Source organism: Melospiza georgiana, chromosome 15 (assembly GCF_028018845.1).
Source record: "Melospiza georgiana isolate bMelGeo1 chromosome 15, bMelGeo1.pri, whole genome shotgun sequence".
Lineage (NCBI taxonomy): Eukaryota > Metazoa > Chordata > Aves > Passeriformes > Passerellidae > Melospiza > Melospiza georgiana.
The window spans coordinates 7480803-7551580 of NC_080444.1; the positions used below are offsets into that span (position 1 = coordinate 7480803).

Here is a 70778-nt window from a genome sequence, read left to right on the forward strand (position 1 = left end):
GCTCAGATCCATTAAAAGATGGACTGTGCCAGCCATTACTGAAACCTCCTCTAAGCTGCCAGTAAAAGCTGTTTGAGAGGTGGTCCTTTAATAAAAAGGGAACAAGAACTGGATGTAGCTTACCAGGGGATACTTCTTAGTTCTTCCTGTTGCCAAGAGGCCAAAGCTTTTACTGCATTTTGGCTCTGTTTCAGCAGCAATGCACATTACAGCTCAGCAGAAACAGGTAAAGAAGAAATGAGTACTGGAATTGCTCCTTTACTTTTGTTGGCTGCAAAAAAAGCATTCAGCCTCCTCTTGGAAGTGTTTTCTCAAGTGTAGAATAACACACCAGCAAGAACTGCAAGGTAAGAAGAGTCTTCAAAAGCAAAATTTGTAAAGGGCAAGTCCTACCTGACTAGATGATCTGACAGAATTCTTGTATGGAAAAATGAAATATTTCACTACCTTTGGTTTCAAATGTGGTCTGTGAGGTGAGAGAAGGACTCTGGTGACTGGGACAGAGACATTACAGATGCTCCATCCTCAGCACCACACACTGGCTTTCTTTGGGACCTTGGATGAGTGCTTTATCCCACAAGAAGGAATAAGAATATCTATTTATCTCCTCAGAATATGTTTTGCCCCTTTAAAACCAAATGCAAACGTTGACTTGTAGGTGCTGTGAATAATCTGTTTTACATGCAGCTCTGCTCATTAAAAGCCACAGGCACAGATCTGAGATTGCAGCTGTAAGAGACAGCCCTTGCCCCAACCCCAAAGTGCATTCACTGCCCCCAACATTATCCCTTCTTGGGAACTTATAGCAATACAGACTTGTTTTCTTAGGAATTCTCCGAGCAGCTGGTTGCTTATCTGAGGAAAAGTGACAGATATGAGCATAAGCAGACACACAGGTACTGGATGCAAATTATCAGGGGGAAAAGATTCCCTGAGGCCAACAGTCAGGCTTGGCTTTGGCCTGGCCCAGAGCTGATAAGGAGCAGTTAAACCCAAGAATGCACCAGTCTGAATAAGAAAGGAAGAAATAGGTTTCATCTATTTATCCTCGCTTATTTTAACTGGAGGGATGATCCAGAGGGTACCCCTGTGGCCAGACCCAGGCACAGCAGGCATAACCCCTGTGCAATGAGAGCTGCTCCTTTCTGAGCCCGCTTGCAGAAAGACCTGATGGGTGCAACACTCACAAATGCACTTCATGCTCCCAAAAGCTCAGAACCCATCCTAACTCCTCGAACCATCTCTGTGGAAAACAGAACAAAGGTTCCCAAAGCAGCTGTGCATTTGGGACCTCTCAGTGAAAGGCTGGCAGCCTCCACCTGTGAATTAACTCAGCTGCTGTAGATCAGGTCAATCACTGTTGTGTGGCTGAACTCTTACTTAGCTATCTTTTATTTATTTATGCAGTCATCACCAATTCTACCTGACTAATTATGCCTGTGAAGGACGAATATTTCTTTTGTTGCTTGGTTTTGTGTTTTTTGTTGTTGTTTTTTTTTTTTTTTTTTTTTTTTTGTATATTTAAAATCCATCCACTTAAAGGATAAGAAAGAAGCTTAAGTTGGTTAAGTATTAGCAGACACCACATTCAGGGCAGTGAATAAGCTGTGGCCTACACCATTAACAGTAGATTTAGTATTTAGTATCTAGTCAGAAAAATAACCAAAATAATATTTATTTCTGTTCTTGGAAATGCATAGGAGCTGTGTCTCTAAGAGGAAAGACGTGCTTTCAGAGTTGTGCTTTTTCCCAGCCTATCTGGAAAAAATATCTTCATGTAGGCTGCGACAATTGAAGCACAAGCTATTTATGCATTGATGGGTATTTCTGACTTGAAATATTTGACAGGCTCTATGTTAAATATCTGGTTTCAGTTTCTAAATGTCTATCTCAAAGGTTCTCTTTCCCCTGTGCCTTATTAAAAAAACTCTGTAAGAAAGGAAGTGAGGAAACTTCAAAGTTAAAAACATTCCAGCAGCATGTAGGAAGCCTTCCAGTGTATTGATCCTCCCTGACCTCTAATTAATGTATTGATTTTGCTGTATTAATTCTATTGATTAATTAGTTTGTGTTTCTTTTAAAATGATTCATGCTTCTAGGACGTTTTAAGGAAGAAGTTGGCATTAAGACTGGAGCTCTCAAAGATATCAGAATCAGACTTGGCTAAAACTTTATTTACTTCACAATATTTGCCTCTGCAGCTGATGAGGATGTGCTTAATGGGCTGTTTAATGTGTTTAAACTAACAAGCAGTTGCTTTAACTGTGTCTGTCTGGAGACAATTTTGCTAGAGAGCATTTCCCAAAGGCAAAAAACAAACCCCTGGCTTATCAGGAGGAGCAGCAGTGCCTGCTGTGGTTTGTGGTGGGAAGTTCTCCTGCGGGAAGGGGCCGGCTCAGGTTGGTGCCTTTGCTGTCAGTGCCAGTGATGATGCCCAGTGTGTGAGCAGGAACCCTGTGCTCCTGGAGCTTCTGGTGTCTGCTGGAGGGCTCAGAAGGTGGGACTGAAGCTCTCAGAGTCTCTGAAGGTCCCACAGTGACTCTCAGAAGGTGGGACTGAAGCTCTCAGAGTCTCTGAAGGTCCCACAGAGACTCTCAGAAGATGGGACTGCAGCTCTCAGAGTCTCTGAAGGTCCCACAGAGACTCTCAGAAGGTGGGACTGAAGCTCTCAGAGTCTCTGAAGGTCCCGCAGTGCCTTCCCAAAGAGGACAGGGCTTGGTGCTAAAGCTGAATCAGGTTCTTCCCACCAAATGCCATGATGGATCTGAGGCTGAGGGCTGCTTTTGCAGGGATGCTCCAGGTGCCAGCAGCACCTTCAGGGAGCTCTCCCAGCTGTTGTCCTTACTCTGCACACAGCCATGAGCAGGCTTGGGTGTCCCTGATGGCACCAGGGACAAAACAATTAGCCTTGTTTGCAGTGTTTAATGCAATTATTTGGTTTGAGAGACACCATCAGCTCAATGGACCTTCCAGCTCACACAGTTTCTGTCTCCTTGGAGCTGCTGGGCTGCCTGGACAGCAGCAGAAACTGAGCTATTGAACACCAGCAATGTGCAGCATCCCAACTCCTGCCTCCAGGCTGGGGGGTGAAAGCCCTGGTTGTGTGCTTTGCTCTTCACTGGCTCTTTACTGTAAGAATTTTCTAAAACAATGAAAATGGTTCACCCATGTAACCTGTCTGTTTAATGTGATCAGGGCAATGCTGCTGATTTTGCAAAGTTAAGGGTAAAGCCTTGCATTGGACCTGGTGGGTTTCTCTGCTGTTCTTCCATAACCCTGCAAATGTGGGGGTGTAGAAACACAAGTAACTGCAATATTTTCTTACCCTTCATACAGCTGTGCTTAGTTGTTGACAACACGACTTGGGAGAAAGCAGATGGTTTTGCAGTCCAGAAGTCTGGAATTCATTAGTGGAAGTTTTCAGACGTGGGTTATTTTTCTGGGTTTTTTTAAAATTATTTTTTGGCTGAGCTACAAGAAGTCAAAACAAACAGAGCTGAAAATTCATCATGAGGGGTGCTAAAGAGTTTCTTTGCTCTCTTTCACCAAAGAAGTGACTGGACAGGAAAATCACTTGAAAATTACTTTTTCCTGGTTTGCTTTAGTTGTGACAGCAAACCCTTTCCTGAGAAGAGGAAGCTCCTCTTCCAGTCCCAGTGCAGAGGAGCTGCTCTGGAATTCAGGTTTATTTGTAGAACACCAACTAATGCCTGCATTTTGTACTAACCTCAGAAAGGAAAAGGGGAGGAGACAGAGAAGTGATGTTAATTTATTCACTGAAGAACTCAAACTGGGCAATTTTTCTCCTCCAAGGAGCTTTTTCTCCTGCTCAGGAGCAGAAACTGCACAGCAAATATTAACCTGTGACATCCTGACTCGAGTCAGGAGGGGATTGGTTTGAGTTTGTTTTCCAGGCACTCAGTGAGAGCAGACTGCAGCATTTCAATGCTGCAACTGCCTGGAAGAAGATGGAGGTGGAATTTGTTTGGCAGGAGTGAGAAATTCTTTGCCTGAGCAAAAGCACAGGAGCGCTGAGCCCTCCCGAGGCAGCACCAGCCTGGCTGCTGCTCTGGCACTGCTCTTGGCCAGGTTCTGCCTTGAGCTCTCCCTTCTCAGTCTCAAACCTGTTTCTTCCCCTTTGTAGGTTTTTCCTCCATTCCCACCATGTAAGTTTGTTGCTCTGGACTCCCCCTCTTCAGGGGGACTATGGCATTGACTCAGCTCCTGGCAGCTTCTTTCTGGAGTGTTTTCCAAGAGATCCTGTGCTCCAAGGCTGCTCCAGCATCCACCCTTCCCTGCTATTCTACTTCCCATTATCCTTCAGACAGCAAATATTTCCTATCTTGTTACACTCCTCTGATGCTGAGCCCTGGGAGAGCCTGGGCTCCGGTCCAGGGCCAGCAGCTTTCTGACAAGCACAAGCAACAGGGTAACAAATAATGGGGCTTTGGAGAGCCTTTCCATAAGGAAAGGGGGGTGGAGAGAGCAAACAGGCAGGGGAACCTCTCCTGCTCCAATCTTTCAGCACACTCTGGGGATCTGCTGCAAAGGATGTTTCAACAGCAGCTTCTGGAAGCTGTGCTGCTGGTGAATCATGAGGTGGTTTGCACACACCTTGGTCTGGGAAAGCCTTTAAGCCTTAGGTAAACACAAGTTAACAAAAGTGCGTTGCCTGGGACTTCAGAAGTGTTAGGTAAATTTCTCTGGATCTGGGGGAATTGCTTGTTCAAAAAAAAAAAAAATTAAAAATCCTGTTTCTGCTTCTCATTTTTGAGCCTCTTGGATTTCCAAGCTGGTTTAGGTGTTACCCTCCCATGCAGACAGGGAAGCAGATTTGGTGTGACACAGCAGCCTCGAAGCACAAGTGATGTCACAAGAAAGTTTTGCCCCAGCCCAGACAGGATGATGACTCTCTCTGGTTGGACTAAGGACCAGCTAAGCCCCTGGCAGCCCTCCTGTCACATCTAATCATAGAGAAGGTGCTGCAGCTGGTTATTGAACATCTGGGCTCCTCGCACTCAGCCAGTAAACAATGTGACTAAGACACAACGAAATTGAAATTTTTTTTCTGTAAACTGTAATGTGTAACTAGACAGATGATAATCTCCCATTTCTTGGAAAAGGAAAAGGTTCCCATTTGGGATTTTCCTAGCATGACACAGTTCAGGAAGCAAACGACCTTCCACAGAATTCCCTGCAAACCTAAAGTGGCAAATTTCCGGTCCTTGGTGCCAAGGATGCTGGTTCTTGTGAAGTGACATGCTTCCTGCTGCTTTCCAACTTGGAAAATCTTCTTGTAACTCCAGTGGCAGATGCAGGACAGACTGTGAAGCTGTTTCTTCTGCCTTTTTTTATTGCTGCTTTTGGTAAATGAACTCAGAAGATATGTGGTATAAAACAAAATATTTCCTTATTTGAAATTTTTTCATGAACTTATTTTTAGCACATCCAAGTTAAAACTGCCTTCATTTAAGTTGCTTAGAAGTAATTTCAATTTTTCATGATAGGTGGATTCATAAATGTGCAGGCTAATGTTAAATGTTGGCCATTTCATTCAACACCTATCTGTGTTTGAGTTAATTTAAAATATAACCAAGCTGTATTGTAACAACACACCCAAGCTTTGAGCCAGAACTGACTGGACTGCATTCAGATCTCCCTTGGGCTGCAGCAAGGCTGTGCCTGTAGCTGTACCAGCACCAGTCTAAACATTGCTATGGTTAGAAAACTTTATCAATACTTCCCTCCAAAAAGGGACAGAACTGCTGTGGGCTGTGAGGACAGAGGGGGTCTGTGACCATTCCAGGTCCTGCTGCAGGACCCCGAGGCTGCAGAGTTGATGTCCTGCAACTCGATCATCTGAGGGGGGTGGAGGAGAGCCCAGGGCCTGCAGCTGTACAAATAAGGGATTTAGCTGCTTGGGTTTCAAATTTGCCAGCCAGTTTTGGTCAACTGAGTTGAAAACTGACTGTCTCTGCTGTCAAAATGTACAGCACAAAAAATGTTTCAGACTTGAATTGAAATGAGACATTTTGACGAAGGCAGAATATTTTTTAAGAGTAAAAATCCCTCCATTTTAAGATGTAACTCAAATACAGAAAACAGAAACATCTATTCCTCTTTGTTTATCCAGAAATTTTCTCTTACTTATTCCTCTAGCTCAAGTTACCATAAGTTAGTATTTTTTCTCTTTAAATTGCAGAAACAATAGGAAACATTTAAGAAGTACAGGCTCAGTTTCAGCACACAACTCACAGCAGCACAGTTAAAAGTGGAGAATCAAAACCATCATCTTGTCTCCCACTTGCCCAGATAAAATGGTGAGCAAACTGTAGGTTTACTAAAAGCAGAAAACTCAGTTTTGAAGCAAAACATCGTCCTCAACTTACCCCATCTGGTATGTTCAGACCAAAGTAGCCAGAGCCCAATGACAATACCACAGGAACTTCATTTGCCAAAGGCAACTTTGCAGTGCAAGAGCATAAACAGCCCCACAGGGATGCCATCCTTTCATGTATCTCATGGGATACTCTAAACACAAAGTTCTAAATCCATTTAGTAACTGGAGCTGTTAGGACTAGATAGAGTGCATCTGAGGAAGAGAAACCCAAAGAGGATTTCTAATTTTACTGTAACACAAAAATCCTGTGCTTAATAGAAGAAAACTATATTTAAAACCTAAAAGGAAGAAAAAAAAAAGCTAAAAAAGGAGAAAATACATGGAATTTTTACTGGCAGTAAACCAGTGCAGTTCATAGCTTGGTTATGAGAGCTGTTTCATGGTGTGGCTGGCAGAAGCTGCCAGGGACAGATTTGCTCTGCAGCCCGAGGGGCAGTGGCAGCAGAGGAGGTGCTGTGGGATGAGCACTCGAGGTGACACCGTGGGGCAGCGGCCATTTCACTGCACAGCTTCTCCTCCATTCCAGGCTCACTTAAGGATAACGTGCTGCCCACTTTCACAGGTTGTAGAGCACTGTTTCTGTTAATTACCAACCTCTACTCAGTGGTCTCTGTCACCCTGTTCTGCAGCAATGCTGTGTGTGTAGTAAACAAACAGATGCTCTACAGTTTTTTTAGGTGCTTCCTAAGCTCTAGTACAGAGGAACTGCACAAAAACTGAACTGGTTTTGCATGTGGTTGGGGATAGGAAAGTTATCTTGGAATCCCCTGTGTGCAATATCTATATTTCTACCAATGTTGATGTGTCCAAAGCTGATTTTGACAACAGGTAGATTATGGCAGATCTAATAACCCCAAACCCCTGGAAACCGAGATGTAGATGAGTCACTAATTGTCAGTGGAAGAAAATGACTGCTTCTATTTAAGCAGAGTTAATGCCATTTTTCTTTGAATAAGCTGCCAAAAGAACAAGATCACAAGCTGTTAGAAAAACAACTTGAAGAAGCTGTAGCTGTGATTTGTGTCAAGCTCAGAAGGAGAAATATAGAATCTGTAGGCAAGAGCAGACATCATCAGAATAGCTGTGACTCTGGGACAGAAAATAACCCACCTGTGAGAAGAGTTGTGTTCAATATTGTACCAGTTGCTAAACAACAGCATCACATATCTATCATAATTGGTTTTTATTTATTAAAGCTGGGGAATGTCTGGTTACCTGTGTTTGGACTTAAGGTACTTTACTTTCATCCTCCTCTAAAATAAATAGTAGCACTAAAGCTGCATTGTTAATACACCAGTCCTAAAAAATATTACTGTTGTAGCTTAATCTGGCTCCCCTCATTTATTCATTTTAATCACAAACGAGAGAAAAGGGAGAAGAGGTGGTGTTTTAATTCCCAGTGTGTAGTCCTTTGATGCCTATCTCAACTAGAAGGAAGTGATAGGGACAGATTATGGTTTGGGGATAGGGACAGATTAGGATTTGGGGATAGCGATAGATAAAACAAATAGATTTGAATGTGTGAGGTAAAGCCAGATGCATCTTGTTTTATGGGCTGCTTTTAGAAACTTGGATTTGTTTTCTCTCAGCCTGGAGCTGCTGATAACTGGAGCTGTTTGGAGGTGCCTCCCATTGCCAGCACCTCGCCTCCCTCCAGCTCGTTCCAGCTGCTGCTGCTGCAGCTTTTGCTGGCCACTGGTGACAGAAACAATGTTAGGGGTGAGACAGGGGAGAAAATTGGGCTGTTACTCAGCTTGGCTTGGGGGAGAGTGTAGGTATGTGTGCTGCAAAACAACTGGGTTTTGTTCACAAAATCAGAAGCTTCTTGCCAGAGAACTCTTCAAAGGGCAACCCAGAAGGCAGCCAGCAGCAAAACCATTTTCTAGCTTCAGAGGTGTTGTTCTCAAGGGCCAGCATAAATCCTTGAAGCATTAAAGCTGTGAAAACAAATTGAGAGAAGAATGGAACGAAATTATTCTTACCAAAATAGCAAGCCAGGTTCATATGCTTAGAAATAAAATTCCCCAGAGCAATGCAGGAGTTGCACCTCACCCTGCTCTGCTCCCTGGTGCTGGGTGAGCCAGAGCAGCTGGGGGAGAGCAGAGTTATTGCACACAGGGGTGGCTGCTGCCAGGGGGGATCTGCAGGAACTGGGGAAGGAGAGTGAGGCAGTGGAGGACAAAGAGGTGACGCTGTGGCCTGTGTAGGGTATGATGGAGGAGCTGCATCAGCTTTTTGTTTCTCTGACCAGTTCCTTGCTCAAACACTTTCAGCCAAGCCATGTTTTGGGGGCATCACTGGAGAGAATTCTCTTCTTGCAATGCTTTTTTCCTCTTTGGATTTTGAGCTTCCTGACTTCTCACATGGGCATGCTTTCTGCAACTATTGTAAGCAGCTGGCTTTGCTCCCTCCACCCCCATGTAAGCTGAGAGAATCCCAAATTTATGAAAAATAATGAGTAGATGGACCTGGTCCCCACAAATGGGACAGGGGAGGGCAGGTATGCAGATATCTGTTTTAGTCTGTCAGCATTTCTCACTTTTGACCTGAAGGACCACACAATATGCTGAGAAAACGAATCCAGCCCTGAAAGCTGGCTTGCTTGAAAAATCTACAGACTTTTCCAAGAATTTATTTTTCTCTCTGACACCATTGATTTATTTGCAGCTCTTGTTACGAGGAATTGACATCAAAACCTCAGGAAACCAATTTTGCTTTTTAAAACACAATGCTTTAGATGAATTATTACTAAATGTGCCTTCATGTTTTTTAAAGTGTTTAAGATCCAGTTAGCTGGGTTGGTTTTACATTACACATGCTCCTCATGACATTCAGCTGAAAAGCCACCACAGAATTAAAACATGGTTACTTAATCCTCAGTCATAGGTAGGATGTTGATTCACATTTATCAATGTGAATCACTGATTGTGTATCTCCTCCTACCACACATTATTTTTATAATTTCAAAGTCAACTGTTTCACAGTGACAAATGACAATTAACTCTCCCCATTCTCAAATGAAAAGATGTTAATTACTATTTCATACTTTTAAGCTGAAAGTACCAATGCCTTCGCCCTACACAGATCCTAGGTGAGCAGCCAGCTGACACCTCCACTGAGAGAACCATCAAAATTACAAACATTTTTTTCTTCTCTTTTGAACCTCTCAGCACAAGAAAGGTGTTGCTGTTTTCACTTCATTGCTGATTGCTTTCCAAACTCACTGTGGAGCTGAGATGGATGCAGAAAGTGTCCTGAAGCTCAGCCTGACCTTCTTCATATGCCAGCAAGGTCAGCACTTCCTTTTTATATTTTCTGTGGGTGAAATTCAGCTCCACTGGAGTGAGTCCTGGTTAACAGCAGTCATTGTTATCAGACTGGGAAGAAATCAGAGAGATCCAGACCAAGCTGTCAGCCCAAATATTCTTGAGAGCCTTGGTAGGGAATAACACTGTCCCACTTTGTTAAAATGAAAGTGATGGTGATGAGAATGTTCAGAATTTGTCCATGTTTTAAATATTTTTTATTTGGAGTAATACATAAAAATGGCAGAACTGCAGAAGCCTAGCTGTGGGGGATGATGATTTGTAATGTACAATTGCTGCATTTAGGCTCTCAAATTCCACATTTTGAAGCAAGAAATCTCTAAATAAATAATAGATAATTATATGTAATATATAAATACATAAGAGTAATAAAAATATATATGTAATATATATTATATTCAAAAGAAATGTTAAATATATGTATGTTAAATATATAATATATAAACATACAATATAAACAAAAATAATATATAATATAAATTAAAATAATGGATTTCATTGTTAATATAAGAACTTGTGCTGTGCATTCTAGTATGAATCTAGAGACAGGCTACTAGTTCTCAGAAAATGTTGTAGCCACTCAAACAGCGGTTCAAAAAGGCAATTTAAAAGGAGTTTTATAACCCAGTCATAATCATGGAAGTGCTGCAGTTGGAAGGGACTGCCATTTGGTCACCCCTTGTCCTTCACACCACACACAGGTCACTCAGTGGTGACCCACAGGACAGGATCTCTGTTCCAGTGGTGTCACCAGGGAAAGGGCCATAAGCGACCCTCTGGGGGCTGTTCCATTGCATAACTGCTTCTCCTAATTTTTTCTTGATTTTTATCATAGTTCTTCCCTTTTGCACTTCACATCCATTACTTTTTTCCTGCCCCTGCTTACTAATTAGAGGGACTTGGTTCCTTCACTCTCTGGGACAAGGGAACCTACTGGAACTCCTCACTAGGAAATTTGGTCCCCATGGGTGTCAAGGACCAGAACAAGGTATTCAGAGATGTATCTGGGCCTCTTGAGTATGGAAATGCAGTTTGAAATAGCTGTCCCTTAAATGCTGATGGCTGCTTTTCAGGGCAGATCATAAATGCTGTGAGAACTAGTACCTGCATTAGGCTCAGAGGGAGCCTAAACATAAATCCCTTCTCTTTCCAGCCACGTGATTTTCATTGCCCCTTGCCTTTGCCTATTGGTGCCCCAGGCAAATTCCTCATTACCTGACCCTAAAACAGTGATACAGTGATCTCCATCCTGTACCCCACTGTTTCCTACTTCCATTTTTGATCACTAGTGTAAAGACAGAAAAAAAAAAAAAAGAGAAAGATGTAGCTGGGCAAAGATTCCTGATCCTTTGGGTGCCCATTCAGGTTTGTCTTCAGACTTTAGTGGGAAGTTGCACCCCTTGACCTCCTTATTGCTCATCAGTTGCCTGTGTCTTGTGACAGGAAAATTGCAACCTTCAATTTGCAAACTCTCTGTCAAAACTGCTCCCTTTTGTTTTGGGGTTTTTTAATGGTCTCATGAGAAGAGCATTTTCCCAGAGCATGGCAGAATTTCTGGATCTTTATTGTGTTGAATACAGTAGGTGATACTTCAAAATATTTTGGCTTTTAGAGTTTAAGATGTTGTGAGATGAGAACAGTTTGATCATCTCATCTGAGTGCCATAAAATGTGTCCTTCAAGCCAAACAAACCCACTAGTAAAAAAGAATTAGTGTACTCTCTAATGCACTTCCAAAAAGAGATGAAAAAGACAAATGGCATCAGACAGATGTGTATGAGAAGTGTTGACTGATAAGTTATCAAGGTGATGCATTAACCAGTAATTAATGCAGTTCTTCCTAGCAGTTGAATCTCATTTTGTTTAGTTTTCTCCCTGGGAATGTCACATGGAAACATGAAATGTCTTGCATGAGTGGAATTTTGGGCTCTAACTCGTGATCTTTGGCAATTAGTATTGCAGTGATGTTAAAAAAAAATGTTTTCCTACTGCATCACTCATTAGTTAAAATGCCCCACAAGGAGCAAATAAGAAGTTTTCCTTCATTGTATATAATTTAATATAAATAGCAATGCTACTTTACACAGAGAGCTGTGATTAGGAATGTTCCTCTTCACTCAGGCTGGGCTGAGGAAACAAGATCAGAGGTTATTTTAGAGGAGGAGCAGTTACCTAAACCGAGAAGAAAAACTGGAATGGAGTGTCAAAATACCTGATGTCACGTGGCAGGTCAGTGACACAGCTGGGACTGCAATGGTGACAAATCATGGGCCTGTTTGGTCTGATTCTGGGAGACTGAGGGAAGGAAAACAATATTGGTTTTTAAGGAGGACAGTGTGCATGGCTGTCCACACATTAAGTGCAAAATACACTTAATTTATCCCTTTTAATAAAGTAATTTAAAAGAGAATTTAAACACTTTTAATTTTATGACCTGAAAATATTTTAATTCTAGTTTTTAACTTTAAAATTGAGACAAAGTTTCTTTTTCTTAAAGTGGCACAAAAAGGGGTTTTTTGTAAACTGAAATGTTAATGTTCCAATCTTTATCCTTCATTCAGCTTCTCCATCAAACAAAAAGTGACAAAGTTTGAGGGAATCACTGTTCTAGGTAAAATGTGACCTGCAAAATAAATGCAAGAGGGAAAGAGTCTTTAAATTCTAGCTCAAATAAGACACTTCACACTTGAATTTCAGGAACTCGATGAGATAACTGGGATCATGTATATAAAATATTTTGGTACTTTTTAATAAGGAAGCAGAAACTATTTAATGAAACCTTGTGTATTTTTAAAGTCATGTTTCTTTGAATAACACCCTCAGCTGTTCTGTGTACACTGTTAAAGTGTGCTGCAAGGCACTTGCTTTAAAAGCCATCATTCACTCCTTTGGTTTGGAGGAGCTCTCTGAGATGAGTTCCTTTTTAGGTGGAAAATCAGAATCAGTGCACAAAACCTGCTCCTTGTGCTGCCCATGGTCACACAGGCAGATCTCTCTGGGGTTTCTGTCACTCTGAAAATCCCTGAGTAGGCCTGAGGTGGACATAGGATTCGTCCTTGACATGACTAGACGATGTAGCCTAGAGCTGTGCCAGAGAAGGTTGAAGTTGGACTCCAGGTAGAATTTCTTCAAGGAAAGGATTGCCAAGCATTGGAACGGGCTGCCTGGGAGGTGGTGGAGTCCCCATCCCTGGAGGTGTTGAAGAAATGATTAGACATGTCATTTCGTGCTGTGTTTGACCAGGTGTGATCGGCCAAAGGCTGGACTTGGTGATCTGGGAGGTCTTTCCCGAGCTTAATGCCTCTGGGACTGACTCCCCGTGCGCGGAGCTCGGCAGGGCCGGCCAGGGCGGGATCCGCCGCGGTCCCGCCGGGCTCTGCCCCTTCCCTGGGCTCTGCCCCTGCCAGCCTCTGTCCCCTTCCCTGGGCTCTGTCCCCTCCATGGGCTCTGCCCACTCTCTGGGCTCTGTCGCCTTCCCTGGGCTCCGAACCCCCTGGGTTCTGTCTCCGCCGGATTCTGCCCCTTCCCTGGGCTCTGCCCCTTCCCTGGGCTCTGTCCCCGCCACGGGCCCGTCCCCGCCGGGCTCTGTCCCCTCTCCGGTCTCTGTCCCCTCCCCGAGCTCTGTCCCCTCCCTGGGCCGTGTCCCCTCTCCGGTCTCTGTCCCCTCCCCGGGCTCTGTCCCCTCCCTGGGCCGTGTCCCCTCTCCGGTCTCTGTCCCCTCCCCGGGCTCTGCCCCCGCGGGGCCCCGGGCAGGGGCGGGCGCAGGCAGGGCCGGCCCGGCCCCGTAACCGGAGCATAAGAGCCGCAGGCGGCGGGGCCGGCCCGGCGTCAGCCGCGTTCGCCGGGAGCGGGAGGGACCGTGCGCTGCCACCATGTGCGGTGAGTGACGGGCTGAGCCCGGCCAGCAAGGGACAAGGGCGGCTTTGTGCCCGAGCCCAGCGGTGCCGCTGGGGACCGGCCCCGCTGCATCCTTCTGGGGCTGGGAAGGACGGGGAGCGCCCGGCAGGTGAAGGTGGAGCCCCTCGGCCCGGCCCTTCTCCGAGGAGACGCGATCCCCGTTCCGTTCATCCCTGCCCGAGCCCCCCGTGCCTGGTGGCGTGTCTCCGGTTTTGGGATGGTCCCTGGGTCTTGGGATGGAAATGGTCCCGTTCCTGCTGCCCGGGGGTGCCCGGGGTGCCCGGTTAACCTCTGCTCCTGGTCCCGCTGCGCTGATGCACGGGATGCGCTGGGCTCTGTCTTTCCTAATCCGGGACTAGGGATTGATTAATCGTGACTCACTTCCGAGCTGCAGCGATAAGGGAGAGTTTGTGGCTTTCAGACAAAGGCAGTGAAGGAGCTTCATTCCTAGCTGTTGTGAGTTTATTCACCTCGGTTTTTTCTAATAAAGATAAGATGGCAAGATAATTCCTATAGCATGTACACAATTGCTTCGACACGGATCAGATGGAAATCAAAGTGTGGGTTCGGAAGCTGCTAACGCGATTTTATTTGGTTTTGGGGGAAAGTTTGGTGAAACTTTGCCAATCTGTCCCTGACATCTCCTCTCAGGTCTGATGAAAGTAGAAAAATTTGCACTGGTACTTCTTAGTCGTCATCAACAAAACCTCTTTTTTGGGATACAGACTGAAAGTGAGTTGAGTTACTTCTCCCAAAATTGTACTTTCTGAGTTAGATATCTTTTCCTTGCCTCCTCATCCTTTTTAACTGTAACCTCAGGAGGAGCAAGGAGCTCTGGGATCCTCTTTCACTTGAGTGGAAACACGAGGTGATACAGTTTCAGCTGCTATTGTGTGAGCTCCTACGTGACAGATCTCTATCAATGAGACAAACTCGGTGCCTCCCAAACAAAACCCCTCAGGTGAGAGGCCTGGCCCAGTGCCTGGGGTAGCCACGGCAAGCCCTGAGACACATGATGGTAATATCAAAAACTCTGCATGTCTGAGCTGTGTATTGATTGGGAAGTGAGGGTGTTAACAGTGTTCGAGGAGTTTGGTAGAACATCCAGCTTGGGGTGGAGCAAGTGACTCAGTATGAAATGGCAAACAGCAGCAGTTCAAGAAGGGTAAGTGAGAGTGGAGCAAGGGTTTTTCCCATCAGCATTTAGAAACCTTTTATATTACATTTGTTTCCATGAGTGGTATTCCCCAGCCCACTAAGCTGATCTCTGTAGGAGTTCTAGAGACTGCAACCAGCAGTTTTGAAATTACTTTTTTTGTTGTTGGTTTTATTTTTTTCATATCTTTCCAGGTTTAAGTGCTGATAATGGACCCTATTGTGTTTTCTTTGGCTTCAGGTAGCACGTGAAGATTTATAGCCCTTGGTTTATGTTTTGAAAATACACGGCTCATAAATTCTGCTATAAACATGCTCGTAAGGAAGCAAAGTCAAGATGTTATCATTCTCACATGTAAAACGCTATAGCCAAAGCATTCAAGCAAAAGTATTCAGGGTTTAAAAAAAAGTCAAGATGCACTTAAACTGATGACCTCTTTTAAATCAAAGTTAGTTTCATCAGGATATGAAGTAGAGACCTTCTCAAAGCTAAGTTTCTGGCATCAACAATGTGCTTAGGGGTATAATTTTATTTTTCAAAAAGTAAATAATTTTGTTCAAATTTCAAGTATAGGCTGCCCCCTTGTTGATTTTGGTGAAGTCTTGCAATTGCAAGAGTTCTTGTGGAATTTTCCCACAAAAAAATACTCAATTTACTTTTCCTTCTTCTGATGCTCTGCTTGTAATCCTGAAAAGGGAAGCTCTAAAATCTTGATACACATGTAAAGGGAGAGCCTTGCTTTCAGTGTCTGCATGTGATTGAAGCTGGTTTTAATTATGTTTTAGCAACCTTTTTCTTTCTGGTTTTAGCTTCTATAGGTAAGCCATACACTATTGACCTAATTCATCCTTCTAAGCAAACTGTGATTATGGAAAGTTATAAACTAGATTTAGCATTCAGATCAAGAGGACAATGCCCTAGTAAAACACTTCTTGGGTGCTTTTTCTGAATTTTATGTTTTTGAGTCTTCTTAAGGAAGCGAGATCTGGTAATGGCATCTAATACCTTGGGGAGGCCATCATAAAGGAACTTGTTTGCATCACAAAACTCTTATCATAAGATGATTCAGCTGAGATTCAGTCATACTGGTGTGCTTCCAGAAAGAATTAAGATACAAGGAATCTTTATCACAAGTTGTTTCTACATGAGTTGAGTAATGTGCTTTAAATCTGGCCAAAATGATGACTGAGGAGGGAAAAAATATGTGAGTGGATAAATCATTAAACAGAAACGTACTAGAGAAAGTGTTACTCTCAGTGCTTAGAGTAAGATTTATTTCCCTTAACTGGAAGAGTTTATAACATGTTCTTTGAAGTCAGACTGCAGCTATTGTTTTCATTTTAAATGGCCTCTGGTGACTTCTGCATCTTCTAATGCACGTGTGTGGAAGTGCAGCTCCAATTCCCTGGGAACAAGGATCTATTTAACAACTGCAGCACACTGGTAGCATTGTAGGGATGGTCCCAGAGGAAGGTTCTTCCTGGAGCTCCGTGTAGTGAAAGATGCCACATGGAACATACAAGGATGTTGAGGCTTAAATTCATTGTGAAATCTGGCCTAGAAAGTAGAGCTGGATCTGAACTGAGGTGTGGCAATGTTTTGGAATGATGTTGAGAAATTCGTATTGAAGAAATTGAATGCTGCTTTTGAGGTTCGTGGTTAGTGCCAGAGAACGGTAAATATCTGTCTGGAAAAATGATCAACAGGCTCTCAGTCTGAAGTGACTGCTTATAACCAGAGGCATTATTTCTCAAAGCATCCATGAAGAACAGTATTAAGCAGTTCAAATTCCCAAATACCTCCTTAAATGCAACTATTGTCTTAATGTCTCCGTTAATGTCGGATGCGCTAGAAATAATTAGGCTGAGCTCCTCATAAATCTCTCTTCTGAAGCAGAAAAGTATTATCCACCCTTTAATCTTTCCTAAATAAATTCAGAGGCACATGTAATACTGCCTTTGTCTCACTGTCAAATCAACAGTATTAATGTCTTATAAACCAGCGGAGTAACCAAATTCACAGTAATATTTGTAAGGGCGATTTACTGGTGTATCATTATAACAGCTTCTTCACTATAGCCATTTACAGTTCAAAAGCCTTAATTGAAGGGGAAGAGGGTGTTAAATTTCAAACAAAGGCCTTCTCTATCTAAAACACTTGCCTGAACTGCTTATCTGTAGAGCTCTTAAAAGTCTGGGGTGTTTTCTTACTGTAGTCTCCAGTCCTGACTTGATGCTTGGAGAAGCTGCTGAAACAGCGAAATTAGTTGTTTTTGTTTTATTGGGGTACAGATTTGGAAGAGTTAATAAAAAGGCCTAATGTATCCATATAAATACCAGAGTCTCAGGAAAGTAGGCAGAGAAAAGGAATGGCTGTGTTTTATTTTGCAGGTGACTCTTTCATTACACCTTTTCTAAAGATAAAACAACATTCCCAACACCCTTCTAATAAAAAAATGCCTGTGTACTTAAAAAAAAAAAGAAAAAATAATAAAAAAAAAAAATAGGGTGGGGTAACCAAGCTCCAAATTTAAAAAAAGCCACTTCTTGGTGGCTGACTGGTCTGTTCAAGAGGAGAGGGATCAGGGAGGGAGGTCAGGGCTCCCCGAGGAGCTGGCAGGGGCACGCCCGGGGCTCCTGTGCCCGCCTGGCTTTGGGACTGTGCTGAGGCAGCACAGGGGAGTGCTCGTGTTGTGGGTGACCCCGTTTTGTACCTTCTGCTTCTTTCCTTTGTTGTCCTACCCCATTGACTTCTGCCCTTTCCTCGTGTTTGCCTCTCCATTCTCTTTCTGCTGAAGTGGCTGTTGCATACAGGATTAAGCTGGAGCCTTTCAGAAATAGATGTTGTGCCTCGTACCTACCCATGGGTATTTAAGGCCATGACTTGGATTACAAAAGTCTCCTTGTGTTAGTACTGGTGAATATATTCCCTCTTTGAATGCCTGGATATGAAATAGATCACAATGTTCCCATTTTCAGCTGTGGTTTTCGTGAAAAGTAGAAGTTTTTTTTTACCTCTCCTAACTGTTTAACTCTTGGTGGGTAACATGAGGGAGGAGAGTGAAACTCGCCAGTGAAGTTTGTGTCATGTGTTGAAATTCGGCTTCTGAGTCCTTTATTGTACTTGAATTCTTTCCATTTCAAAATGCATTAGAAGGAATTGTACTAAATGGGAGGTTGGGTGCCCCTAGGACTTCTCCCTGATGCTAGTTTTAAAGAGTTTTAAATTGAGTCTGAAGTGATGCAAATTTTTAAAATAACCTCTTTGCTTCTCCCCCCCCCCCCCCCCCCTTCCCCCTTTCTCTTTAAACAGGAATTTTTGCTTATCTAAACTACAGAGTGCCCCGAACTAGGAAGGAAATATATGAAACCCTGATAAAAGGATTACAGAGACTGGAATACAGAGGCTATGACTCTGCAGGTATGTTAACCAACTCAACAAATTAATTTTAGCAACCAATAGCTCATTCCATTTTGGATTTTTTGGGTTCTTTCAGTGTCTGGCCTCTTGGATTTTTCTTTCTTTATTCTGCAGATTAACAGATCAGAACTAATTAACTTGATTCTTGGAGGGCTACAGCTTTCCTCAGGACTTAGAATTGGGTGTTTAGCTCTGTAATTAGATGGTTGAGGTTAGTACACGTAAGAAAAACAAACAGGGTGTGGAAAAAGATCTCTATACAGGGCCATGTAGCTTGTGCCTCAGCCTTTTTTGTATGTGAATCACAGTGAAGGATGGGGAAGATTAAACTTGTCTTAAATTTGAGTTGGCTCATTTCATCTGGCAAAATATTTCAGTTTGTTGTCAAATACAATTTGAGATGGCTCATGTATGTTTTAATCTGTGCAGTGGATATAGAGTTGATGTGGTTTCATTTGAACATGCACAGGTCTTGCAACAGACTGCAACTATATCCCTTTAAAGGGTAATTAAAAAATACTAATTTCAGTAGTGTGTGCCTTTTTTCTCAGCCTTTTCCTCATTCTAGTGTATTTCGTGCTTTAAATAACACTAATGACTGTGTCCTGTGTTGTAGGAGTGGCAATTGATGGAAATAACAATGAAGATAAAGAAAGATTCATCAAACTGGTTAAGAAAAGAGGAAAAGTAAAGGCCCTGGAAGAAGAGTTGTACAGTAAGTGTTAAAAATGACCCCTTTGCTTTGGCCTCCCAGTCAAATACTATCTGCATCTCAGCAGAAAGTCAGGCCATAAAATTGCAGTTATGATTTTGCATCAGCAATACATGCATTGGGAAATCCAAGCAGCTATTTTTTTTTGTGTCCCTCAAATCTGCACTTAAGAAACAAGCTGATCTTCAGATCTAGCACTGAGGAATTGTCAGTCTATGTTCCCTTCTTTTGGTTGCTCCTTTGTTCAAAACCTGGGCTCCTTTGGCTCTTTGCTCAGGTGATTTCTGTGCTGCATGGCTGAAATGCTGAAACATGCACTCTGACAGAATTTATGACCATTTAAGCAGCTGGCTCTCATCACAATCTGCTTTATGCAGTGCTTCCATCTGTGAAAGCCTGAAGTTGTATTTTAATACGTTTACATTATAATTTGTAGTAATGGGGTCTGTTAGCCTGTCTGTGGCTAAAAATGCTCGTGGCTTGGCAAACAAGGTTTTAATCACAGTAGCTTGAATTTTCTAAAGTGTAATGTCAAAAAAGCAAATGGTTAAAAAAAACTCCAAAAAACAGAAGATAGCTTTTAGAATTTTGCCTGTAGGAATTGTCTTTGTGTTTTACTAATTGTGTGTGTGTGAGAGGGAGGGAGAGAGGCAATATTAATTATTCAGTAAACTGAATTTCTCCTGTCTAGAACAAGATGACCTGGATTCAAAAACAGATTTTGAAACACATTTTGGAATTGCTCATACTCGCTGGGCGACCCACGGAGTACCAAGTGCAATAAACAGTCACCCTCAGAGATCAGATAAAAGGAATGGTATGTAATCTCTGCAGTACTTGAACCACACAAATCTGAAATGATTCAATCCACAGAACACAAATGTTCTTATAATTGCTATGGTATCTATTTTTGATAGTAGGGCTAAGCTGTTGCCATCCTATTTAGCTCAGACATGTTTGAAATGAAATAGCCTCTTCTCAGACTGAAGCAACACCAAAAATTAATGAGATCTGTTTTCTGAAAATTGCATGTTAATTGAAGTAAAACATTCTTGTTTTGAAAGGTAAGACTGAAAATATGAATGAGTCAATATTGCCTGGTCCAGAAAAGAGAGATTTCATAGCATTCTTCACTTGAGATGGCTTAGTGCTCTACTAGGTGTAGTTTAGAGCTCTCTCAATAACTTGGAACTGCCTTTGTATATTTTCAGAATTTGTAGTTGTCCATGTTGTGATAAACTGTAGGTCTGAAAGCTATAGCAGGTGGTTTCAAGTGTACTTCTAAGCCTTTTCCCCCCTTGTAATTTTTTGTTCTGAATTAAATATCTTAAGTTTTTGTTGCTCATGAATATATGTATTTTTTTTCTCTTAGAATTTGTTGTCATCCATAATGGAATCATCACAAACTATAAGGACCTGAGAAAATTTCTGGTGAGTCTGTGGCAACTCAATTCTAAAACTAGGAAGTTAATACTCCCCCAAACTACCATCAGGTCATTCATGACTTCAGTGAAACATGAATTCAAGTTTCTTGATATCATCTATAAAAAAGCTGTGTGAAAGGGTCTGCCTGATAAAGATACTCAGGAGCTGGTGAAGTGCAATATGTTCCTGTAATCCTAAATGCAAAGTATTTATGAGCAGAGTAGCAGTTTGTGCTGAGACTCTGAGAGGGTGTGTGGAGTGGGCTCCCTCCTGTCTCTTACTGCTTCACAGATGCCAAACAAGTAAAGTCTTACTATGGATCTTATTCCAGCATTTCCCAAAGAGTATCTATGACATAACTCCTTGTATTTTATCTACAGTGATTTATATGCACTGGTCCAATGTAGTGCTCTGAGCTCTGGCTGCAGTTTCTGGTGGGAGGCAGCTGAAAAGCTCTTCAGTGTTTGCTGCCTGAGGATGCACACAATTCTTACTCTTCTATATGATATTTCAGGAGAGCAAAGGATATGAATTTGAATCTGAAACAGATACAGAAACAATCCCCAAATTGATCAAGTACATGTATGACAACAGAGAGAGTGAAGACACCAGTTTTTCAGCCTTGGTAGAGAGAGTTATTCAACAGTTGGTAAGTAGAACATTACTTTTTTTTCCCCTGTACAACAGTATAAGCTATTTGTGGGGTTCCTTAGCATTCTGCCTTATGTATTTAGATCCTGTGCAGGAGCTCTTAGAAGGAGCTGCAAATAACACTTTTAGGCTTCTAAATAATGCTTAATAGACCAAGAAATGAGATTAAAATTTTGGAGACTTCAAAGGCTTTTCCTGTTAAATCTTTAAATTGCAGTAGCAACAGGTTTTGTTTGTTGAGTTTTTTGTCTTGTTTTGTTTTTAGCAAGAAGTTAATACAGCTTTTTAATGAAGCAGTTTAATTTAAAAAAAGTAATAGGAGCCTCTGGGGGTTAAAATCTCTCATAAATGGCAGTGTGTTCCTAAAGGTTATTCTAATCGTGTTGAAACACTGCCGTGATTCAAGTTTGGCCAATGCCTTGGCTCTCCTATTTGGAAATAGATCTAACAAGCTGGACTGGTTTCCAAACTGTGAAGTGGGAATCTACTGTTACTCAGTATGTGAATGCTTAAAAACTTTGATAGATGCATTGCAAACTTGGAGAAAGCTGGCTTTGTTTCCTCCCCCAGTCTCCGGGCAGATGTTTTCCCTCCCCTTCCTGCAGTTTCTGAGTCTCCTCTTTGAGGCAGCTCTGTAGGATTCCTTGCAGCAGGGCTGGAATCCACACCAAGGCAGGGCCTGTGTGGGTCGAGAGGGAGCAGCCCCAGAGTGTGGGGAAGGGAGGATTCCCCTGCCCCCAGAACAGGGGCAGAGTGCTCGAGTGCAGCCCTGGGAGAGGAGGGAATGTCACCAGCTCTGTCCTGCTGGCAGGGTGGGGCCTTGGCTCCTGCTTTGGGAATCTTCCTCCAGGAGTCTGCCAGCTGTGTTAGCACTGTAGAGTTTTTTCTGGGGTTTTTTCTGGTGTTGTGGATTTTTTGTGGTTTTTTTTTTTTTTTTAAATGCATTAATGAGAATTTGCTGCTTGAACTAGGAACAGTAACTCCAGGTTTTTAGTTGAAACTGCATAGTAATGCACTACAAGTAAAATTCTGATTGAAGGTCTTACTCAAAGTAAATGTCTAACAATCTTCATGTTGATTATGAGCAGCATCTCTGACATTTTCATAACCTTTGCATTCAAGTTTATTGTTTTTATTTATAAAGAGAGGCTAAGTGCTCACTTCCTGAGGTTTTAGCTGTTGCACTGTTAATATGGATGTCAGCTTGTTCTGCTCCATGGCCAATTCCTTTAAAGGTGCAGTCTGCCCTCCAGGAAGAGACTCCTGATAGCAGCTCCTTCAGTGCCTCTTCAGAGAGGGGCCCCAGTTTAATGAGATGCAACTATTTGAGATAAGTTCTTTAGAATCTTTTTTTTCTCCTTTGTATTCATGGTTTCCAGGAAGGTGCTTTTGCATTGGTTTTCAAGAGCATCCATTACCCAGGTGAAGCTGTTGCTACCAGGTTAGTAAAAGTCTATTTTATACATAATGCATGCTTTTTATTGGGTTAAAAAAGGCCGGCCTCTGAAAAATACTAAAATATTGATGTTTAAAGTGCTTAATTAACCAAAATCAGTGAGTCAATAAAGAATCTCAGTGCATCTTGTGTTTCTAAATTTGTACTAAGAGCATGCTAACATTTTTCCTCTATCAAAAAGGGGAGAGGGAAGGGATATTGTTCAGTTTTAGCTCCCATTGAGTAAAGACAGATATTCATATTCATGTGGACTGAAAGACCATCATAGTAACAGGTTATACAAATAGAGTTCTATAGCTGTCATAGCATTTATGGCATCTTTCTGTGTTAAGTTCTACTTTTATTTATGACTTGAAAAACAACTTTCAGGAAATGTAAAGATATTAAAATAGCAAGTGACATAGCAAGTGATTAAAATAGCAAGTGATGGGAATAAAGACTGTTTTATATTACAACCCAAAAGCCCATTGCTTCAGTGGTCTAAAATAAGACTACATTAAAATTTTAAAAAAGCCAGCTGTACCATCACTCTAACTAGAGAACATCTTCTCAAATGAACTATTCTATATGTGGTTCAGATTTGGGTTTTTAGGGCTGAGGGATTTAAGAGAAGCTAATCTTGTAATCTGAGTGTGACTTGTTCTTTTATTCCTGTGATTTTTTTTTAATAAGGTCTTCAGTGACACGTAACCCATGTAATTAAAAAATTATCTTAATATTCCACAGTTTCAGAGGTGCAGTAGGGATGGTTGATGTTTCTGAGTTTGAAAGGCTAAAGAGTGTAACAGTACTTCAATTCTAAAGAGCACAGGAGCTTACTGTTGTCTCACTTTAGAGGCAAAGTAAGCTTTGGTTCAAATTGGTCCCTGCACTAAGATGTTTTCTGATAACTGCAAAGAAAACAGCAGGTTCATATTCACATTTATTCACATTTTCCTCCACCTGGATGTAGTTTACAGGTAAAGAATCACCAAGGCACATGGTAATTACTTATATAATAATATTTGGTGAATCTTACAGAAGAACCAAGTTTATAGAATTCCTGCCATGTAATGGCCTTAGGATCATGAAGGAGGCTCTTCCTGTTTAGGAAGCTAGATGGGATATTGTCTTTTCAGCTTCACTGATGTCTGGTAACTTCTTTGTATGCACATTTCTCTTTATAAACTTGAGTGTTTTCCTTTCTCTAGGAGAGGGAGTCCTTTGCTCATTGGGGTTAGGAGCAAGTACAAACTCTCAACTGAACAGATTCCAGTTTTGTATAGAACATGTAAGTTGATGAATCGAAATACATTATTTTTAAAAACTAAAATTACTGTTATTTTATGATTAGAAATTAGGTTAATTGGTTTTTGTACCATAAAACTACCAGCTGATGCCCCAAATAGCTTTTTGGCTGGGGATATTTTTATACTTCTGAATGTGTAGTTTATGTAAAAGTCCCATGCCCCAACTTATTTCTGTAACTGTGATACCCTAAACCTGTATAGTCTGTAATCTCTACTGAACAGAACTGGGTTTGCATTTAGAATGCCTCATTTCTTTAATAGGCAACATTGAGAATGTGAAGAACATCTGCAACTCCCAAATGAAAAGACTGGACAGCTCAACCTGCCTTCATGCTGTTGGGGATAAGGCAGTGGAATTCTTCTTTGCTTCAGATGCAAGGTAGTAAAAGTACTTCAACTCTGCTGAAAATACTGGGGTTTTTTGTTTAAAAGTGAGATAGTTCTGGAAATTTAAGCTGCCTTGCTCTTGTACAATGGCTTTCTGAAAGAAGAGCTTTTAATCCAGGTAACATCAGAAAGCCCCCAGGCTCACGTGCTTGAAAAATGTGAAGGTTTGTCAGCGTGAAGGTTTGTCAGCGGCATTTGAACTGCAAACAACTGCAATATCTGCCATTTGCTGACCTCTCTGTGAAATACATCCAGTGTAGGAAAGTAATTTGGGTCCAAATGGACACTCATCAGCCGAGCATTTGGGCAGAATATGGGTTAATTTGGGTTGTGAGGTTTTCAATTCAGATATTGGAGGAGGAAAATAGTGGTGTGGTTCCAAGCTGGGCAGGAACCTGGACATCAGGCACACATTTATCTTGGAATAGAGAGACCAAGAGTGGGACCTTAGCAGGATCCATCAAGGACACTGGGAAGCATCTTCAGACCAGCAGGAATGGAGGCAGTGGTTGCAGAGCCTCCTGCCGTGGGTTGTTGTGAGAGTGCAGGAGGAGCAGCAGATGGAGCCATTGCCTCTAGGATGGCTCCGTCTGCAGTTCTGTCCTAAAGCAAGAGAGAAGCGGTGCTGGAAGTGCTCTTGTGGCATATTTAATTGCTTTGCTATTGCCAATTCTGACGTGTCCGGTTTGTCTTGCTTGTTTTTTTCTCTGTAGTGCCATCATTGAGCACACCAACAGAGTGATTTTCTTAGAAGATGATGACATTGCAGCTGTAACTGACGGGAAGCTCTCGATTCACCGCCTGGAGCGCTCAGCTAGTGATGATCCTTCCCGGGCCATCCAGACCTTGCAGATGGAATTGCAGCAAATCATGAAGGGTGGGTAGAAACATCTGTCAGAGTATCATCAAAAATGGATAGTTACTGTTTGTGTAGTAAATGAGGCAGCAAACTGCTAATTTGATGTGACAATTGCCTTTTATTCAGGCTGTACTGGGAGCTGACAATTTTAGTTTTGAGACCAAGAAAGAATGGGCAGCCTGGGACCCTATCCATTTTATGCTTGGAAAAGTCATAGATACTTCTATTCATTTCAGTATCTAGTGAAAATGTAACTAATGCTAACATGTAGTTGTTGGCAAAGTTTGACTATAAATTAAGAATTGAAGTGGAGCATGGATGTTTCCTAATGAAGGAATTTATTTACCTTGTCAATATGGGGAATTGGAACCAACCAAATAAAGTGACCTATCCATCCTTCCTTTCTTCTTGCCTATTCTAAGCTTTTATTTAGGCTAACACAGTCAAGTTAGTCTTAAAAGTTCTCTTTGTAACTGAAATAGACTTCAAATAACAAACCTAAGCATTGCCATGTCATGTTTTTATAAACAGGTAACTTCAGTGCCTTCATGCAAAAGGAAATTTTTGAACAACCAGAATCAGTTGTCAACACAATGAGAGGCAGGGTGAATTTTGAGAGCAGCACAGGTAATGGAGAACAGTCCTTCAAACTGCACTAAGTTTGAAATTTGTAAATGTGCTATCTAGAAAATGAAAACCACCATTGTGTATTTATTTGTTTGCAGTTCTGCTGGGGGGGCTGAAGGATCATTTGAAAGAAATCAGAAGGTGCCGAAGACTGATCATTATTGGCTGTGGGACCAGTTACCACGCTGCAGTGGCTGTATGTTCCCAGCCTTGGCTGAAATGCATTTATAACTTACTTGCTGGGCTTTCAGACAACAGCTTTTCATCTGCTTTTTCTTCTATCTCAGACTTTGTCCTTCATTGAGGGATCTCACCCTTTTATTTAGCTTTCCTTATTGCCACATTCTTTATTAATGCTCCAATGCCATTAATCACCATGCTAGAAGTTAACTTTTTCCACCTTGGCTTTTACGGCTTTGGTGAGTTGTAATTACCAGCTTTTCTAATAAGAATTCATTTAGATTTTCTCTGATTTGTAAAATGTCCAAATGTAAGTGGGTGGCAATGCTGACAAATACTGTGTTCTGCTTGAATACAGACTCGACAAGTCCTGGAAGAATTAACTGAATTACCAGTGATGGTGGAACTTGCCAGTGACTTCCTGGATAGGAACACACCTGTATTCAGGGATGATGTGTGCTTTTTTATAAGCCAGTCAGGTGAGCTGCATTTGCTGTTGAGTGAGTGCTCTAAGATTGCTTACCATTGCACTTTGCATCATCTAAGTGTGGGTACAGTTATTTAGAACACACTTATGTAGACTTTGATGCTTTTCAGGAATCATTATTATCTCTTTCAACCTGAAGTGAAGGTGTGAATGTTTTCCAGGTGAAACTGCAGATACACTGATGGCCCTGAGGTACTGTAAAGAACGCCGTGCTCTGACAGTTGGCATCACAAACACAGTTGGAAGTTCAATATCCAGGGAGACTGACTGTGGTGTGCACATCAATGCAGGGCCTGAGATTGGTGTGGCAAGCACAAAGGTAATTCCTGTTTGGGGTTTGACTTTCACCCTTCAGCCCTGTGGAACACAACTCAAATTTCAATTGCAGCACTTCAAACTGAGATCATATTCACTCTCTGCAGAATTAGCTGTTAAATGTTTTTTTTTTCCTGCAGGCCTATACCAGCCAATTCGTGTCTCTTGTAATGTTTGGCCTAATGATGTCTGAAGACAGAATTTCCTTGCAGAAAAGGAGACAGGAAATCATAAGTGGACTAAAATCATTGCCAGGTATATTGGTATTTTGGGTTTGAGGAGGTGTAGAGGATGTTGGCAGTGTAAAATACTACTCAGGGATATTTCTTTCTCATTTAAGTTTCACTCTCCCCCTCATCCTGAAAGGCAGACAACATGAGAAAAATGGACTGTTCACTTCTGCAGTGTTTGCCAATTTTACAAGTGCTCTTCCAAGAAACTTGGCAGGAGGATCGGAATTTTCATGGGTTGGGTTTTCTAATTGCAATAAGGTAGTTTTGTATGAGAAATATTACTTGATCTCCTAAATTCATGGTTTGAAATTTTTAAAACCTCCCACTTTAATCAGAATAAAATGCAACTAATTCAAGGTGATTTTTACATGGATATTTCACAACTTCCTTTAGAAATTCAAGTGGGATGTATGAGCACTGCTTAAACCAATAGTTATTTTAAATTTATTACTGTAAATAAGGCTGGAGAAAATATCCTTAAACTGCAGTCAAAGTTGCTAAGTTAATGATTGAATTGCATTAAGTGTATCTGCTCTAATAGATAATTAGAACATTCTCGTACAAGTGAACTAATTTTTCCAGTTAATTTTTTTTTCTATGCCTCAATAGAAATGATTAAAGAAGTCTTGTCCTTGGATGAGAAGATCCATGATTTGGCTCTTGAACTGTACAAACAGAGATCGTTGCTGGTTATGGGCCGGGGGTATAATTACGCCACGTGTCTGGAAGGAGCTTTGGTAGGAACATCTCAATATTCTTTGCTATTTTTTAAAATGAGATTTTGTGCCTTCTACAACATAGTTTTTCTAATATTTCATTACAATTTAATTCTACTGCAATAAAACTATTCATAACTAGAAGCATTTAAACACATACATAAGGTGAACCTGGATGTGATGCCACTTTCTTGTTTCTTTCACATCATAAACATAGAGTTTAATTAGTCTATTTAAAAACAAGAAACTAACAAGTTGCTGACCCATTTGAAAACAACATCAGAAACATGCAATGTGCTGATGTTGAGAAGAGATGCTCATGCATGGAAGTCATTAATTATGTTATGAACATCCTGATGAAATGGACACGTGCCCATTGCTCAGAGGAGTTTGGTGTGTTAAAGGCAGATTGCAGTAGCCAAGGTTGTGCTGGGTGTTTGGTTCCTAAAATTCCTCTGATTAATCCATGTGCATGGGTGAGCTCTGCTGCTGCCCACAGCCTGCTAGAAATCCCAGCAGCTACCCGTGTGCTTTTGCTAATACTTAATACTGGGTATGTGTATTTAAATGGCAGAGGCACAGCCTTGGTGCTTTGATTCTTGTGGCTGTTGCTTCTCAGCTGATTTAGTAATAACTTGAGGCATTTCCTTTTTTTTAGAAAATAAAAGAAATCACCTATATGCATTCAGAAGGTATCCTGGCTGGTGAGCTGAAACATGGGCCCTTGGCCCTAATAGATAAACAAATGCCTGTTATCATGGTGATCATGAAGGATCCTTGCTTTACCAAGTGCCAGAATGCCCTGCAACAGGTCACTGCTCGGCAGGTACAGTGCTCAACTGATTCACTTCTCCTGTGCCATGGGAAAAGAGATTGTGCACACTGCACTGCTGCTGCCTGTGCACCTGGAAAGGGATGTACTGCTGATTATTGTTAATGATTAAGTTATAAATAAGATGCTACATCTGCATTGCAGGTTGTTATTACAGGTTAATATCAGCAGTGAAAACTGCTTTCATATGGCTTGTTTGTTTTGGGGTCTTTCTGTTTTGAAGCAAATGGAATAATGTTAAAACTCTACAGGGTGAAAACATTCAAACCTTACAATATAGTGAAAGTCAAGAGCCAGTATGCAAGGACTGGCATTGCCTTTGTTAGCTACTTGAGTGTGTTCAAATACACACAGACATACTGTAAACAAAATTTCAAAGCAGTTCTAGGCTACTTCTTCACTTAACAATGTAAAAATTTATTTTCAGGGTCGTCCAATCATTCTGTGTTCTAAAGAAGACACTGAAAGCTCAAAATTTGCCTACAAAACCATTGAGCTGCCTCATACAGTTGACTGCCTTCAAGGAGTGTTGAGTGTCATTCCTCTTCAGTTACTTTCATTTCACCTGGCTGTTCTCAGAGGATATGATGTAAGTATTTTCTATATTTAACACTCCTTTTAGTGCAGTTTTGAACTTCCTCCTACTAGTGTAAAGTGAGAGACCCAGTTATATGGCATATCTAAGACTCACTAGCTATGAAAATAGTTAGTGAGTCTCATAGTGAGTGTGGTTATAGAGGTGACATTTCAGTGCCAATTCTTCAGTTTTGTATTTTTTAATTAGTATCCTTCTAAAAAATTAGAAAGCCCTTTTGCTTAGTTTGGTTAGTTAAGAGTGCAAATGGGACTTTTCCAGGGAACCTAATCTTGAAATGTGATATTGTACTTCAACTTAAAATAGGGCAGTGCTTTGTACACCTTGGTTTGTTGATGTGTCAGTTTGACAATGATGACGGCTTTGGAAAGGTATCCTGTGAAGAACAAATATGTATTTGTTGGGAGAGCTTTGGAAGCACAGATAAATTCAGCTGCAAGTCTTTATTGCAGATCTATAGCCTGTTGTGTGTGTTAGTGTGTCTAGAATCAAGCAGAACTCATTAGGAAGTCAGAAAAAGCACACTAAATGAACTGTCAAATGTAGAATGCCAGTATTACTCTGCCATACTGAAAGCCTGTCTCTTCATTCTAGGTGGACTTCCCAAGAAATTTGGCCAAATCTGTGACTGTAGAGTAACAGCCAAGAACAGCTGATGTCTTTGTCACCAGACCTCTGAGTTATACTTGTAGAATGTGTTGTTCTGAATTGATAAGTAAATGTTTTTTCTAAAAAGAATGATAGTGCTAACTGGAAAGTGTCAGAAGGATTTATCTTGCAGCTTTAAAAGCTTTTGATGTGCCTTGTACCCAAGTGCTTTTGCTCACAGTAAATACTTCTCTAAGTCCTGAAATTACCAAAGAAGATAAAAATTGTTTACACATGGTATACTGAATGAACTTTTTTACTGTGCAATATATATATATATATATATATACAGCTCTCTCCAGAGTAACTGTGAACATTTTTTTAGCCTACACTACATAACTAGTTTCAAAGATATAGTATTTATAAGTACAATTTGTATAGCTTTTTTTTAAGTTATTTTTTTAGTACATTGCTTATCTGTAACATTGGTAATGCTCAGAATGTAAATACTGAGCGTGTTGATACTTCTGTACAGTTGTTAGGGATTTTCCTCCTTCAGCCTCAAACTGGAAATTTGTTGTCCCCTCTTCTTTCCCAGCTTCCCTTCCCCCATTGCATCTGTGTTTCATATTTAACCAGTCATTTGCAAAGTTCTTCCCTGGCTGTAAATTCCCAGCTATGTTTTCAATTTCTGCTTCTTTTAATTGTTTTGAAAAGCCAGAATGACATTTGTTTTGTATGCCACCCCAGCTCTTATTTGCATAACATGTATAGTGCAACAGAATAAGGGAACTGGATGTCTTTCAAGTCATATTTTTGTTTGAAGAGGGTACAATGAAATGACAATGCAATTAAAAGATTATATAATTCTCCTTATTTTGTGGTTTGATTTTTTGTGTGTGTATGTGTGTTTGGGTTTTTATTTGTTTCATTTTTGTTGTTTTGTTTTCTTTTTTAACCTGATGACTTCTATGTCAGATCTGAAGAAAGTCCTATTTTAGTACCATATATATTTGCAAAAGCACACTTTGATAGTTGTGAACCAACTTGCAGTAGGGGAGAACCTATAAACCTGCAAAAAAATAAGGTAGATACACACAAGAAGTTTGATTTTTATTTCCAAATGGCCAGAAAGCATAGGATTTATTTTTTCTGCATTTTATTATCTAACTCACTAGTGAAGTTTCTGATATTCCTCTGCAGGCTTGGTTCTAAATGGAGATGTTTGAATGTTTACTTAGGTTAAGAGCTTGAAAAGTGTTACACCAGCTTGTTATAATAGCAGCTACTTACTGGAAACCGCCCTAGTACTTTTTATTACCACATAATAAAACCAAAATCATAACAAAAAAATCGTAATAATCTGACCTAAATGCCAAGAATGTGTAACTCTGTCTCAAACGTGTTTTGGTAAGTGATGAAAAGGCCCCTTTTACTCTTGATCTAGAATTAATATTCCCTTCATATTAAAAAGTGGAACTACCAAAGCATATTAAGGTAATCTAGTGTATATGCGACATTAAATTGATTTATTAAAAAAATTACAGGTGCATTTTTCTAAATTAATCTGTGAGAACAGAAATCACAGAAATGAAAGCTCTTATCAGTCCTCGGAGAGGTGGCAAATGGAGTTTATTTTTAGGCAGCACCTGTTTTAAAAACAAGCAGTCCTCGTGTCAGGGCTGGGGGTGTGTAATGGAGAGAAGGCTTATGATTTTTGCGTGGGGTTGAAAATAGCTCGGGGAGGGAATAAATCCCTTCCCTCCTGAGCCATTGCTGTGGAAGAGCTGAGGAAAGCCAGGCTGAGGGGCTGTGCAGGGACTGGCGGGTCGGGGCCTGCTGTAGTCTGTGGTGTTGTGCTGTGCCCTGCTGTGCTGTGCTTTAACCTCATGTGCTGTGCTGTGTTGTGCTGTGCCCTCGCGTGCTGTGCTGCCCCGTTGTGCCTTCATGTGCTGTGCTGTGCCCTGCTGTGGTGTTGTGCTGTGCCCTGCTGTGCTGTCCCGGGCTGTGCTGTGCTGTCCCGTTGTGCCCTCAAGTGCTGTGGTGCCGTGGTGCCAGGCTGCGCCCGTGTGATGTCACCGTGCCCCTGTGGTGCCCCCTGCCCAGGCCGGGCCTTTGCCTCACCGAGGGCTTCTCCCGCCTGCCGGAGCTGTGAGGAGCCGGCAGCAGGACTGGCGCCACAGCCCGTAGTGACATGGTACTGCTGAGAGGTGATATCACGACTATCGTGACATGCTGACGTCAGGCAATGACATAACAACTCAAATGACGTCACGACATCGCGCGATGACGTCATCAATACCATGACATGCTGACGCCACAAAATAAGTCCACGCTGGGGGTGGGGGCCGAACTGCCCCGTCACTGCGGGCCTTCAGCGCCCTCCCTTATATAGCGGCCAGCAAGTCCCGCCCCCTATCCGATTGGCCGAGCTCCCCCGGCGGGGGCTGCGATTGGCCACGGTTGCTGTCAGTCAGGGGCGGCGCCGTGCGGAGCACCGGGAGGCCATTGTGGCTGGGGCAGCGGGAGGCGGCGGCCGGGGCCGGTCCCGCCGCGTCCGACCCAGGTGAGGGGGCGGCCGCGAGGGGTGTGCTGGGGCGGCGGGGCTGGAGCCGGGGCGGGACGAGTTCTGAGCCGGACGGAGTGCTCGGCTCGTCCCGCGGCGCGGGCAGAGCCGGGGCACCCCGCCGGCCGCTGCCCGGGCCCGGCCGCGCCGGAGGGACGCGGGGGAGCGGCGGGGCCGGGCCCTTCCTGCTCCGGCCGAGCCCCCCGCCCCGCCCGTGCCGCAGTGCCGGCCCCGCGGAGCCGCCTCTGCCCGTCCCGCTCCCCTGTCGTTCCGTGCCGGTGCCGTGTGCGGCCGGCCCGCGCTCGGCGGCCCCGGAGCCCCGTCCCGGGAGGGCAGCGGCACCGAGCGCTGCGGCCGCGGCCAGCCCGGGCTCTCCGGAGCCGGAGCGATTGCTTAGCAGAAGTTTTAGGAAAGATGTAAGAAGACTCTTCTTGCTCGCTTCTTACATGAGCGGCGAAATTGCTTACAGCACAAGCATGTTTAAACTTTTTCTCTCTTTACACCAGCTTGCCCTGGCAGAGTTCTGAGATCCTTTCAGTGTTTGCGTCTGTGTGTAGTAGCTGAATGAGACTGTAACAGGTAGTGGGAAAATCTTTGTTTGGTCAGTAGTAGTGTGGGTTGCTTAAAGAAAAAATATCTGCTTTCCAAGAGTTTCCAGTTGTAAACTACCTTTAAACTGCTGTAATCCTTTGGTGTTACTCAGCTAGTGCTTTGCTACACTTTCGTTCTAAAGGTTGGCAGTAGAGGAGTGAGGTGTAACTCACTGTGACTTTGTAGCTGGACTCTTCCCTTTTGATATATACTGCTGTAAAGATTTAAAAAAAACCCTTGATACTATTGGATGATAGTCCTTAAAAGGGCACACCTGAATTAGAAATGGTTTTGCAGAAGTGAATAAGAGAATAGGGAGAGATTTACTGCATGGATTTCCCATATGTTTTCATAAATACGTGTGTATGTGTATATTCACTGCTAATATTGTCAGCAGTAGAATTTTAGCTTAAGACTTAAAAAACAAGCCAAGCTTCGTGCTGTTCTTGTGTTTCGTTTTCAGTAATGACATTTCTGTAACCAAAACAACCCTGGGAATGTGTTCCCAATCTGTTTCATAAGCTTTTGACTTGAAGATATCCAGAGTACAAATCTGGTTATTAATAAGTTGCCATTTTAATAAGTATATTTTAGGTAAGTGACTGTTTAATGCAGGATGTATTCTCTAGTGCAGTTGCTTTCAGCTTCTAAAGATTTCTCACTGGAATTGTGTATAAGCCTACTACTGGCAGGTTTGGGGGTTTGGTTATTTTTCTAGTAGGAGAAAAACAGGTAAGTACTAAGAAACTCATTTCACAGATATACTTCTTACTTGCACAACAGGAAATCTATTTTTATTTGGGGGCTCTTGAAGCCCTAGTGAAAGTCAAGACTCGAAAGCTGCTTTGCACAAAGAATTGCCAATGGGTTGAAGTACATAAAACTTGTGTGTTCTGATAACCCATTTCTCTTTTTGGGGCTTTTCTAAGGAGCTTATGCTCATCTCCAAGTGATTTTTGAAAAGTGGCTTTGTGCAGACCATGATTCTTAAAGGGAGGGATTTTTCAGCATCAGGATTATTTTGTTTTCCCGTATTTCTTTATCTCTGTTACAGAAAAGTGTTTCATTAACTCCTGAAGAGGTACAGCATTGTTCTTGTGTAGCTAACAAGTTGATATCCTGTAGCTTGATACCCAGTTTATGCAAAATCTGTACTTTTTTTGGTTTTGTCTCTAAGTCCTTGCAGAGGGAGCATCTTGACCTTCCAGCTGTACTTTTCTTAAAATATTGAAGATTCAGTGAAAACACCAGTGCTCAGGAGCTGTTCATCAGAACACCTGGTACCTCAGAGTGCCTAGCTTTGGGGTAATGAACAGGGCTGGAAAGAAGAGTGGGATGTACTGGGAAAGTCTGGAGCTGCCCTTGAGGCATCCTGTGGTCTCATGTTAGTGCTAGCTGGCTGTGCAGCTGCAGCTGACTGCCTCCAATATTACCGTGTAGGAGATATTGTTTTCTTCCTTTTTCTCCCTGTGACAGAGCAGAAAGTTGGTAGCCACATTTTCCCTTTGCTGATCCTTTTTCCTCTGCTTTTTTTCTAAAGCTTCTAAGAGGAAATGTCAAATAAACTGACAGTCTAAATTGCTGCTGGAGATGACCCAGTTCAATGTCTGCCTCTTAAAATGCTGCATAGATTTTGAGGAACTAGAAGGTAAAAGGGACTCTAGACATTTCTTGAGAGTCTCTTAAGGCTATTACAGTTTGGTTTAAACTCAGTCTTTATACTAGGATTTGGAGGTCTTCCATTTATTTTATTGCAGATTCCTTGAGTCTGTCAGCTGACTTAAAACATGGAAAAGATGCTGCTCCCTCCTACATGCACTGAGGAGGACAGAAATCCAAATTCTATTTCTTAAAGCAACCAAAAGTTATTTGTGTGGCTTTGTGCCCTTCTAGGGTGGGTGTCTGGGTTGCCCTTGAGGCTTTTGTATTTTGCATTGGCTCACAGATACTCGGTGGGGCCAGTGAGGAGAGACAAACTGTGCTTTCAGTAACCAAAGCAGGCTGCTCGGGGGAAGGGGCTGCTTGCATTTCCTGTTTTAAGGAACAACTTTGAAGAGATTTGCCTGTGCAAATCACCCTGGGCTCTAATGGCACTATCTGTCATAGTAAATGTGAAATTATGAAGGGGAAAATTTGTTTGAGAGCTCTTCAGTAATTACTGAGGTAATTTACTTGTAAGGTTTGGAAGAGGGATGGACAGCCAGGAAAACTGTTGGTCTGTGCTCTTGTTACTGTAGCACTTCAGAGCTAAAGAGGTTGAGTCCATTACTCTGCTCTCTGATGTAATTACTTATCTCTTATTCATTCTTGACAGATGAATTTAACTTACTCTCCATTGTGTCAGGAAAGTCTCTTCTAAACTGTAGCACAAAAGTCTCATTCTGTAGTACTACAAGGACAGTGGCTGATAGTGCAGGGTGTTGTGGTGTGTATAAAACGGGAAGGAGAATGTGTTGTTGTAGGTCTGGATCAGGGAAGGGTTGCCTGGCAGAGCCCTCCTTGGAATTTCCTACTGAACAAGGCTGAAGGGAAATGTTGGAGAAATTGCAGCAGCCACAGGGATTTGGGGGTAGTTTTGTTTTAAACTTGTTTTGCTGTTTTAATTAAGTCTTTTGTTAAAACCCTGTTTCCTTCTGTCCATGGGCTCCATGGATGTATGTTGTAACTTTTATCTTTGTTCCCAGTGTTTGAATAATATTCTTTTTGATTTTTTTTCCTGTAATACAGTCCTAGCACATAGCAGTAGTTCTAAGTTATGGAGTAGCCTTCAAGGAGTAGAGAGTTGTATTTGGGTGGTTTTGTTTTTAGAGTTGTTTACTTAGATGCTTTAATTTTTTGAGGGATTGGAGTAGGAACACGCATTCCCTTAAAGCTGTAAAAGCTGTAATTGCTGTCTGTCTGCAAGTATATTTCATTAGCAGTGGTAATGCACAAAACTGAAAGAATGTTTGTTTATGAATGAATGTTTAATGGTGTGCTGTTGAAAAATTCATATGTTTTAAAATATGTATAATATTTCTCATCTTGTCTGCTGGAAATTAGTGAGATATTGAACATTTGTTTTTTTTTTTTCTTTTTCTTCAAGATCTTGAAAACTTTGCCAGGTCCCTGAGAGAGAAAACTACATGACACTACACCATGACTGACAGTAAATGTGATAGTCAGTTTTACAGTGTTCAAGTTGCAGATTCAACATTCACTGTGCTAAAACGTTACCAGCAATTGAAGCCCATAGGATCAGGGGCACAGGGCATTGTTTGGTGAGTAACAAATACTTCATTTAAATATTAAAAGCTATAAATATGAAGCAAAGTTTGCATGTGTTTCTGATAGAGGTACCAGAATATAAAACACTGATAATACATTCTCTTGTTACAGGGTTATGGACTAAATAAATTCTAAACCAATTGCTTGCTATAGTTCATGTGCAATTGTATTTTTTTTGTTCTGTTTTTAGGGAAAAATAATATTTGGGTAAGTGCATAAATTAGAGTGGTCAACAAATTTCTTCCTTTCTCATTAATCACTTTATTTCTGTTTCTAGTTCTCCCATTGCCCTTGTAGTTGTGATATTGCAGTGTGAGGTATGACAATGGTGAGAGATTCTGGGTTTTACTCGTTTCTTCATCATGGCCCCCTTTCTTCCCCCTCTTTTATTCCCAATCACTCCTGTCCATTTCTAGGAGCCATCAATGCAGTGCCTTGCCATTAACTGGCAGGATGAGGCAAATCAGTGTCATTGTCACTCCATGGATTAACCAGAAAGGGATGCTGTGTGAGGGGCTGGGCTGGCCGGCTCTCCCCAGGTGTGGCACCCCAGCTTTGTGTCCAGCCTCCACTGGCCCAGGACGTGGGAGTCTTTAGGCTGATCCTGAACCTTAGTCTCTTGTATGGCACCACACCTCTGGGCCAGCTAAAGGTAAACACTTTCAAATGTTTTTTAGACTGCAGCAATCCATTCTGCACAATGTAGTGCCAGCCCATATTTTGTTGGGTGAAACTTACTTGGTAACAGCAGAAATGTTTATTGATGTGGGTTTTCATTCCATAATCAGGGGAGCAAACAGATGTACACAGGAACTCTGTGATATTGACTTCATCACAACACATGGTGGGCTGTTTGTGCTCTGAATCCAGCCTGCAGTTTATCTTCATCTATAAAATCTGCAGAATAAGTGTGATGACTCATGTACTGTGAATAACTCCTTAACAGCACCTGCCCATGTCTTCTTGGCCTTTCCATAACCACAATAAGTTATATAAGTAGGAAAAGAATGCATTTCTCTGAGAGCAGGCCTTAATTTTTAATATTTTTTAGCTACCCCTCTTGCCCTGCTGATAGGTAACAAACAATCAACATGAAAACACCATATTTCATTCTTCTTCAGTGGGTTGAGTGATGAGGGGGTCCTAGATCTTGCTCATTAGGATTTGGGAAAGATTTAGTATAGTACTGACATTTTCCAGGTGTCTGTGTTCTCAGAGTTATGCTTGGTTGAGATGGTGTGCAGGAATTTGGGCTGCTTGGAAGTGTTTCTCCTTCATTAGAAGCAGAGCATTTTGAAGCCAAATTACTTTGGATCTCTGCTTCAGAATGAAATGCAGATCGTGTTAAGGTCATTGTGTTGGGAGAAAGAGGAAATTATTTGATTTATTCACTTGTTTTGAAACTACTTGATTTATGAAACAGCAGAGTGAAACATTGCATGAATTTTCATCTTGCTGTGAAAGACCTCAAGTTGAACAAGGTACAATGTCTTAGTTTCTCCTAAAATTTTTATGCAAGGGAAAGATGCATTTTACTTCCTAGTTTTTTGTAGAAAACTCAGTGTAAGATGAGTGCTATTCTGCTATGTTTGGCTGAAAAAATTGTCAAGACATTAGGGTAACACACAGATGTGATGGCTTTTTAATCATCCTATGTTTAATATAAAAAATAGGAGAAGTTTTCCTGCATTTTTCTGTCTGGATTTAATTTATTCTGTGAGGAATTTTTAATACCACCTGTGTCACTTAAGTTAGGAGAGGCCTACATCTGTGCTTTTTTTTCCTCAGTATGTTAATGAGAAACTCCATTGGTATTGCTCTATGTAGTTTTAACTTTGATATTAAAATGTAGGATAATAAGTAATTTTAAAAATATATACTTAGGAAAAATAGTAAATGAGAGCTCGAGGAAGATGAAAAAGTAACTCAGTTTTTATGTACAGGATATTTCTAGGTCACAAGGCCAGGAGAGAAATTGGATATATTATTTGTAATTTATGTACAAAGTAAACATATTTACCTTACTGCACTTCTTTGTTCCTGAGTATTAATACATCTGGAGTCTGCTAATCTGTTTTGGACTGAATCAAAATAACTTTTTTCTTTAACTTCCTGACATCTTTTTTTTTTTCCTTTCTTTTCCTTGATTTCCTAAATTTTCTAGTCAATCTCCAAAATAAGAGGTTCAGGTGGAGTTCTTCATATGTCTTTAAACTAAGGCTTGTCATACATCTGATTTGTCACATCACACAGGGACACTTCCCCTAAAATTGTTCCTCTGTCTGCTGCTGCCCTGTGATTTACAGCTAATTCATGCAGACCCTCTTGGTTACTGAATTGATACTAATTCACAGGTGTAATCATCAACATATGGAAGTCATTAAACATTAAAGGCATTAACATATAAAAAATAATTTACATGTAACATCTGTTGGTTGAATACTGAAATATCAGTGCTTTTGTATTTATGTTTAGGAGGAAAATAATTTCTCCAACTGTCTGGCCAGTTGCTTTCCTCCCACTCTGTGTTTCCTTTTGCACAGGCATAAAGGGTTTACATCAGAGACTTACTGTAACATTCAGTAATGACTTGTGCACTTCACAGAAGTCAGCTGAAATAAATGCTAGCAAGTCTTTAGTTAAGTGGCACATGGTTCAAATTGAGAAGCATGTCCCAGGAAATCACATCTCCTGGGTGAGCCCTGCTTTGTGGTGGTGTTGCTTTTTTCTAGGAGGGAAAGCAGTGAGTTTATGCTGGGAAACTTGATAGATTTTGAGTATTGTTGTACTTACAGGGAAGCTGTACTTTTTGTTAGGGTACTGTAGTGTGATGGCCCTTTTAAGTCTGATGTCACATAGAGCTTGATGAGATAGGAAAGGAGCTCACAAAGAGCTTAAATGTGCTTGGAAAAAATGTGAATGAGAATTCTTTCCTACCTTATGAAAGTTAACATCAAATAGAAATAGGGTAATGTGGGAATCCTTATTTAAAACTGAAACTGTTTAAAGACTGGGACTCCTGAGTAGCATGTGCTGGGAATTTGCATATATTTTTGCCAAATAGTCTCTGTTACTGATGAAGACTATTCCCACTTTAGTCTTGTTTTGTTTATACAGATACTTTAGCTTTAGATGTCTTTCAAAGTGTAACTTTGACCTCAAACTGCATATGGAAGGAAGAAACACAAGTGAAAACCAGGGTAAATTTAATGGTCATGGTCACTTTTAAACTCTTGTATTCCTCCCTTCAGTCTGTTTTCCTTATTTCTCAATTCAATGCATTTTTTCCATTCAGAAGCAGATGATGAATGTAATTTTCTGCTAGGCACTACATTTTTTTATCATTACAAACTATCCATGTAAAGGAGAATATTGATCCCTGCAGAAGGGATCATAGAGACAAGTTGTGGCTCTCTTTTAGCTAAGAGACATTTCTGCTGCAAATACTAAATGATTGTCAGTCAGCAAAAGTGTTCAAAAATATTCCAAATATACAGATTAGGCAGCTGCAATGCTTCTTGATTTTAAACAAGCCTAAAATATTTTTAGATCTTGCAATTTTGGGTGTGAGTCTTGAGTCAGCAGTTTCAAGTGTAAAGACAAAAAGGAGAGCAGGAAGACCTCTGATGAATGTCAGTGCTTCTGTTTGACTTACTTGTATTTATTAAAGGTTGTGAAGTTTTTAAAGGATGTTTCTTTTCTGAATTAAAATTAGGTGTAGTACCAACAGGCTAGCAGATATACTTTGTCTTAAATCTTGATTTCTTTCCTTCCTCACTTCTGCCTCCCTTTGCCCCCTCCTCTCCCTCAAACAGACTTCAACTTGTTTGTCTTTGAACACTTCTAGTGCTGCATTTGATACAGTGCTTGGAATCAATGTTGCTGTGAAGAAGCTGAGTCGTCCTTTTCAGAACCAAACCCACGCCAAGAGGGCCTACAGAGAGCTCGTTCTTCTGAAGTGCGTCAATCACAAAAATGTGAGTCGGCCTTTGTGTTGCCCTCCTCACTCTGCCTTATCTCAAAAGCTCAGCATTTGCTCCCTCACTTGCTGTTAGTAACCCTAGGAATGGAAATAGTGATGGGCTGGGAGGATTTGCTGTGGGCAGTGCAGTTCTCCACAATGTATGGCTCAGTTTTTGGGTGAGCTGCTCTGTTGCATTTGCCCTTTTTCAGCCATGTCCAGCACAGCTTGTTTGGCACTGGGGTGGTTTGTGGATTTGACCATTGTAACTTCACTGTATTTAAATCTTCTGAGCTTAGGCAAGATTTTTATTAAACACACTGTTTAACTGCTGGGGTTTTTAGAGGTGCAGCACTGTCTACGAAATTGAAATGCTATGGACAATACTTGGTGAATTTTGAAATCTTTAAACTCTCTAAAGTGAGCCATGATGTCAATACTTCATTGCTCAAATACAAGAATATCAGATTTATGTGACTGCTGTGTGCTGGTACTAACATGAACTAGAAACATTGCTGGTCAAATCTCAAACTTCCTGCAGTCAATTAGCCTTTCAGGGCTGCTTTTTAGGTAAGCTTCTGGTGAGGCCCAGATGTAGCAGAATAAAAGCAAGGTGGTTATTAAAGATGTCAGTAGAGCAATTTTAGCAGTTCTGGAAATAGTACATCATAATCTAAGTTTAATGGGATGGTGTGGGGCACCTCTGTGCACGTGGTGTTGGACAGCTTTGCTTAGAATTCCGTGCACAGCCTGTGATTTAAAATAAGAGATTATTATTTATGGGGGAAAATGGGATATATTTCAGACACTGGGGAGGGAGCTAGAGGGTGTCATGTAACTTAAAAAAAAAAAGATTTTGTCCTATCTTGGTTCCCTTGGCACACATGCTGCAGTTTGGAACTATTTCTGAATTGGCAGTTTTTCAGCATATGTGAATTAAGTGCAGCCAAGTAACATTCAAATTGTGTATATAGTAACAGTGTGCACTTTATTTTGCATAGTAACTTCTGCAATAGTGGAGTTTTGTGTGAATTAAAGCAGAAGTTTCTTCTAATGTTTTGTTTTTTGTTTTATAGATTATTAGTTTATTAAATGTATTTACACCACAGAAGTCACTAGAAGAATTTCAGGATGTGTAAGTACTAGATGTTTTTTAATTTTCTATGACAAATACTGGCCTAAGCTTTAGAGCTGGATTTCCAGTATCCTACAAACTTCATGCTTTGAAAATCAAGAGTAGCTAAAAGCTGAAGTGGGCAGTGAAAAAGGGATATTTATCATCAGTCTGCCACACTTTGCTTGCCCATTCCTCTGGTTTGTGTGCATGGTCCTTCAGCAGCTCCATGGCTCACCTCAGGATAATAACTTGGTCTGGATAACATGAGAACAGTTTTTTACTCTACCAGTCACATCAGCACAACAGTATTTTGGCCTCAATTCAGAACTGAATATATTTCTTTTTTATTCAAGCATTATCAGTTGGTCTAGAAAGGATTCATGGCTATTTGATTGGTGGGATTCCCTAGGTTCCAGTGAATGTGCTGTTGTGGTTTGTGAATTTGCTTGGGCAAATGAGGGAGTGTTTGTGTCTGAAGAGGGTAAGTAGATGATAACTGCAAATTATTTTATGATCCTTAGTTTTCAATGTTGTTATTCTAATTTTCTTTTTTAGAGTAAAATACAGTGAAAGAGAGCATTTATGTTGCATTATCTGCAATCTCTACATCAACTTCACTCAGTCTTACTTTTCATGATGCTAAAGATGGAATTATTCTCTATATTACTATTTATAAAACTAGTGGAATTTTAATATTTTGTGATGGAATATTGAGCACTTAATTTTTAATAGTAAGACTTTTTGAATAGATAATTTTACTTTGTAACTGTGATTGTGCATGGGTTTTTTTCTCATTGGTTTTTTTGACACTTAGATTAGCAAAGGTGATTTTTCTTAAAAATCTCATATGTTCAGTTTAAACTTATGAAAAATAAGACTTGAGTTTTTTTAATACTTTCTTTTTTGTGCTTTAGATATTTGGTTATGGAGCTGATGGATGCAAATTTATGCCAGGTTATTCATATGGAATTGGATCACGAAAGAATGTCTTATCTTCTTTACCAAATGCTATGTGGGATCAAGCATCTCCACTCAGCTGGTATCATCCACAGAGTAGGTAGTAGTAGATCATTAACAATATTCTTTGTGAACACAGTTTTTATGAAACAGGGAGGAAGGGAGGGGGTTGTATAAATAAGCACATACACCAGGGCAGGAAAATGCAGTTGTTAATAAAGTTACTTCTTGGCTTATCCTGATTGTGGAGGGGGATGTGTGGGTATTATTCTGTGTGTTAATCCTTCCTTAACTGAAGTAATTTCTTGTTAGGATTTGAAACCCAGCAACATAGTAGTAAAATCAGATTGCACACTAAAAATCCTTGATTTTGGACTGGCAAGAACAGCATGTACTAACTTCATGATGACTCCATATGTGGTAACTCGATATTACAGAGCACCAGAGGTTATCCTGGGGATGGGATACAAGGAGAATGGTAAGCTGCTGGAGTAATGTTTAAATCTCCTGTCTAAAGTATGTCTCTCTTAGAACATAACTACTGTAAAATGAGGAGGGAGGGCTGCTTTCCCCCTGTCAAGGTTGTTAAAGTATTCTAATCATGGTACTGGAAATGAAAATTATTACAGTGTAATTTTTTGTTGAAAATATGAGCGTTTTCTGTATGCTTTTCTTCATTTATCATTAACTGCTCCCTCTCCTCTGCTCTAGTTATATCTTTTCATATATTCACCATTATGTTTTTGCCATGTTTTTTATTCTCAGAAAAACTGTTGAGACACTGATAGTGGCTAGTATTAAAAAAAATCCAAGCAACAAAATCAATATATGAATAATAAACCCTTTAATCAATGTAATTTTATTCTGAAACGTCTTTTAACAGTGTGTCCCCTTTTGCCTCTCTGATTATTAAAATACATTGCAGATCCCTACCATAAACCATGTCTAATATTCTCTTAAGTCTGCTTGGTGCTCAAAGAGGCTGGGTTTTACATTATTAAAACCAACACAGCTGTAATGGACTGAAATTCAGCCAACAAAATTGCTCCTAAGGAACTGTCCTTGCTTTATTGGGAGTTTTACCTGCTGATTTTTATTAGCACTGGACTTGTATGTTCTTTATCACAAGGGCTTGTGGATGGTTTTGAATATCTGTAATTTTGGGTGTGTAAAACAAGGGACTTGTGGGACCTTGCTGGGCCCTTGATAATGATAAAACCACTTTATTTAGTGCAGAAGGCAGCTTGTGGTACAGCAAGTGCTGATGTGAATCAGAACTTCAGCAAAAATTGTTCTAGTTGGGACAAAAATAAATTATCTGCAGGACTGTAGGAATACAGTGTGAGCTTTCAAATAAATAATTGTGGTATTTAAAAAAAAATCTCTTTAATCTTTTGTCCTTGTTGCACCTAACATATGATAGTGGATATCTGGTCTGTTGGGTGCATTATGGCAGAAATGGTCCTCCATAAAGTCCTGTTCCCAGGAAGAGATTGTATCCTTCTTCATGGCATGGTGGTTTCACAAGTGTAAACACTGATTATGTTCTACAAAATACAAAATTCAGGAACACTCACTTGGTGTTGATATGATTGAAAATTCATGTGAGCAGTTTGGTTTTCCACGTTGTTGTGTTTTACTGTAGATGCAGATGGTTTTGTTTGTTTTCCTCACATTTGTTCATGATACTCCATAATTTGATCATTTCACTTTTGTTTTCAGTTGATATCTGGTCAGTTGGGTGCATCATGGGAGAATTGGTGAAAGGTTGTGTGATATTCCAAGGCACTGATCGTATCCTTCCCTAGTCATCCCTGAGTCCCATTCCACTTCAACAGAAACACAATTCTGTAGATCTGTATAAAAGCATAAACAGTTAATAATGTTAGCAAAACATTTAATAATGTTTTACTAGATCCACTGTACTCTTTGAAATTAGTGTCATTGACCAAGTTGTTGAGCTTTCCATTCTATTTTCTTAGTAGATTATATTTCATGTAATTTATAGTGGTTGAATCCAATGTGTTATGAGCTCCACCTTTTGTAATTTGACAGATACTGCTAGGTTTGAAAAATAGAAAATAACTTATTTTTTACTCTTGTTCTTTGTAGATAAGTGTTTAAGCAAAAGCCTACAAAGTTACTTCTTAACTATGCATGGATTTTGCTGATTATTTGTTTGAACAGTAGACTAATTTTTTTTATTGCACAGTTTTTTGAGTTTTAATCAGATTTTTTTCTTGTTTATTAGGGCTTGCTGGGCAAAGGTGACCTAATGGCCAGCACACTGCATGAGATCTTTTTTTATTATTATTTAACATAAAAATAAAAACTTTCTGGAGGTTCTTTTTTTTCCCATTTTATGAAAATTTAATTTTGGACTGACTTCTTTTACAAGACAGTTGTTCTTCCATTTCTCCTTCTAATATTTTTAACCAAGATTTCATAGAATCATTATCTGAGAACCATTTGGGTTGGAAGGGGCCTTAAAAACCATCTCATTCCAACTCCCCTACACCTTCCACTATCCCAGGTTGCTTCAAACCCCATCCAGCCTGGCCTTGAACCCTTGCAGGGAATGGGGCACCCTGTCTTCACAATTGTGCTCCAAGTTTTTGAAGCCAATATAAAATTTTTGCTCATCAGCAAGGAGCAACCACCACTAAAAGATCAGGTGCCTGTTCACAGATACTCGTGTATCTTATAGAGGAGGATTTCCAATTTTATTGCTAAATTTCATGACACTAATCTTCAACAGTTGATCATACATTATTTAGTAGTAAATTGATTCAATGTTAAATAAGTATCTTTTTTTTCTACCTTTCTTCCTTTCTATATTTATTATTTTACCTTTTGAAGCCTTCAGACCAACCTAACACAATTCTTCATGGATGTTATGTGTGTTTCACCTGCATGTTGTTAGCATGAGCTATTTTGATTTATTCATGAATAAATGAAGGAAATTTTGTTCATGCTTGTTGAATATACAAGTTATCATTTGTGATTCTCTCAGGGCCACTGAAGCTCTACCAGTCTGTTTCAAGGAGTCTCCTCCCTGATAGGGAAGTGCAGAGTTTTGCTTACAGGGATTTTTGCTTCTTGTAAGAGTTTCAGTTCTCTTTAATGTGAGATACTGACAACTGTTTGTGTTGTTGGGGTCTTTCCTGGGTGGGTCAGGATGTCACCTTCAGCTGCAGAATTGTCTTGGCAGGATGGTTTCTGGGCATGCCATGAAATATTCCTTTTGTTGATTGTGTTTGGGTTTCTTTTGTTTAGTTGCCTTTTTTAAGTTAAATTTTAAAATGTCTTGGTATTTGGGCATTTAGAGGAGGGAGCAAGTTCGGCATATTGCCCAGTGCTTGCCCTTGACTCTCTTCAGGAAAATCTGCTCTTAGATTCAGTAATTTGTATTTTCCCAGATGGTGGATGGGAATTTCTGGGATACTTGCAGCAGTGTCTGGGTGGAATGAGATGCTCTGTGTTGCCAGGGTGATGGATGTGCAGACCCTGCTCCTGATTGTGCTGGGGAGCCCTGAGTTACTGCCAGCTGCTGTTGGAAATGAGAAATGGAGAAAAACCAGGGAATGCAGGTACCTAAGGTGACATGGTGGAAAAGCCTGGCAGCAGCCCTGTGTTTTTGGGGCAGAAAGAAGCTCGTGGCCTGACCAATGCAAAAAGCACGAGGGGTATTTGTGCTTTCTTGGTAAAAGTCATTCTTTGTTGTGGTTGTAGGAAGGATTCTGTTTTCAACTTTCCTTCCAGAGGCCCTAAAGGCAAATAGACTTGGCATGGATTAAATGCTTGGTCCCTTCTGACCCTGAAGTCTCAGGACTGGGGAGAGTGGCTTTGTGTGAAGGCTGCCAGGTCAGTCACAGAGCTTTCTCTGCCTGCTTTATACTGAAATCCCACTTGGATTTCTGATAAGAGGCTTATTTTAAGTCCATCCTATATTGAGAATTTTTTCAACTTTGACCATCTGTAAAGCACTTTGAAACTGAGATATTGTTTTTTACTTGTTTTTACCTCTAAAGTGGGATGGGTCATTAAGTTTTCTGCCCTTCCCTGCAGTCTTCTGAGGCCTCAATAAACTGGACTCTACTTTGATTATCTGACTAACCAGGCTGCTGTTACTCAAAGGAAAAGCATCTTCTTGAATCTGGATTGGTGGAGCTCTCACACAAATCAGTTTCTCAGCTAGGAACAAAATTTCCTGATGTATGTTAATTTTCTCTTTGTCTGTGCTTTGTTTTAGCATGACAGTTAACAATATAAACAGTTCTGAATTTTGGTTTTAATATAGCTTTTCCATTGGAATGCATTCGATAAACAAATAAAATTTTCAATCTTTGTATCAGAAGTCTAAAGTCTTAGCATGGAGCAGTGACTATACATATATTCATAATTGTATTCTTGACACACTAACTGAAATAGAAGCACCTCAGTGTTTTTTGAATACATCTTAATTCAAAGTACAACATATTTGTTGTTTAGTTGCATAGTCTGTCCATGAGAATGGATAGGTTGAAGTGCTAGATGGTGAATTTAGCTGTGAATTTTTTTGCAAGGTCAATGGATAGGCTCTGCTGGAATTGCACATTCTTTTTATCATGAAAAACTGGCAAGTGTAGATCTGAGTTGACTTAGATGTTAGGAATATTAATGCAGTGTCTCCTGAGTGTGATAAATGAGCTTTGTTTGCCCAGCTGGGCTGCTTCAGAGCAGGCTCTGGTATCTCTGTAACAATTGTCACCATGGCTGGGGAAAATGCCTTCACTTGAGAGGGGGAGAAGGGACAGTCCTGAGGAAACAGGCCCAATTTCAATTTGTGACTTATAAATGCTATTCTTACCAAATATTTAAATTCTGAATTATACGAACAGAGTTATCTGTGAGTATGATGATTGGTACACTTAAACAAAAGAACCTGCTATAGAACTTTCTGGAATTTGGATTTCCTGTTCTGAACTCCTCTGGACCTTTTCTGAAGTTGAAAAAGAGAAAGAAATCAACCCCGCCCAAACACCAACCAGAAAAAGCCCCTAACCATCCAACTACAGCCCTGCAAAATGCTCCAACTCAAAGTTTCATTTCCTTAGGAGTCAGGTACCAAGCTCCTTACTTTGGTTGGGATGCATTTGTGCTTTTGGGTTTTTGTGTATTTTTATCTAGCTTCAAGAATTCTCAGTGTTCCTGATGTTACATTGCACTTCAGAAGATTCCACAGCAGCCTTTCTTTTCTGACCTTAGAGTTGTTTTGCTATGGATACAACTGCCAAATAAAGCTTCTTTTGGATTCTAGAAAAATATTATAATTAGAAAAAGATACTTAAGCATAATGCATTGTGCAGCACTTCCAGCCTGTCCTTCAGAATACACTGACACAAAAATAAGGCTCAGATTTTGTAGCTTTTTGCATGGCAGCTCAGAATACTGCTGATGCTGCAGTCAAGTTCATCTTTGTGTCCTCTGTTCAAGTTCCTGTTAACTTCTCAGATTTTTAAGCGGTATTTTTTTTAGAGTGCAGTCTTCAAATTCTTCAGCTGATTTTCCTAAAGATGTGGTGCAGATATTGATCAATGGAATAAAGTTATTGAACAATTAGGAACACCATCAGCAGACTTCATGAAGAAACTGCAGCCTACAGTGAGGAATTATGTAGAAAACAGGCCAAAATATCCTGGTATTAAATTTGAAGAGCTCTTCCCAGACTGGATATTTCCATCAGAATCTGATCGGGACAAGTTAAAAAGTAAGGCGAGTTTTTCCTCTCTGTTTCCCTATGAAGTTAATTTAAAACGTCTGCAGCACACTTAATTTAAAGTCTAATAAAAATATTTATTGCAGTAAATGTCAACATTAAAAGCTGCTTACTTTCTGTTTCTTTTATTTATGATAAGTTTTCAGATCTTAGTAGTAGTTACTAAATATTCTTTCTCTGTCCCAGGATTCTGTTTAATTCTCTTAATTTTAATCCATTGAATAATGTCTTAAATTTAGTGTTCTCCAAATGTAATACTTTTTATTACTAATCATCTTATTCTAAGTGCATAAAGCTCATGTGGGTTATATTTTATCTTTAGATAATTAATGAGAAAATTTAAAAAGAAAAAAAACATAACCAACAATCCACCTTACTATATTCTGTAGAACAGAAGTGAAATTTTGCAGCGCATGTCCTGTGTTTCCAGAATTTATTTCCTGTGTCAGACATTAAACTCTACAGCTCTTTTACATTTGTGTTCTTTTCACCTTTACTTTCTAGCCAGCCAAGCTAGAGATTTATTGTCAAAAATGCTTGTAGTAGATCCAGACAAGAGAATTTCTGTAGATGAAGCCTTACGTCATCCTTATATTACTGTCTGGTATGATCCAGCTGAAGCAGAAGCTGTAAGTGTGCAATTAAAATCAATTTTCTAAGATTCCAATTCAAGAACTTTAGAAATACCTTTAATTTTAGTCAAGAGCATGCTTTGAACTCATTGGCTAGCAGGAGTCACACAGGAAGCCTTCAGATGAGCATTAGGGGCAGAATCACCTGAAGGACAGCTGCTGGTGGGGAGCTGATACAAGTCTGAAAGTGGCTGTTAATATTTCATTTTACTTACAGAAAGAGGTGCCTGTTTGGTGGCAATCCTGGGCTTTTTGAAACAGGGCCTTCCTCTAAGGCCCTGTAAAGCTTTACAATTAATTTAATTTTGGTTGATGCTTTTAAACAGCCTTTCAGTGTGAGGCAGGACTTCAAAGCAGATTCTGGAGTTGTAAAATTAATGTGCCTGATGTATAGGGAATAACCTGCCAAAAGTGAAGGTAAAAAATGATTAAAAAGTTGTCATTTTTAGATTTTTTTTCATTGAGATTGGGTGTGTTAGCCTGATATAGTAGGCACTATAGACTTTTCTTTTCTTTGTAGCCTCCACCTCAAATCTATGATGCACAATTGGAAGAAAGAGAACATGCAATTGAAGAATGGAAAGGTAAGGAGTGAGCATGACAAATTACATTTATTGTAGTATCTTGTGTTATTACTGAGTGGCTGCAGCATGTGCTGGATTGTGTAACAGACTATTCCAAATAATTCCTACTGTTCCAGAGAAGCAGTACTGCCTGTGGCAACAGGAAAATCAATCAGTGATGAAAACAGGTTGTGTGTGAATACATACCTAGGTGTGTGAATGCTCATATATACATTCTGGAGTCTGTTCAACAAAATGCTGCAGTTTCCTTTTTTTCCTTGCCTTTTTGTTCTTAAGTGCTTGTAATCTATAGAGCTTTTTCCTTGATAGAGAGTTCTCTGAAAAAGAAACATGCCTCTTCTCAGTGTGCATTGTTTAAGCCATATCTCTTGACAATATTTACTAGTTCATTTGTTTTAGAAATCTAAATAGCAGGAGAGTCCTTTGGTGTAGTTTTTCTTCTAATCTCATTGCTTATTTATTGACCAAATAGATTAAACTGTTGACTTAAACAAAAGAATAAACAGCACTGTAGCATTAAAATCAATTTCACCTTACAGTTTGAGTCAAAACCATTAAATGGTGAGGCAGTTAAAATTTTAACATCTGCCATCACAAGACCAAGGGTAATAGGCATCTTTTATGACTACTTTGAAAGCTGCTTGCTTTTGTAAAACAGCATTATAAATTTCAGATATTGATTCTGGGTGATCTATATATGTTATCCTTAGGGCATGCCTGCACAGGTAGGTAAGCTTCAAATCATCTTTGATTACTGCAAGGTGGAAAAATAAAATGGATCCACTAAATGTAATTGAATGCGTTTGTAAACATTGTTACTCAGAATTAAAGAGTCCTTAATCTAGTTGGATATTGTTATCTTAGTTACATGAAGACTGTGGGTACACACACGAGCTTCTGTGATTTAAGTTACAGCTCTGGATTTTCTGGGTGTTGTTCAGGTGGCTGTATCCTAAGTTGTCCTTGACTAGTAAATGGGGGTCTTCATACAATATTTTAACTGTTTAACCTTCTTCAAAATAGCCAGACTTTCCTCAGTTCACCCTTGGAGATGGCTCTTCAAGAATAAGTATTTGTATATAATTTTTGTTATCAAAGTAAAATGTCCAGGGAGGTTTACATAAAATCAGATTTTGAATCCAAATCCAAATGGCAAATAAATACCTCTGCAGCTTTCCATTAACCATTTCCTTGTACCTTGATAAAAATGTGAATTGTTTACAAATCCTCTGTGATCTTACAATGCTTTTCCTCTCTCTTTTTTCTCTTGTAAGAATTAATATACAAAGAAGTTATGGATTGGGAAGAAAGGAGCAAGAATGGTGTGGTAAAAGATCAGCCCTCAGGTTAGTCATTGTTTCAGTAGTTCTGTAACTGTCACACATAGCTCTGTGAATGAAGAAATCTGCTCAGAAATCCAGGTAGGCAAAGCTTTTGTTGTTTGGGACTCATGAGACTGATCTGCCTTTGGAGATCCTTTGGTGCTCTGCTTTTTAATCGTTCTGAACTTGTAGAAAAACTTCACTGGCCTTGCATGTCCCACACCCTGAGCTGCCTTGTCCCTAAAGGGCTCAGTCATCAAATGAAATTAGCAGCAGCAGTGAGCTCACCTGGAGCTCAGGTAACTGTGCTGAGTGCTGCTCCCAGGCTCAGCATGAACCCCTTTCCTCAGGGTTAAACAGCTTTAGAGCTCCCTCAGGATACTTAACAGTGCTGTGTTTGTGCCCATGATTGAATCCTTGTGTTTGCTGCTGTTCTCACAGCTCAGTAATCAGAGTATTGTAGTGTCTTTTATTAACTGTATCTGTTAGGTTTCTTGACACTCAAGTCACTATTCACACTATGCATTGTTAGTCTTTTCTTCCTTCCCTCCACAGAGAGAGAGAAAAATAAAAATCTTTTAAAAGGTCATCTTGGCTTTTGAGTGCTAGGGCCCTTACTGCTTGCTTTTCTCCTTTTTTTATTAATTCCTTGATTTTCTAAGGATTTCTGTGGGGAAAGTGCTGCTCACAGCCCAGAAACGTGGTTATTTGTGACTGTAATATTGTCTTGCCTCAGATTTTATTATGTTTGGTTTTCTTAGCACAGATGCAGCAGTGAATAGCAACACCAGTCCTTCCCAGTCATCATCTATCAATGACATTTCATCCATGTCAACAGAGCAAACATTGGCCTCAGACACAGACAGCAGCCTGGATGCCTTGACAGGACCCCTGGAAGGATGTCGATGATCAGCTGTGATTGCAGACCTGACTTTGGAAAAGAACTCTAATTTCCATTGGGCCTGAATTGCTTGTAAGTTAATGGAACTAAGTAGAAAAACTCCATGTTCTGCATGTTCTGCTAAAGTAATGCCTGTTGTTTTTTTTACTCAGTTGTTATGAAATTGCCTGCTTAATGTTGTAGAATGGAAGCAAATCAATGTCTAAAGAACAAAAAAAATTAAATTTAGACACTATTACAGGCTTTTCTTTGTTTCAGCCTATTTCAGGTGAGCAGTTATAATAGACTTCTAGCCAATAACTCCTCTTCAGTGGCTTCAACAATCTCCAGTCCCAGCTGGCAGGCTTCTGTGACACAGTGGTTGTTTACATTTAGTACAGTATTGCTCATCAGTGGGTTTTGAATGTATAGTCCCTATGAAGTTTGTTTTACTGTGTGACTGTGGCAGTTTGCTTTATTTAACAACAAGAGTGTTGTGTGTAAGTGTGAGCTCACATGTGGAATGCTCTCAGTACTGTGTTTAAAGGGCAGTTTTTCTTCCACATTGCACTTTTTTTTCTTTTAATCAAACTCTTTTTCTATCTTCACTTTTCAGTAATTTTCTCTTCTTGTAGAAGAGATAAACGTGAAGTTTAAAGCATAAAGCCATTACTTTGTATTTCACCTGAGTGTCTTTTTCAGTCTTTTAAATGTGGACAGAAGATACAGTGGCTTAAATAAATCTTGAGGAAGGATGAGTGACTTTTCTGTGAAGCAGTGCCTGTTTAGAAGAGGAGAGTGTGCTAAAATGTTCTATATTTTTTAGCTTGTGATACTCATCCTTTAACAAAGATAAAAAGAAGTTTTATCTGTGATGCTCTTCATTCACTGCAAGCTCTGATAAAAGGAGAGATGACTTGGAGATACTTGCAGCCTCAAAAAGCTGCATAATTGTTTTCCATTTTTTTAATGGGTCCATTCTATCTAGTGAGTAATTAAAGAAATAAAAGTACAGTAGTTCTGAGTCACTTGTAAATTAAGCATTTAGGTAACAGAGCTTAGCTCTATTCTCACCTTAGTAAAGTCTATTTGTAGTGAGAAGAAAGACATGTTTAATAAAAATTTTCTAAATGCAGTGTCAGACAAGAGGAGGAGGTTATTTGCTGTTTCCATACAGATTTATCAATAAAGTTTTCAGAATCAGATAATACAAAATTGCCTGTTACATTGCACAATCTGTTGAATTAGAAAATACATTTGCAGTAGGGTAAGGCTTAAATTGTTTTGTAACACACTTGTGACTTTGTGCACATTCACTTTGGGGTGCACAGGTGTGAAATTTGCTAAAGGATCTCGTGTGTGCATGTGTGTGACTGAACTATAGAACTGTAAGAGTAATAGACATGTACAAGTTGAGGTGAAACACCACTTTCATAAAAGCACTATATTTAGCTGTTGATCAGATACTCTTGCCTTGAATATATAAATAGAACCTGTAAAATACACTGGCCCAGAGAGGCACTGCATTACTGACATACTTCTCATGTAAAACACAATTGTCCATTGTTCCAGGCCTTATGACTCGAATAGCAGCACTTTCTCCTTATGCAAATGTTCTTTTTATATTAAAATTTTGCCCCTTTTTAATAGCTTAATTTGCTGTAGTAAAAATATCAATATTTTAGTGTCCCAGAAGATTAAAAAAAATTAACAAGGTAGTTAATGTTAACTTAACTTCAGAATTGTATTCTGACATATCTGATTTTTAAAATTCTCTTAAATTGAATTGCAAGATATATGGGGCTTGTGTTTTTTCTTATTGTTTGATTTTCAACCTATGGATAACTTTTTATCTTTGGATACTGACAGTATATGTGAAATATTTTTAGTGCATTCTTGTCACTGGAAAAACATTTTAAAATACCTATTTATCATATAGCAGAGCAGTACACTTGGCTGTTCTTTTGCTTTTTTTAGTCCATGTTATTTGTAGAAGTTAAAATAGCTGAAGACACCTATTCATAATGAACAATTAGTGATTCATCTGCTGAATTTCATTTTTCAGGACTTAAATTTTTTGGCTGAAGTTGCACTGTGCTATGTTCATTTTAACAGTTTCTACTTTAGAAGACAAAGATTTATTGCTTTTTCCCCATGTGATTTGAGTATTCACAGAGTTGAATTTTTCCGGTTGGACTTGAGCTTCTCAGCACAACAGAGGGTTGGACCAGATGAACTTCCAGGTCTATTCCAACCTAAATTCTTCTGTGATTCAAATTGTCTTTAAATGTTTTTAACAATACTGTTCTGTCTTCATGACTTGAACTGCTATTTGTCCTTCTCCTAGTACATAGTGTTAGCTTGAAAATATACTCTTGGAACAAGAAAAGAAACCCCAGCCTTGAGATTAAATGAGTTTATTTGTAAATCTTGTAGGAAAAGCTGTCTCATACCTAAATTTTTTTGATGTCTTCTTGCTATGGCATACATTGAAGCTCAATTACAGAATGCCTTCAGAGCATGCATGAAATATCTGTGAATATTGTGGATTTTGACTCCAGTTTAATCCAAAACCATAGTGCAAATGCAGGTGGATTTCCAGAGGACACAAATGCAGACAATCCCCAGCAGAGCCAGGCAGGTGCACGCTGCAGGGCCCAGGCTGTCCCAGTGTGCTCACTGCAGGGGACAGTCAGAGCCAGGTTGGTGACATGGTGGTCAGTGCCACGAGAGCCTGCTCACTGATGGAAAACAAAATCCAGTGTCACTTGACAGGGGTTTAAAAGTTAGGAGAGTTTGGTGTGCAATATAATCACTTTTATTCCTAATACTAAAATTATGTATGTAAAGTGATGCAATTGACCGTGGTTTTGCACTTTGGCATTTATAAATATTTATATGTATTTAAAAATTAAGAATATGTGTGTGTATACATATATATTAAGAAAACAGCTCAGTTTTGTAAACATGAATGTTACTTTCCTTTGAGAGACTTTGTATAGTGTTAACACTACTGCAGCATACATAGACAATTTATGAACTATGACTAAAATAAATGTTGGTCAGCATAGATACAATCTGTAATCTTAACTGCTCACCTGAAAAAGAAAGGGATCTTTGGCTGTCAATAGATGCTTTACCAGAAACTTGTTAAACATCTGAACACTGAGTAGGTGAATGGCATTGCAGAAATGGAGTATGTTTAAAACAGTTCATTTCATCTGTGCTCATATCATTTTTTCCTCAAAAAAGCCTTTAGAAAGAGAAGCTTGGCATTTTGCAATCTGGGTAAGCAGCCTGTACTTTGAGGAAATCCTGTGATATGACAAGTCTAGGTCTTTATGGAAAAAGACAAGAAATGAATGTCAAAATTAAGGCTTTGTCTGCATGGATCATACAAACTAAACTAGTCTTAGGACTGGAAACTGCAGTTTGCAAACAGCCTTTGAAGTTTTGTCATGTTTCCAGCAAGGGCTTGCATTTTCTTGTCAAAATAATGAAAAACCCAACCTTGACTAGAAATTAACTAGTTGGTTGGAGAGTTTCAAAAGCTGTTAGGAACCAGAGGGCTCTTGAAAGAGGTTTTGTCTTTTTTTACATCCTAACAGAGCATATGTGTTTATTCCAAATTAATGAAAAGAAAAAAAATTATTCCATATGTTTAATTTTTCTTTCTTAAAGGAAGGACCTTAAATGCTAAATCACTTTGCTTAAAGTTATAATCTTATGAATGAAGTAGGATTTAGCTATTCCAAACACAGCTGACATGGAGTCTCCAAGGACAGGGTGGGTGAGCCTTGTGTTGTCACAAGGGCCACCCTCCAGCTGGGAGGTCACAGCTCCAGGTGCAGACAGACAGACAGTCCTTTGTGGTCCTTGGGGAACGTGGGTTCAGCCTTGCAGCAGCACAGAGTGTTTGGGGTGAGTGCTGAACTGCATTTGTCTGCATGTTCTACGTGTGTCACATGGATTCTAGCAGGGCTTGATGCTAAACCTAGTGAGACCATATTCTGGGAAGCAGATTCTTTCTGGGATGTGTGTTGTGTCATTCCTGCTCAAAACTGGCTTTGATCCAGGGACACCTGCATCCAGATGCAGAATTTGGACTTGAGTTCTATAATGAATATAGTAATTTCTTTGCTTTTCCAGAGTGTCTTGAATTATTTTTTTTAACATGTTGAAATATGATAAAAAAAGTATTCTGGTTCATTATTTTACATATTTTATTGTCTTTTACATGAGTGGTGTTCTAAAAGCTTCTTACACAAGTTGTCAAATCAGTTGTGGTTTTTGCCCACTCTGCATGCTAAAATAATGTCTGGGGTTAAAATCATGTTTTAAGTAAACCATCTTTTCTCATGTTAGCTTTGGAGGAAATTGGAAAGACAACCATTCTTTTTTTGTTTGTGTTTTATAAAATGATTATTTTTGCAGCTAAAATTTCAGTTGTTGGATTTCAATCCCACAGTGTTGCTTTGTGGATATAAATTTCCTGGGTCCTCTATTTCAAATATGTATAAGATGTCCAGTATAAAATTAAACTAATAAAATGCACTCTTCTGCAATTTGTTATTGAAAATGTGGCAAATCATTTTGGTCCAAGAATTCAATACAAAACAGAGAAAATACATTTAACTATTTAAGTTCATTCAGTGATGCTGCTGCTTATTTTTTTAAAAGGTGCTTGCAGTTTTGCACAGAAGAAATCAACTTTATTAATTGCTGGGTTTGAAGCACTTTAGGATTCTTCTAAATACAACCATATAGTGTGAAAAGGAATGACATAACATGCTTAATGTGTTCAAATTTTGTTTGTAGCCTTTGTTATTCTGACAGATTTGATCAGCATGTTTCTTTAAACCTGTTTTCAGAGATCAGAAATCAGAAACCTTTTGGGGGCTAAAATTTAACATGTAGTAAGAGATCATTTGAGAAATACCTTCTGAGTGGGTGACTTGATTGGCAGTGTGACTACCTGGCCATCTATTAAATAAACACACAGCAATGTCTGTTCCTGCAGCAAGGGCAGCTGGCTGTGAGCACTGGGATTCTTTTTTTAAACAAAAAAAATCTTTTCTTAACTCTTGGCTATGCATCGTGAAGTTGTGTGTGCTGTGCTGAGGCCAGGCCAGCCTTGTGGGACTCCCCTGCAGCAGATCTGTGTCCCTGCTCTGCAGTGCTCAGACACCAAAGCCCTGGGATGTGTGGGGTGTGCTTGAGCCTGTCCCGTGTTCCTTCCCCTGCTGGGCAGTGCCTCAGCTCTCCTCAGGCTCCTTGGGATAATAACAAAAGCAGGGCAGGAAGGAGTCAGGTGCAGAGAGCATTTGGTGCTGGCTGCCTGAAGCAGAGATTGTGTCTGTTGCTGATCACAGAGCTCCTTATGCCCCTGAGCATGTGCTGTTGTCTTGTCTTCTAATGGGGAAAACCTTTTTTTGAAAACCCAAGTGTGTCACGTTTTCTATGAATTCAGATGCTTAAATTGGTGCTAATTTTTTAAAAGAAAATGTAACAGATGGTTAGCACTGTATTTGTCTGTTTTTGATACCTATATTTTCTTAACTGGTAGCAAGCCAAACTTTATAAAATGACTAATGTGCATTTTCAGCTCCTTTAGATTCCCAGATTTTCCTAAAGTAAAATGTTTAAACTTCCATGGTAGCTACTGCTTCTTTGGAGCCATTGCTTTCAGGTGTTTTATACACTAATCAAATGAACACAATTAGAGCAGACAGCAATACCTAACTATCCCTTTCTTAAATCACAACGTGGTTCCCCAGGTGGTGTTAGCAGTTTAAGATGCCTAATTAAGAGCAAATTAGAGATACCTGTGTGCAGTTAACTCAGTACATTGAAGCCTTACCTGGTTGTTAAGATAATTTATAAAGATTTTACAAATCTTCATCTATTTTAAAGAGGGAATAACAAGAAGAAATAATGAATTGTTTTCATACAAATTAAGTGTAAATTCCAGAAAATATATTATGTAATGTATACAGAACACAAGCTATTAAAGAGTGTAATAGGCTCATTGAGTGATTAGTTATGAAATCCAGTTTTATCCAATGACTCAAACCCCCTCCAAAATGTAGTTCTTTGAGAATTTCTTTTGAATGTCTTCAAGTTTAACTCCCCTCAGAATCAGCTGTTGGTTTGGTGTCCTCTTTTGCACCTTGTGTTTACCAAATGTCACCAAAAGTAGCATCAAGCCCTATCATTGTTACAGTGTTCTGGTTTTATGGCCTTAACATTAGTTGTAGTCTGGTATATAATTTCAGAAGAAAGATGTGCTTTGAAGTCTGACTATAGATACATGTGGCCTCTTCTGCCTATGGAATTAGGCTTTGATTGTCATATCTCATTCTCAGTGCTTGTGCAATAGGAACATATTCCTCTCAATGCAGTGGCTATTTTGTCTGATGCTGGACTTTGGTTTCAGGATGGCTAGAAAGTTTTTTTGGGTTTGTTTGTTTAGATTTATTTTATGGACAGCAGTCATGCATCATTGGTTTTTTGGACTGTTACTCTTTAGGAAACTAGAATTTCATAAGGAAAACTGTCAATAACTTGTTCTGTAGTTCTAGTTAAAGCCTTGTTCTGGAGCTTTTTGGTTGTTTGTTTTTTTTCTTTCCAAAAACGTTATTGTAAAACAGTACTAAAGCCACTGTAAAATTACAAATAAATATGTATACATAAAAGATTTGAGCAGTCTGTGTTATTTACTATATTTTTTATACTTATATTTTACTTACTTACTTGGTTCTTCCTATGTTGAAGTAGAATGTTTTATGTAACCAATGATGTATGTTTGATGTATGAAGTTTCAGTTACCACTTTAGCTTCCAGTTAATGGAATTGTAGGTGTTGACATGAAAAATGAATGAAAAAAACTTAAAGAAATTGATTGAAGCATCTTTTTCCTGAACAACTGGAATGTTTGGACATATTAACAGCACTTGGTTTTACTACAACTGTGTTTTGAAACTTATTTGGGGGGTTTTGTTGTTGTTCTTTAAATGGCAGAAGCTTGTAAAAATAGTTTCACTGTGCTTCTTTAGAGGATGATGTGAGTATTTTTGCAAAGACAGTGATGAGGTTTCCACCTTGCAGAGCTGTCTGCTCTGACTCCAGGGAATGGGACTAAAACTGCACTGCTGCTTTGATCTGCTGGATTTAATGAAGGGTTTCTGGTATTAAAGGGAGGATTAACAGCTGCCTTCCCAGATCCAGGGCCAGGGCTCTCAGCCAGCTTTTGGTGTTGTGAAAGCCTCACCTGGGACAGTCAGAAATTACTTTACAGCAATGTTTCTTTCTTGTGTGAGAACATGGAAGTTTTAGCGCTTCTCTACAAGGCTTTGCAACAGAGTATCTGGATAAAGCAGGGATGGCCAGAACATCCCAAAACATCCCTGGATGAGATGATGGGATGTTTTTCAGGTTGCTGTTTGAGCTACAAGGAGGATCTAATCCATTAAATACACACCAACAGCAACAAAAAAAAATCAAGCAGGATGATGATGTGTGAGCAGGGAAGTGCCTTGCAAAGCATTACCCAAGAACATTCCTCACTTATGCAGTACCTTATTTTACATTTCCTGCAAGTTCTTGATGCTGGCAGGACAGTTTTTAAAAAGTAAGGAGGGAGTGATGTGATTAAACAATAGACTCAAATATTGTTTGAGGAAAGTGGGACTTGAGAAGCTGATTTTTCTCATAGGAATAAGGTCTAAAAAAAAAGAATGCAAATGCTGGAATTCAAATGAAAAACTCATTTGTGATTGCTTGGTGTCAAAGTGGCAATGAAACAAGCTCTTGTTCAGTGATGCACACACATGAGTGCTTGGAAGGGGAAGATGCAGAACCCTCTGCATCTTCCTTTGCTCTCTCTTCATTTTCCATCCCCATCTCCCCCAGCCTGTACCACTTTAGGCTGCTGTCCCACTTTCCAAAGCATCCCCTGAAACTCCAACTGCAATGCTCTGTTCTGCTCCAGGCTGGTAGAAACATAAATACTGTAAAGCACAAGATTAATTTCCCTCTCAGAAAAGCTCTAGTCTTTTAAAGTTAGCCTTTTTAAACATATGTTCCCATAAATACAAGTATTGGCACCCTCAATACGTTTCCAGTCTTCAGTGTTATGTATTAAAAGCTGCAATTTTTAGCTACCCTAATTTATAATAAGTATAAATAACCATATGGCCAAAGGAGTCAGTTTGTGGGTTGATTGGTTTTTTTAGGGTTTTGTTTTTGTAGCAGAATACTCCAGTACTGTAACAGCAAATGGCAATGCAACATATTTTAGGAGACACTGGTGATTCTCCATAAATTGCAGTTCCCTTGTACTGCAGGGGAAAATAGAAGAAGACTACAGCAAAGATATTTTTTTAAAAAAGAGACTAAAATCCTACAGTTACTTTACTAAGAAGAAATTGAGGAATACTTCAAGAAATTAAATGGATCTTTTTCTTTACACGAGGCAAAGTGTAATTTGACATTACCCACTTGCCATCTGTTGAAATGCAGTATGTTGAGGTATTTTCTGGTTTATGTCATTTTGCATGACATACTTGTAACTTTTAACTAATTAACAATGTTATATTTAAAACATTCACTCCTTTTAACTACACAATAGCAGAGCAGCACTCTTTGGAAAGTGAAGCCTGGAAATGTTGCTGCCTTTTGGCTTTGATAACAAGCTATGGGTAAATCTCCATTCAATTTCTAATCTTAGAAATTGGGAAAATACTAATGAACACTTTCCTCAGAGTTGTTAAAATTCATGACTTGAATTTGTAAAGAATAATGACTTACTGCTAATGCTACAGAGCAGCCTGCACATTATTCCCTGGAGAAATGCTTGATATTGGATTAAGGCAAAAAGGGAAAATACACAATAGACCAGAGGCTTTTTAAGAGCTCTGTGCAGCCCTGCAAAAAATCTTTTAGATGCTCTGGAGTTCCTCAAGCACCTTAGATGAAAATGAGTTTGGATGAGTGAATAATTGCCTGCCTAATCCTGTAATGCTGGGTTCTGGTACAGGGAGGCATTGGCTGCAGCAGCATCCACAGACCCTGGTTGCACACAGTGGGAAGGGATGCTTTCCCTGAAGCCTCAGAGTGTTTAAAATCCTTTACCTTGCAGTTACAGATTTGTACCCAGCCTTTTGTGTGCCCATCAGCATCCTCAGAGCTGGGAGGGTTTGCTGGCAAGTCCCCAGGGCAAGCAAACCTGTCACTGCCATTCCCTGGGACCTGCCCTGTCTTCTTCTGATCCCACAAAACATGACTGAGAGCTGTCTTGGTTTCTTGGGAGTCTTCTGGCCAGGCAAGTTGTGTCAGATACCTTGAGAGTTTTCCTCAGTTGTGGTTCCTCAGGAGGAGCCTGTGAGCTGCTGTCCCCAGCCTGCTGTCCCCAGGCCCTCCAGTGCTGTCACCAGCTTGGTGCCTCTTCTGCTCGGGAAGGGACCTTGTTTGTGTGTGTGCCTTGCTCTGCCCCCGGTCCTGAGAGTTTTCTTCCTCCTCGCAGCTGTTTGGAGCTTTTCAAGTGCTTGGAAAGGGCCCATTTTGCCAGAGCTGCTATGGAATTCACATTCTCTGAAAAAATTCCTTCACCCAGGATTTGCTCCTGGGAAGCTGAGAAGCCTCAGAGAAAAGGAAAACAATTCTTATCTCATTTGCTTCTCCTCTGTTTTGCTCATGTGGAATGTGTTTGGAGATTGTTTACCCACAGGTGATTGTTTCATTGGATTGGGGTGTGAGTTGTTTTGACTCATTGGCCAATCAGTGCCAAGCTGTGCTGAGACTCTGGAAAGAGTCACGAGTTTTCATTATTTTTTTAGCGTTTAGTAAGTGTCTTTTCTGTATTCTTTAGTATAGTTTAGTATAGTATTCTTTACTGTAATATAGTATTATAAAGTAATAAATTAGCCTTCTGAGAACATGGAATCTGATGCATCATTCCTGCCTTTGTCAGGACATTTCCCAGCAAATACAATAAGCTGGGATCTTATTTCAGCCTCCAGTTTTCCTTTTTTTGAGGTTTTGAGCTGCTGTACATCTACTGCCCACTCCCATCATCATCTCTGGGAGCTATTGCTGCTTCCTACCCCAGCTCTGTTGGCTGTAGATTGTCTGACACCTGCAGGTGGCTCATTTGAGAGCTGAGCACATTAAATGGTTCAATTCCCTGGCTGGGAGGGAATCCTGCAGCGCTGTACCAGTCCCAGGGCTGTGCAGGGGGAGCAGGGAGCCTCCATTGCAGCATCAGAGACACAGCTCCTTGCATTCCCCTTCAGGAGAGAGACCTGTAACATGTTCTGGCTGTGCTGTATGCAGCTGGTGAGGCATGAGAAAAACTGCAGGGAGGTGAAATGGCTCAGGCTGCTGCTCCCTGGAGCATCCACTGCGAGACAACAGCAGCAGTGCAGGAGGGAGGTGGCTCCCCCGGCCACGCTGCTTCAAGGACAAGGAGCTGGAGGTTAAGGAAAAATAGGCCACATCAGCGATATTTCAATTCCTCTTGGAAAAACTTTGATGTGAATAGATACAGAGTGTTTATTTTAGCTGCCTGTTCTCACAAGAGAATCAAGCACAGCACAAAAATAACTCGGTTATTACTGAAGGAAGAGCAGCCCTTGCGGTTTAAATGCATGTCTCAGAAATAATGGAGATGGTTTTAAAATAATCTGGAAACATGCTTCCTCTCCCTCCTCCCCACATCTTCAGTCTCATGATACAAGAAATGAAAATGAGCTGTTTGAAGTGCTGCTGTGTTTCTGTGAATGTTTAACAGGCCTCTCTCTAAAAACCTCTTCAGGGTTCCCTCTGCCCTCCTGACAAAGCTGGGGTGTGTTCCTGGCAGAAATTGGGTTTGGGAGGTTATTGAGGTGCTTTCCCACCTTAACCTGCACTCCCTTCAGTGGGAAGAGTCCTTAGCAGGGCAGGCATGTGAGTCTTTTGGGAATCTAAAGAAGGGCTGGGGTGTAATATGTAAAAGCCAAGTTAGGCTTTAGCTGTCTGAGGGGGAAGATGCTATACTGGAGGAAGGTGGGGAGGAATCCACTAATTTGATTTGGCAGAAGTGAAAATGAACTGGTTTAAATTCCACCATCAACCACCCTTCCCCACCCAATGCTGCAGGTGCTGCACGTGGAGGGATAGAATGTAAGAAAATAAAGATAGTGCAGAAGGTGATCTCACACCTGAGGAGTTGCAGCTGCACTGATTACCAAAGATTAGGAACAGGCCTGCCCTTAACAGGCCACAGCTGTGTCCAATAAGGATGAGTGCTATAAAAGGGGGGTTAGGTGTGTGAGGGGAGAGTTGGAGTTTGTTGGCTGTGCTGTGGAGGAGCTTGTGCTGCAAGGAGCTGCCCATGGGAGATCACCAAAGAGGTATGGAACTTTTGCAATAAGATGACAACAGCTGCAAGCTAAACTTTTCCTCCAAACAAAGATCTTCCTGGAGTATTCATGGCAGTGCTTTACAGGAGTTCTGTGCCTATTAATAAGCTGACAGATGGCTGTAGTTTCTGATGAAGCAGATTTGGTTTCATTGATGAATCTGTTTTCTCCCTGCCCCAAAGGACAGGCACAGCTGTGTGGGCCAGCAGCTGCTCCTGCACAGAGCTGATTTCCACAGGCACATCTGCCTGCCTGGCCAGGAGGGGATCCCGTGGGGAGGCAGGGAGGGAGCTGGCCTGGTGTCTGCTAAGGCAGGGTGCAGAAGCAGGGTGACCAAGGGACCCCTATTTGAGAGCTGAGGCACTGGGAGGAGTCCAGCCTTGTGATCCCCATTGCAGTCACACACTTACAACAACACAGTGTGGGTGAAATCAGGGAGTTCAGTGGGAAATTCAGAGAGCTGCCCTCTGCTCTTGGTCTCCAAGCATTGCTGGAACTGATTCACATGGGGAGGGCCATTGGAGGCAGCAGGTTTGCAGCATGTGGGGCTGGGACCTGGGGACAAGCAGCCCTTAGTCCTGTGCCTTTTCTACACAGTGGCTGCCAAGCTCCAGGTTAGGAGGAGCTCAGAGTACCCCAGAGCAACATCAATGGGGTGTTACAGCTGGAATCTCATCTGTGCTTCCTCTGCCAGTTATGATCTTGGTGAGGCACAGCAGCACATAATGTTGATTTCCTCCCCCACACCCCTCTGGATTTATGTTTATTCAAATGCCATGTTCTCCTTTCACCTTCCCTATGGCTTCTCCAGGAAGATTGCTTGTATTAGTTTCCTGACAATGTAAAGGTCAGCAATGAAAAGAGCTGTGGTTTTGGGTTTTTTTTTGCCCTGAGGCAGAGGAAGAGCTCTGTTCCAGACACTCAGCTTGCAGAGAGCTGGGATGTTTTGAAAAATTGTTTCTTATTTTGGACTGACTTGGGATGGAGCTTGTGATTCTCTGCTGTGACCTCTCCCTGGAGCGCAGAGATGCTGCCATGTGTGGTTAAAATTTAACATGCTTGAAATAGTTTTTCCAGACGAGCTGTGGGACTCAGCCTCCCTCAGTTCTGGTCCTGTGCCAGCTGCCTGTTCCCCTGGAACTGCCTCTGAGCTCTAGAACAGAGACCAGAGTCCCCTCACTGTGCCTTTTGTGGGATGTCATTTGCTCTGCAGACAGATGAGATGTGACTGTTCCAAAAGGGACATTGATCAGCCCTGGGACTGTGCATGTGTGGGGTCACTGTCCAGATAAGAGCTCAAACTTCCTGCACACAAAAACTGATTACAGAGTTAGACAGTCATAGGTTAGGATTAGAAAGTACTTCAAAGGTATTCCAGTTTCAACCCCTGCCATGGGCAGGGACACCTTCCTCTATCACAGGCTGGTCCAAGCTTGGTTCAACCTGGTTTTAAACACTTCCAGGGATGGGGCAGCCTTTGCCAGGGCCCTCACAGGGAAGAATTTCTCCCTAATATGTAAAATCTACCCACCCTTTGCCAATTGGAAGCCATTCCCTCTTGTCCAGTCACCAGCTGCCATTGTCCAAGTCCCTCTCAGCTACACCCCTGGAGTGTTGTTGTAACCTGGGTTAATCAGCCCTTTCTCACCTTCAGCCTGGGGCTGGAGCTGAGCTCAGCTGCTAGGAAGGGAGAAAGCAGAGAGAGCTGCACACAGCTGTCAGGGCACCTCCTTGTGCCAGGCTCAGCTCTTCCAGTTTGTTAAAGTAGCCCTGTGGTGTGCGCAGGTAGCCAAGAGCTGCTCAAAATGCACTCCCAGCTGTGCACTGGAATGGCTCAGAACGACCTGGACCCACCACTGTGCTCCCAAACCACCCTGCTCTCCATGAGCCCCTTGTGCAGCTGGGCTGGAGAACATGTCCTGGAATGGGGAAACACTGCTGCCCTCTCCTGCAGGATGCAGTCAGAGCTGGGTGTGGAATTTAATGCCCTCTTGGTTTGCTATTGATGAATTGGAAATTTTGTTCTTGCTGGGTTTCTTTTCAGCCTGGACTTCCATGATGTTGGAATAATGAATGTCATAGCCCCATCTCTAGTTTTCCTCTTGCAGCTGAATTAAAAATAAAAACAGTTTCCTGTGCTTTTTTTTTTTCAAATCCCACTTGGATTTTAATTCTGAATGAAATATTTGTTGTGCTAAATATGGTGAATATAGGGAAACAAAGAAAATGTTCTCTGTGCACCTGCAGAAAGAGAATCAGGATGGACTTGCTGGGGCAGGCTCTGAACCAGGCACCTGCCCATGTCCTGAGTCTGACCTCTGCTAAACTCCTGGCAACAATCTTGTATTGTTTGATAGCAATCTTGTTACAAAAAGAAATAGAAACAAAGTAATAAAAAGCATAAGTTCAAAACTTGATTTTGAAATCTGATTACGCTTTTGGTCTTAATTTGCCGTTTTATGATGCATGTTCTTATACGAAGGTGCTGCCCTGTTCCAATAGAGGAGGAACAGGTGTGTGTGGCTCAATGCCATAAGGACCTGAGCTTTTAAAGCTTTGGGGCTTGTCAGGAATACTGTATATTGCCTGTCTGCATAACAATGCTTTTGTGCATAAATAAAGGTCTGGGGCTGCAGCCAGACAGCATCACAGACGATGAAGGTGCTGCCTTTGGGCAGCTTGGAAGCTGCTTGAAAAACAGAGCTGGAGTCTCCTTGCTGTGACCCCAGCAAAGAGCCGGGAGCGCGTTTTGGCATCTCTGGCTTGTCACGGGCTGGAGCCGAACGTGGCGCCCTCCTCATCCTCCTCATCCTCCTCATCCTGCCCCAGGCTCAGCTGTGGCTCGGCTCCGGAGCCCTTCCCGCGGGGACAGACTGACGGCCATGGTGGGAAGGGGGAATGACCTTTTTCTCTCCCTTTTCCTCGCATCTCCCGCTAGATGTCACGGTAGGGGCTGGGCTGGCGCTGCCGGAGCCAAAACGCCCGCAGAGGGAAAATCCCCCCTTTTTTTCAGGCTCTGTGACAGTTTGTAACCAGCACCTTATAAAAACAAACCATAAATTATTTACGTTCCTTAAATAGGGGGGCAAAAAGACAGGTGTGGGGGAATATTTGAAAAGCACAGGCTGCTGGCAGGAGAGGGCACTGTGTACTCGGCTATTCCGAGGCAGAGCGCGCTTGGGATGAGGGAATTTGGGGTGGGAAGGCAGAGCAGGCACGCACTGCTCCCAGGTGGGACCAGCTCCGAGGACAAAGCTCGTGAGCTGCTCCTGCTCCTCCTTCCCACACCATGGTTTGGGTTCAAACCCGCTTTGCACCTGATTCTGAGGTTACAGGGATGGGCTGGGATGAAGGCAAAGCCAGCATGGGGAGGTGGGAAACAAGGCTTCATCATAGGCAGCATCTGCATCTCTCTGCAACAAAAGCATCCTCACCAAATGTATGCAAATACCTTTAATTGGAGATGCTTTTCTGCCTCAGCAACTATATTTTGTGCCATAACCATAATTTACCTGTTTGCTTCAATGTAGGGTTTCCATCTGGGGGAAATGGAGTTTCACTGGAAATGTGTGCTCAGATTAACTCTCTTATCCTTTGTTTTCTTCTGTAAAATAACTCCTGTTGTGTTATAATTGGGGAAAATTGCTTGGAATGAACCCTCCCAAACTGCCTGTCTCATGGACTTGGCTTTAATGGAGGCAGTTTTGATGCAGTTCCTTACTTTAGTTTTATTTTAGTTCTAGAGATCTGCAAGGAAGGATTTCAAGTATTGGGTTTGGTGAGCACTAAAGACAAGCTCAAGACTTTCTTGTGCTCTCAGAATGACCCTAAACCCTCCCAGGGACCAGCCTGTTTAGTTCAGCATTTGTATTTCTGATAAACACTAATGGGAGCTGCTGCTATTCAGGCTGTCATTCAGTTTTAAGGATTTTATTTCTCTTTCAGGTTCTTCCCAAGGCGTGTTTCCATGTGGGACTTTTGTCTTTGCATAAGGACGAGGCTTTGACTTTAAACTAGGGAAAATGAGAGCTGCTGGGATGCCACTGGAAATGATCAGTGTAACAAATGCTGGGCTTGAGGCGAGCTCTGGTGTTTAGCTGCATTTTGGATGGTGTCTGTAAACACAGCAGCTGTCTGCATGCAAACGGGGCTTTCCAGCAGTGCATAGTATGAAAAGAATCTTATTGCCAGTTAAAAAAAACAAAAAAGCAAGAAAGGCTCAAAGAGCTCAGAGGGTGCCAGCTTGCTATCAGCTCCAGCAGCAGTCTAGACATCTCAGAGAGCCATCAGAGCAATGTGGTGTGCGTGAGGCATCCCCAGCTCTGCGTGCCTCAGAGACAGCTGGGCAGGGGGAGCTTTGCCCCAGGGACCAGCACAGCTCCTCAGGGACCTGTCCTGCTGTCCTCCTGCTGTCCCACTCCTCACCCACTGCTTCCTCTCCTGCCTGGGTTGGGGTGCAGGGGTCACTTCCTGAGGCACAGAATGTGATGATGACTTTCTTTTAGTGTCATTAAGCTCACTGCTGCTTTGCTCAAACCTCAGGGGTTTTGCAAGTGCTCCTGGGGCAGGGCTGTGGTTCCTTCCCTCTGGCTAAGCCCTGAGGCCATGGGAATGGCAGAGGGAGCTGCAGGGACACTGTCAGGGGGTTGGACACCTCCACTGTCCCCTGCCCTGGGCCTTTCCTCAAGGTGGTGAAGGAGCAAAGCCGAGGTCTGACCCCACTCCCAACACTTCCCCCAGCCACAAGCTGCTCCTCCATCTGCTCCAAAAACTGCTGTGCTGGGATACCCCAAAATGGGGCAGCTCATTCTGCCAGGGACCAGTTCTGAGTCAAGTGTCCCCTCCACCTCCTGTGCTCTTTGGAGCAGGAATAAACCATGTCCAAGTTGCAGGATTCAATTTGTAAAACATTACAAACTTTTGGGGATTGCAGGATTCAATTTGTAAAACATTACAAGGTTTTGGGGAGAAAACCCCAATAGCTTGCTCTTTAGCAAGTGATTTACTTACTTGAGTGCAAAGCCAGGGATCTAAGTGGGTTCTCTGCCATCCCTCATGACTAGCTGAGCTGTGGGATGGATGCCACGGGGAAAACTTGGCTCTGCCTGCGCCGAGGAGGTTCCCAAAAAAGAAATACCAAAACATCAGAGGAAAGACAGCTTTCATGATAACTTCTGGCCCCTCCAGAAGGAGAAAATGTCAGGAATTTCCCAAGAATATCTGTAGTCTCTGACTCTCCAGCTGAACTCTAGAGCTGTCTGGGATGGAGGAGCACCAGACACTGCAGGTGTCCTGCCTCTCCCCCAACACCCAGACCTGGCATTTCTCACAGGGCTCTTCTTTTAACAAGATTCAACAAAATTTATTTGGTGCTTCAGGGTTTTTTAGTCTTCTGGTTTGTGTTGACAGGAGCATGTTGGGCTGAATACATAGCTTTGTGGTTTGCAAGCTTTGTGGTTTGCATGTTACAGGGGGAAAAGCAGCAAGAAAATGGGGAGGCTTATGGAAAACTAGCTGTTCTTTGCATTCATTTTTGGAAAATACAGCACAGAATTCACTAGTCCCAATCAAAGGTATTGAAGAAAGAGGGAAGGAGACAGATACATCACTTAATGTGTAATTTTCCTAGGCAAAGCAAGCAGGTAGCAGAAAACAGTGGAAGGAACAAATCCGTTCCTTCTTATTATTATTACAAATTCTTATTCAAACAGACAAGTAAAATGCAAATTAAATATGCAGTGAGTGATGGCTTTAGGGGGCTTAAAATTACGGCCCCAAGCAGGGTTGGGGATGCTGAGGGTGGGTCAGGGCCTCCCTCTCACCTCACCCCCCTCCATGGAGCATTTTCATGAGGAACACGAGGGCAAAATTTTGGTGAGAATAAAGATAAACAGTGAGTGAGCCCTGTCCTGCCAGGGAGGAGGAGGAGGTTGAGGTGCAGCAGGGCCAGCCTGGGGGACAGAGAGGGACAGCAGCATATTAGAGCCTCCGATTCAATCATTTTTTCCCTAAATGTCACTTGAAGAGAGTGGTCGTAATGTTGAGTCATTACCAGCCATTTGCATGTACAATAACAACAGGGAAAAAGATAAAAAAATCAATGCCAGGATCAATGGAGAGCTCCCTGCTCTGGGTCTTTTGCCTGGAGCTTATCATTAGCAGGCACTCACAGAGCAGAGTGCTATTAATTAGAGGAAGCACTGGCAGTCCACAGGAAATGACTGGCAGGTGGAAAATCCTTGCATTTTTTTAAACTGAGTTTTTGGAGGTGAGTTTGTTTTCCTTTTCACTGCTGGACTCGTCAGTGTCCTGAGTGAAGCATCTCCTTCCCATCTGTGTTTTGAAGAGTTTTCTCACCTGGAATTATGGGAAAGGATGACTTGCCAAAACATGTGAGCAAAAGCCAGGGACAGCTCTGCTTGAGCTTAACCCCTCTCAAATCCCTGGGCACTGAGCCTCTGATCCTCCTCTCCTGCACCCTCTCCCCCAGCCCTGCTCCCAGCCTGGTGTAGCACGTAAATTACAAATATTTCTGTTGTTTTTGCAGCAGCAGCTGATGGGTTTCCAGGAGGGGGCTCTGGGCAGGCAGAGCAGTCTCTGAGTGCTGCTGGAAGCCTCGGAGTGACGGTGTTCACAGGGGTCTTATGTTGGGGGAAGAGACAGAGATCTGACTCCATATTTCAGAAGGCTTGATTTATTATTTTATTGTATATATTACATCAAAACTATACTAAAAGAATAGAAGAAAAGGTTTCATCTCAGAAGGCTGGCTAAGCTAAGAATAGAAAGAGAAAAGAACGATAACAAAGGCTCTGTCCCAGACTCTCTGTCTGAGCCAGCTGACTGTGATTGGCCATTAATTAGAAACAACCACATGGGCCAATCACAGATGCACCTGTTGCATTCCACAGCAGCAGATAACCATTGTTTACATTTGTTCTTGAGGCCTCTCAGCTTCTCAGGAGGAAAAATCCTAAGGAAAGAATTTTTCATAAAATGTGTCCGCGACAGGGGAGAACCCACTGGATCTCAGGCTCAGGGTGAGGACCTCAGCAACATTTATTTTTTATTAGCATTTTGGGGGAGTTACAACAACTTCAAGTGTGTGAGAGTGTACACAGTCCTGCCTGGACTGGCTGGGCTGTGAGCCTGGCTCTTGGCACTCTATTTGCTTTATTGTCTGTGGTTCTGTATTTACTTTAATTAAGAAACAAATGCTGAAACCACATTCAAGATACTCTTCCTCCTCTGCATCGTGGTTTAGCTGATCCCAGGCAGCTTCTATTAGGTGGCTTTGTATTTTGGAGTTTTTTTCCTTACTTGCTATTACTACCATGAAAGCATTTCTAGGCCCCAGGGAAGACTGGGGAAAAAAATCTCTTTAAAACCAGCAATTATTCTTAGTAAAATATTCTAAATAATTCATTGCTTACTGGCTGTAGTGCACTATTAAATGCCTTTTAGCTACTGCTTGTATAACTCTTAAAGCCCTGGTTCAAAGCCAAGCTCAGGTTAATGATACAGAGATGTCTGTGGGAAGCTCTGTGTGCCCAGAGAGCAGCTCCTGCAAGAGCTGGGCACAGAGGGGGCTGTGTGGGCAGGTGCCTGTGTCACTGCACTTGGTTTTGAGCAGATTCCCAGGATTTCTGGACCTAGGAAGTCTCCTCATTCTCGCCCAGCTTCTGGAGAGGCTGGCTGGACAATGCTGTGTTGGTGTAACGCCCTTCTAACAGAAACCCAGGGGGTTTAGGAACGTGACACCTGCCTGCAAAGCCTGGAGGAAAGGGCCACAAAGGTGAAGCCAGCAGGGGCTCAGTTCCCCTGCCTCTGCAGCAGCCTACTCTCCATCCATGCCCACTGGAGATAAAGGAGAGTCCCTGGCACGCTGGGCTCAGTGCAGGGCCCATCAGTGTAATGTGAGGGTGTTTTTCCTTTTATTTATAATTTCCCTGCCCACCTCTGTCATGTATTTGCTTCTGTTTGGTTCAATCCTTACCCAGCACTTCAAGCCCTAAATCTGATCCAGATGAGTCCTTATTTGTCTGAGAAAAACCTCAACACTTGTAGAAAACCCTTTCAGAGGACTGACCTGAGCACAGCATCAGACCCAAGGCATCTCCTCCAGCTCATCTCTCTGAGCATCACTTCTGACTGCAGCTATAAAGAAAAGGCTGAAAGATACTGAAGCATGAAG

The 70778-nt window shown here is 41.2% G+C and overlaps 2 protein-coding genes across 4 annotated transcripts; both read left to right on the plus strand.

Moving 5' to 3' along the window:
- Positions 1–13526: 13526 nt before the first annotated feature.
- GFPT2 (glutamine-fructose-6-phosphate transaminase 2) lies at positions 13527–30370 on the plus strand. Its single transcript, XM_058034813.1, has 19 exons — positions 13527–13604; positions 18091–18198; positions 18815–18913; positions 19602–19727; positions 20283–20341; positions 20850–20984; positions 22366–22427; positions 23633–23712; positions 23993–24110; positions 24832–24995; positions 25509–25604; positions 25703–25800; positions 26143–26263; positions 26433–26590; positions 26727–26841; positions 27429–27556; positions 28194–28361; positions 28795–28956; positions 29557–30370. Exons 1-19 carry the CDS (start codon positions 13598–13600, stop codon positions 29599–29601), a joined length of 2049 nt encoding a protein of 682 aa, XP_057890796.1. The 5' UTR covers positions 13527–13597; the 3' UTR covers positions 29602–30370.
- Positions 30371–32029: 1659 nt separating this feature from the next.
- MAPK9 (mitogen-activated protein kinase 9) lies at positions 32030–57882 on the plus strand. 3 transcript variants are annotated; one of them, XM_058035138.1, is made up of 12 exons: positions 32030–32116; positions 35793–35967; positions 39822–39951; positions 41012–41070; positions 41967–42105; positions 42322–42487; positions 43433–43504; positions 47576–47758; positions 48272–48396; positions 48920–48983; positions 50258–50329; positions 51072–57882. In XM_058035138.1, the coding sequence occupies exons 2-12, from the start codon at positions 35846–35848 to the stop codon at positions 51212–51214; spliced, it is 1275 nt and encodes a 424-aa protein (XP_057891121.1). In that variant the 5' UTR covers positions 32030–32116; positions 35793–35845; the 3' UTR covers positions 51215–57882. The 3 variants fall into 3 exon arrangements, with proteins under 3 accessions (XP_057891121.1, XP_057891122.1, XP_057891123.1); XM_058035139.1 differs by lacking the exon at positions 43433–43504 and adding an exon at positions 43732–43803; XM_058035140.1 differs by having other exon boundaries at positions 51067–51169.
- The last annotated feature ends 12896 nt before the right edge of the window (positions 57883–70778 follow it).

Coding starts and splice junctions, on each gene's coding strand:
- GFPT2 (XM_058034813.1), top strand. Junction 18,914..19,601: donor CCTGGAAGAAGAGTTGTACA/GTAAGTGTTAAA, acceptor TCTCCTGTCTAG/AACAAGATGACCTGGATTCA. Junction 27,557..28,193: donor CGTGTCTGGAAGGAGCTTTG/GTAGGAACATCT, acceptor CCTTTTTTTTAG/AAAATAAAAGAAATCACCTA.
- MAPK9 (XM_058035138.1), top strand. CDS start 35,846: ATGACTGACAGTAAATGTGATAGTCAGTTTTACAGTGTTCAAGTTGCA. Junction 47,759..48,271: donor TGATCGGGACAAGTTAAAAA/GTAAGGCGAGTT, acceptor TTTACTTTCTAG/CCAGCCAAGCTAGAGATTTA. Junction 48,397..48,919: donor ATCCAGCTGAAGCAGAAGCT/GTAAGTGTGCAA, acceptor TTTTCTTTGTAG/CCTCCACCTCAAATCTATGA.